This window comes from Musca autumnalis, unplaced genomic scaffold, assembly GCF_047663935.1.
Source record: "Musca autumnalis isolate F117 unplaced genomic scaffold, ASM4766393v1 scaffold_2, whole genome shotgun sequence".
Lineage (NCBI taxonomy): Eukaryota > Metazoa > Arthropoda > Insecta > Diptera > Muscidae > Musca > Musca autumnalis.
In genome coordinates, this window is record NW_027411755.1 from 58,890,534 (window position 1) to 58,962,622 (window position 72,089).

At 36.1% G+C, this 72,089-nt stretch overlaps 2 protein-coding genes across 2 annotated transcripts; one reads left to right on the forward strand and one right to left on the reverse strand.

Annotated features, from left to right (window-relative positions):
* Positions 1-1,076: 1,076 nt before the first annotated feature.
* Positions 1,077-1,433, reverse strand: LOC141392253 (activity-regulated cytoskeleton associated protein 2-like). Its single transcript, XM_073965204.1, has one exon. The coding sequence runs from the start codon at positions 1,431-1,433 to the stop codon at positions 1,077-1,079; it is 357 nt and encodes a 118-aa protein (XP_073821305.1).
* Positions 1,434-9,705: 8,272 nt separating this feature from the next.
* Positions 9,706-40,095, forward strand: LOC141392254 (small ribosomal subunit protein eS8-like). Its single transcript, XM_073965205.1, has 3 exons — positions 9,706-9,709; positions 39,177-39,229; positions 39,679-40,095. Exons 1-3 carry the CDS (start codon positions 9,706-9,708, stop codon positions 40,093-40,095), a joined length of 474 nt encoding a protein of 157 aa, XP_073821306.1.
* Positions 40,096-72,089: the final 31,994 nt, after the last annotated feature.

The window sequence follows — 72,089 nt, forward strand, 5'->3', positions numbered from 1 at the left end:
CGACCATAGACTTTTCTTACTTGTTTTTTTTTTAAATTTGAAAACAACAAATATGAGATTAAGCTTGACTACAACAAATAGTAAGTAAAACATACATCTCAACAAAACTGCCAAAGTGAATCTACAATTGACAACTTTTCATTGGAGTTATAAACGGAGATTCCGTATGTCCCTTTGCTATTTTCACTGGCTTGCGTTTAACATACGATTCAGTAATTGTGTTTGTTTCTACTAAGTTCAACTCGACTGGTAGCTCTTGAGCAAAGTCAAATACTTTAGTTGGACAGCCTTCAAAATACCAATGTTTCTGCCCCATATTCAGCACAACATTTGCCTGCTCCATAAAATCTGTTCCCAGAAGAGTGCGGTTGTTTTTATTTTCCGGAAAAACCAAAAATCGATGTCAAAACTTCTTCTTCCAACCAATGCCTTGCATGTTGTTGTAAGAAATGTTTGATTGGATGTGAATCCATCCGCCAACGTTGTTTTACATCTAATGGTATCAAATTTACATCCTTTTAACTGTATAATTTGCTTTAAACTTGAACTGGCTACACTCGTTTTAGAGCCGGAATCAAAATAAGCTTGTACAGAAAATCCAAACATTTCAACATTCACCCTTGGAATGTCACGACCGATACACATATCATAGGAATTAAAACTTGCGTTTAGCTTTTCATTGCATTTAGGACAATTCGCACGAACAAAACCTGGTGCATTACATCCGTATCAACACAATTTCGGTTTTAAAACTTCTGTCTTGGCATTTGAATTTACATCTTCAACAACATCTTGCTTTCTTTCCGCAAAAGGAGCAACGTTTTAGACCACCTTGAGGACCACTTTCTAAATGTTTAGTGTTCACAGCAACGCGTTCACTGATTATTAGTTCATCTTCCCTTGCATCTGCCAAAAGTTCTTCAAAGATGTTAACTTTATGACGAAAGACACGTTCCCTTATTTGAGGATGAAGCATCCCACACACCATATCAATCTGGCTGGATTCTGTAGGAACTTCTGCTAACTGCGCAAATAACGTTCTATTCTTTCTAATGAATGTATCTGTAGGACCATTCTTACCCTGTTAAGCCAAATAATTCCGCATAGACTCGCCATGCTGGTTTCGGTGGGGCAAAGGCCTCACGTACCATTTCAATGACATCTTTGAAAGTCTTGGCTTTAGCTTTAACACCACTCCAAAATTCTGCAGCATCTCCTTGAAGTAGCATAGGCATACCATTAACTGCATTAGCATCAGCAACGCCTTCAACAAGCTGGTATGTCGTTATAGCTGATATAAACTCCTCAACTTTCGCAGAACATCGTTCTCCATTGTATATTGCTGAGCAACCGCTAAACGATCCATTCTTCTCGGTGGGTCTGTTTATAGATCTCAACAGACTTTCAAATTGTTCTGTTGTAAGCGAAACCATGTTCGTATTCCTCGCAATTCGTTCGGTTTTGCGTGTACCTTCCGCAATAACTCTTTTATTCATAGATATTGACTATGGACAGGATATTCCTTATCTTGTTACAACGGGTTGAAGAACAAATTTTGAGATTTTTTCCAGACGGAAAGGGCCACAATTTATCTCCACTATTGTCGGAAACCAATTCTCCAATACATTTTCAATAAAAATCCTTCTTCACGGCTTTCTGGGCGTTATTCTGGCCTCGCTGTTGGGCGTCAATTTGTAGCGGGATACTAATCTTTGTGGGCGCCAATTGCAGAAGGTTCTTGAACGGATTGAAAACACGAACATGTTAAAAAAAATATTCTTTATTTAATAAAATTATATGTGTTTGATATGAAGGTTTCAAATAGACTGAATGTATGAAAAAACATGTATATCGAAATGGGGTAAAATAAAATATTTGACAACAAAAACAATGACACAATTTCAATAGGACAAAATTATTATGTTTTCAATAAATTAAAAGTAAAACAAATCAAGTAATATGTGACAATACGCTACAATAAGTTTTTGTAGAGAAAAGAAATTCAATATACCTTAAATCGATCGGTACCGTTATATAGGGGCTATTCCAGAACATAAACCTACCTCAGACTTTATTTTCGGTATAGAAGTTTTTTGATCACTTCAAAAGTTAAATACCAAGTTAGATCAAATTTGGCCTAAACACGTCTAAAAACCTTCAGAACACCTGAAATCGGGCTTTACCGACATATGGGGTTAATTCCAAAATAATTCATAATTTTCGGAGAATAAACTTCTTGGTTTCGTTCTTCCTTTTTTGATCACCTCAAACCATAAATGCCAAATTACATCCAATTTGCCCCAAAAAGTAGATAAAAACTACAAAATTCATAAAATCGGGTGGTACCGTTATATAGGGGCTATTCCAAAACGTGAACCTGTGTCCACAAATTTTAGTACAGAAGTTGGTTAACCACTGGGAACTTTAAATACCAAATTTCTACCAATTTGATCCGAAAAATATCGATAACAAGTAAAACAAGTATAAAGTGGTTATGTTCGACCGGGCCGAACTTTTTATACCCTCCACCATAAAATAGTCTTAATTAAAATGGAATAATTAGTTTCCTTTCACAATTTTAGGTGGAAAATTTTTTCGACCACGAATCCCCCAAATGCCCAAATTATCTACCCTAATCTAAAAAAAATGTTCAGCCAAGTGAAAGTGTACCACATACACGGTTTTAGTGGACAAGTTTTATAACTGCAGGGAACCTCAAAAGTCAAAGTACGGGTAGTTCCGTCATACAATGTACCAAAGACCTCCAAAATACAGTAAATCCGAAGGTATATATTTTAGGTATAGGAGATGTTTCATGACCACAGAGAACCTCAAATGTCAAATTACAGGCAGTTCGGTTGAAAATTGTAGCAAAAACCATCAAAATACCGAAAATCGGGAGGTATCGTTATATGGGAGCAATACCAAAACATGGACATATGTTGATTTTTTTAATGGAGAAGTTTCGTGACCGCTGAGATCTTCAACTGTCAAATGACAGATAGTTCGTTTAAAAATTTTAGCTAAAATCCTCAAAGAAACGAAAATCGGGAAGTACCGTTATATGGAGGATATACCAAAACATGGATCTACTATGTTGACGATTTTGATGGAGAAGTTTCGTGACTAGTGATAACCTCAAATGTCAAATTACAGTTAGTTTGGTTAAAAATTGTACCTAAAATCCTCAAAATACACAAAAATGGACGGTACCTTTATTTGTGCAACAAGGAACTGTGTTAACAAATTTTAGTGGACAAGTTTCATGATCATCGAGACCCTCAAATGCCCAACTAATTACAGCTAGTTCGGTTAAAACTTGTAGCTAAAATCCTCAATTTACTGAAAATCGGGAGGTTCCATAATAATAACGTCAAAATACTTGAAATCGGGCGGTACCGTTATATGGGGGCTATACCAAAACGTGGACCGATGTAGCCCTTCATCGAACTTGACCTACCTGAAAACAATAGACTAATCTTCCCAAAAATTCAGCGTCCTATCTCCATAGATCGACTTAGAATTTTACCGTGATCAAGAATAAATATACTTTATAGGGTCGCAAATGATTATTTTAATGTTGGCCTGCTCACACACATACAAACACATTTTGTTATTGTGTTAGTTTTGAAACACAAACATTTTGATAGTTTCCCAACATACCATTCAGTCTGATTTTATAAAATTTACGAAAAACAATTCGTATAAATACATTCTACAATTACACGGATAAGCTAATAATTTGCATACACACTCATTATTTTCAAGAGAATCAACTTTCGTTTATTCTCCCGTGGCTACACAGGAATTTATAATTCAAAGATGATGTTTTGTTCGAGTAGTTTTGGTTTGTTGGGTTGTCTTGTGTAATGGAAAAAATGTGTGTATTGAAAATTTTCATTTCAAAAACAAAAGCTCTCTTTTTCAATTGTGAGTGAGCAATTGACACACACCGACAACAGAAGTGCGCCCTTTGAGCAGCCTTGTTTTAATGCGTTACAAACGGAAACAAGTGAGAAAAGGCTATAGTCGATACGGGGCCGACTATGTTATACCCTACACCACTACCTCTGTGAATAATCTTTTCACTCGAAAACATTTCTTTTATGGAGATGCGAAAGTTTTCACCTATCTTGCCCTTAAAGCAAATGACTTAAGGCGAACTGAACCTTCTTCTTCTTCTTTTATTTGCCCATCCGTTGTTCGGATATAAGCGATCATACATTAAATCGTTTTACAATAATTGTATTACATTTCAGAATATATAAATATTTTCTTGTATACATTTTTGTTATTTATATTGTCGGCAGTTCTCTATTTTTGGCCGCCCTAAACAAGTTCCTTTCGTCATCGTAGCCAGTCCAATCTTGAATATTTTTAAGCCAGGAGAGTTCTCTTCTTCCTCTACTGGGTCTTCCTTCAATTTTCCCTTTGAGAATTGTTTGGATGAGTTGGTATTTATCATTTCTCATTATGTGGCCGAAATATGAGATTTTCCTATTTTTTATCGTTTTAATCAATTGTCGATCCACGTTCATTCTTCTTAAAACTTCATTGTTAGTTACTCGATCGGTCCAGGGTATTTTTAAGATTCTTCTATAGATCCATAGTTCAAATGCCTCTAGTTTTTTTTCATCTTTGGCTTTAATTGTCCATGTCTCTGCTGCATATAGTAGTACAGACCATACGTAACATTTCACAAATCTAACTTTTGTTTGAAGACCGATATCATGACTTGTTAGTAATTTATTGTATTTATAAAATGCTCCTCTGGCCATCTCTATTCGACATCGAATTTCATGTGATATGTCCCATTTGTCATTTATCAATACTCCCAAATATTTGAATGTAGTTACTTTTTCAATTTCTGTGTTATGGATTGTCAGCGATGTGTTGTTATATGTGTTCTTTCTACTGATAATCATGTATTTTGTTTTTGTGATGTTAATTTTAAGCCCATATAATTCGCTTACCGTTGTAAGTTTGTCTATTGCTTTTTGTAGGCCATTTAGACTGCTTGCTAGAATTGTCGTATCGTCTGCATATCGTATGTTATTTATAAGAACACCATTGGTTCGTATTCCCATTTTCTCATTTTGCAAGGCCTCCGTGAATATTTTTTGGGAGTAAATATTGAATAAAAGAGGCGATAATATACAGCCCTGCCTGACGCCCATTGATATTGCGATTTCGTCGGTGAGTTCGCCGTTAACATCAATGCATGCATTTTGGTTCCAGTATAGATTTTTTATACATTGAATTTCTTTCCCATCTATCCCAATTGATAGTAGTATATCGATTAACTTGTGGTGCTGGACAGTATCGAAAGCTTTCGCATAATCTATGAAACATATAAAAACGTCTTTTTGCACTTCACGACAGTTTTGGATCAGGGAATGTATGCTTAGTAGCGCTTCTCTGGTACCCATTCCTTCTTTGAAACCAAATTGTGACTTGCCCATATGAAGTTCGCATTTTGCATAAATTCTTCTATGGATAATTCTCAGGAAGATTTTTAGGGCGTGGTTCATTAGACTTATAAGCCTATATTCATCGCATTTCTTTGCATTCTTTTTCTTTGGTATGGTTATGAAAATCGATTTTAGCCAGTCTTGTGGATATTGACCACTGTCATATATGTGGTTAAAAAGTGTGACTAACATGTCTATGTTTTCTCCATCTATTAACTTTAAAATTTCTGAGGGAATTTCGTCGGGACCAACTGCTTTTCTATCTTTAAGTGAAGCAATTGCGTATTCGACCTCGTTCTTTTCTATATGAGTTCCGTTCAGAGCGGGTTGATTAAAATCATATGTTGACCTCTCGTCATCTGTAAACATCCTAGTGACGTAATCTTTCCAAATTCGTTTTCTGTCGGATATTTCAAACGCAGCTTCATTATTTTCATCTAATAATACTCCTGATGATGAATTCCTGTGTATTCCAGCAGCTTCTTTTAACTTTTTGTGTAAGTTAAAGTCATCGTGCATGTTTTGTAGCATTTCAATCTCTTGGCATTTCTGTTGTAAGATTGCATTTTTTGCTGTTCTGGTTGCATTGCGAATTTCCTTATTAATTTCCCAGTATCTTTCATAATTAGTGTTTCGATATTTACTACGTTCTAGACGAAGCTCCCTAATTTCGTCAGTAATCCATTCTTCTTGTTTTTGTTGGGGTTGATTTCCTAAATTATTTCTTGTAATTGAATTAATTTTGCATTTTATATTATTCCAAATATTTTCAAGGTCGCCTCTATCGATGTTCTCCAGTGTGGAATTTACCCGCTCTTTTATATCTCTTTTTACTAAGGGGTCTTTAAGTTTTTCTACGTTAATTTTTGGCCTTCGATTTTTTCTCGTCTTTCGGACGGCAGAGATTTTTATTTTTAAATTGGCCAACAATAGGTTGTGGTCAGACGGAACGTCTGCTCCTGGAAACGTCGAGCATTTTGTTACACTTGTGCAATATCGGCTGTTTATTATTATATAATCGATTTGATTCCGTATAATGTTGTCCTTATTGTCTCTTGGAGATTTCCAAGTATATAGCCTTCTTGGATGTAGGTGAAAAAGGGTATTTGTTACTGTCATTTTGTGTGCTTGGCAGAATTCAACTAGTCTGCCCCCTCTATCGTTTCTTGTTCCCAGTCCATATCTTCCTGTAATGCCACGTATTTCATCATTTCCGACTTTTGCATTGAAATCACCTTGTATTATGGTTATTTCGTGCGGTTTTGTCATTTTTAATAGCTGTTCTAGTTCTTGGTAGAATTGCTCAATTTCCTCCGAACTTGAATCACTTGTTGGGGCATAAACTTGTATAATATTTATATTAAGTGGGCTAGCATCAATTTTAACAAGCATGGCTCTGTCTGACATCGGAACATATCCAGCAACACATGCAGCTATACCGTCTTTCATAATTACTGCAACGCCTTTTCGGTGATGTCCATCTAAATTCCCTGAGTGGTATACTACATGAGTATTTTGTGACTTGAAATCTCCACATTCTTCCCACCATGTTTCACTTATTCCAAGTATATCTATATTGAGTCTTTTCATCTCACTTATGGTGTTATTAAGCTTTCCGATTTCAAAAAGACTCCTTACATTCCAGGTTCCGATTTTTAGGTTATGTTTGGTTTTACCTCCGGGGATTCTTAGCACCCTCGTTTGGCCGGAGACTGAGGGCCGTGTGTTATGTATTGTAGGCTTCATAATGTATGATTTTCAAGGAAGAGTACTTCAGTGGTTTCCCGTTGCCTTCTGAAGGGTTTATAGTTTTCCTTCTGTGTTCAGCCGCTCGATTCGGGTCAGACGCTGTTTACAGCCGCCCAATGTGGATACAGTCGCTGTTGTGTAAGTTTTTCGCTGTGCAGAAGCCGAAGTTGTGGATCCCACATCGCCTTCTGTATTTCAAATGCAGCCATTCCAGCTGTCTCAGCCTCTGCCTGCCATTTGTACTAAGGGACCAGCTGCCGACCCTTAGGCTAGATTTTGGTCACCCCCGGGTATTTTATTTCCCCGATGTCCGCCATAGAAATTTATGATGAACGTTCCCCAATTCGCCAATGGGAGGGTCCCGATGGAGGATCTAGCAAACCCCACACGGGAACTGAACCAAAATAATTAATATTTAATTTTATATATTTGACTACTGTCGACATCACCAACATCAATAGGCTTCTATCTCTGTGAGAAAATTTCGTGATGATCCGATCAAAATTCCGACCTACAGTGTGATTGCAGAAAAAGTGGAAAAAAGGGATGCATTAACGACTATTGCGATATCTCTGTTATTTGACTACCTACGCAAACCTACTTTGCATAATTTCTAAGATGGGATTTTCTACTTTCTTAGTCAGGCTTTGCTTTTAGAACGTCCCCAATCATTATTATTAAAATCGCAAAAATGAGAAGTTGGGTTTTATTAGCGACTATTGCGATATCTTCGTTGTTAGACCACATACCACAACCTACGTTACATTGTTGTAAAGGTGATATTTTATATATATTGACTTTTTCTCCAAATAAAGTTTTTGTTCATTCCGACTCCTAAATATTATCCGACCATAATCAAAATTAATAGGCTTCTTCCTCTGTGAGACCCTCATTAACCCTCGATGACGATCCGATCAAATTGCGCCCAGTAGCGCAATTTCCAAAAAATGGAAAAATGGGATGAATTACCGACTATTGTTATATCTCCGCTATTTGGTTACCTACGCCGACCTAGTTTGCATTATTGTAAAGGTGGAATCTTCTACTTTCATAGTCAGGGGTTTGCTTTTGGAAAGTCCACAGCCAAATCTGTGTTATTCGTCATTATAACTAAAATCGCAAACATGAAAATTTGGGGTTTATTTGCGACTATTGTGATATCTTCGTTGTTTGATCACCTACAAGAACCTACTTTACATCATTAGAAAGGTGCTATTTTCTACTTTCATTGTCAGGTTTTGCTTTTGGTATACCCCATATAGAAGCTGAGATACTCGCTTTGGAAAAAAACATTGTCTTTTTATCCACATAAGTTTTTAGACCATTCCGACCCCTAAATATTATCCGACAATAACCATAGGCTTCTTCCCCTCTGGGACCCCCACCAACACCCAAATTTCGTGACGATCCGATCAAAATTGCGACCTGTAGCGTGATTACAAGGTTTAGATGGACAGACGGACAGACGGACGGACTGACGGACGGACACACATAGCCAGATCGACTCAGCTCGTCGAGACATTCATTTTGATATATATAAGTATGGGTCTACGACCATTATTTCGATGCTTTACAAACTTTTTGGCCAAAACCAACTTATAATACCCTCCCCACATAGTGGTGTAGGGTATAAAAACTAATTTAATATACCCTACATACTATAATGGAGGTTATAAAAACAGTTAAGTTAGATCGGGCCGAAATTTGTATACCCTCCACCAATAGTTGTAATGTAATTTTAATAATGAGTTAATGAAAAAACTAAACTCCTCCGATAGGGAGTCCCTATATATTGTCTTGCATTGACAATTTCCGAATTAAAAACGTGTCCACAATTTTAAATTGGAAAAATGACTGGCCATTTTGAACTTTAAATGTCAAATTAAACTAAGTTGGTCTGCTGAAGACCTATGTATGTATATCCTTAATTTTTGGAGGAGAAATTTCTCTCACTGGGAATCCTAAATGCCAAATTAGGCGCCTGGACATAACTCCCAAAATGATTTTGGTCGTTATGTCCCCTTTGCTTCACGGACATAACTCCCAACGATTTTATACCCTACACCATCTTGTGTAACATTCAAAAGGAAACGAGATAGACCCATAGTTCCTTTTAGGGATATACATAGAATCACTTTCTGAGTCGATTTACTCATGTCCGTCTATCTGTTTGTCCGTCTATACATGTATTTTTGTAAACAAAGTACAGGTCGCATTAATTGTCTGATTCGCATGAAAATTGTGGAAGATAGTTTTTTTGGCCAAAGGACGAACGCTATTTATTTTGACAAAATAAATAAGCGGAACATGTCATGTCACATAGTGGTGGGTGGGTGGGTTCGAATCGCGGGCTTTCATTTTCACTTGCATTATTGATTGATCATTAAGCTCGATTCCAACGAGAAATTAATTAAAAATTAATACTAAAAATTATCTTCGACTAAAAAAGGGAACATTTTCAAATAAAATTAAATCAGCAAACAAAATGGGTGGGTCTGTGGGTTCGAATCGTCGGCTTTCCTTCTTCACTTGCATTATTGATTGATCGTCATGCTCGATTCCAACCAGAAATTAATTAAAAATTAGTAATAAAAATCATCGTCGCCAAAAAAAGAAAAATTTACAAATAAAAATAAAATCAGCTGAGCCAGGGGGGGGGGGTTGAACGCACGTCCTTGAAAAACACGGGAAAAGTGTGTTGTCGCGGCGCACAGTGTTGCCGCGTGGACAAAAATAAAAAAATCCGTTGTTAACTTTTAATATTTTTATGTTTTTTTTCTTACAGTAAATACATCCAATACAAGGAATCTGAAAGAAATTTGTCGAAGTGTGCATCCATAATTAAGTTATAGCTCTTTAAATATGAAAAATATTTCCCAGGTAATCTGAGGCGATAATCATAAGAACAACAATAACATTTTCTGAAAAATGTGTTGATAATACTAAACGTTTTGGATGGGGATTTGATGAGTGGGCTATAAATATAACATTTTAGTACAAAAATCTGACATTAACTGCATATGGGCAGTGTACCGTTATCAACAAATCAAATTTTAAATTTGATACAAAAATCAAAATTCTTAATATTTATTAGAGCAGATCTTTTTATTACCACCTATTGCCACCTTGGCTCCTGTTCCGTTAATTGGACATCTCTTCCAAATCAAAATGTGTAAAAACATTTTGCCCATCCCTGCAACCTTCTGAGATATATCGGTTCAGATTTTACACTGAAAGAAAAATGCTACGTTGTGTCAATGAACTGTTTTCATTGATGCTATGAAATGTTTCATTCATGCAATGAAACTTTACGTTATTTAAAATTCAATGATTTTTGGTTTCATTGCATAAACGAAAGAGATTCCATTGATATAGTGAAACATTCAATTTCTATAAATTAAAAAAAAAATGAAACAGTTTCATTAAATAAATGAAACATTTTTGAAATTCCTGTTTGCGTTTTGTATTCTTTGTTAGTCTGTTAAGTTATACAATTTGTCTTCTAATTATTTTGTCATTATTAAACAAATTATATTTTTGACAATCATAAAAAGAACACATTTATATATTGGCTACATACATATGAGGAAAAGTCAAAATTTTTTAGTTTCCATGAAGCCAAGGTTTGCACTATTATAATACGCGAACTATTGTAGTTTGCCAGTAACTATGACTATTATTAATTTAGATGTTTTTGTACAAAGCTCAAAAATTTAGCAAAAAAATTTAATTTACGTGGTAGTTACGACCGCGTAAAGGAAAAAACATAGGTAAAAACACGTTGAAGCTAAACAGGTTTTTTACATTGGTATTCGATTTCTGATTAAACCGTTCAAATGACGGACATCTGTCCAAAGTAAAAGTAGAAGAATACAAAATGAAGATTACACTTCTAATCTATCACTTTCCAAAATTTCCGAGGCTTCCACCTTTTATCGATGCTGACATTTTGAAGCCGGATTTCAGGTGTTTTTTGTATTTTTTATGTAAATGGGACACAGCAGCAGAGTAATCTACTGCCAAAGGCCAAAATTTAGTGCGATATTTTTTCTAAAAAACCTATTTTTTGGGTACAGTATTTACAATATCGTTTTGAGTGTGCTGGTACCCCGAGATATTTTAGTTTTTCGACGATCCGGATCATATGAATCACAGATCGTAAAAATCCATCTACTAAAACGGCGGAAATGGCTACTGCAAAAATTGAAAAATTTGCTTAAAATGTTTTTCAAAATATCGCTGACTAATTCGCGTTTTGTGTGGATCGTTTCCATTTCAATGAAGAAAGTGAATCATCACTCGCGTTTGTGCGAAAACAGCGGTTTGAAAAATTTATTGGCATGGGAGCTGTATCCGATTTATCCAAAAAATGCTGTGTGATGCTACATCCACGCTTCTTGATGGATTTTATTGAAATATGTTTAGATCGATGTATTTCTTTACGGTTGATAGTGAAATCGGATGCGCATAAAAAGTGTATGCACTTTGTGCAAATTATAAGCATTATACAGTTTGTTGCACACTAAACTGCAGACGATGCTACATCTTAGCGGCCAAAGTAAATCCTGGCAAATGTGTACAAATTAAAAGAGAAGAATTCGCTGTATTGGTAAACCGCATGCGCATCAAGTGATTTTGAGGATTTCGTGATTTACACGCATTTCAAAATGAACATTACCCGATACAATTTTATTTCAAGATTATACCCCATTAAAGGAACCCAACATTTATTTGAAAGATATCCATATCTTCTGCTAGATGTTAGCGTGTTTTCGAGAAGTGATTAGAATAAAAATGTGATTTATTGCGTGAAATTTAACTAAAATTGAAGAAAAACTCCGACCTATTTTTCTTTACATTTTGTTCAACTAACTCACAAAATAAATTTTAATAAATATTTTCTCTTACAAAAATTTTATAAATTCCTCAATATATTTTTTGTTTTTTGCTATAATATGCAAACCGCTAAACGGATTTGTATAGTTTTGGTTTCATTTGAATCTTCGCGATGTTTAGATTACGTACATATTTTTTACATATTTTTCAGATGCATAAATAGCTTGAATTTTATTAGAACAAGTTGTAAACTACCAATTGTTTTGAATGCTTTCCTAATTTACGCGAAAATTTACAACTTTTTCACTAAAGTTATGGGACCTCAGTAAACATATAGTATGTAGGGAGCCCCTAATTAAGAGAGTTTCTCAATATAATGATTAGAGCCTTTTAAAGATTTTTTGCTTTTTAGTATCTCGAACAGATTTAAGAATGGGATTTTTTTCCCAATCTATGTACCAAAATCTTTCATGTAGCTTAAAAAAAATTTTTTAATTTTTTTTTATGGAAAACTAAAAAATTTTGTCTTTTCTTTATATACACTCCACGTCAGTAGAATGGAACACCTAAATTTCTTTTAATGTTAGCTTATTTATCCCAAAACGAATGAATCTGCGTTTTTAATCTTGTGGGGATTTAAAGTCTATGATCTTCCGTATCAAACACAGAAAAAATTATTATAATTATGTTTCTAGCTCTTCGCGAAACGATTTTCTGATCAATTTTCCGATAGTACTATGAAAAATAGGCATTTATTTTTGGTCATTAGGATAGAACAGTCACTTTATTTTCGCGAATTTTTGAGATATTAACGGCGAATTTTCTTTCAGTCTATAAAGCAAGGCTTTCTAATCATTCTTCACTAAAGAAAACCTATAAATTATTCCGCGGACACCGAAATAACAGCGTTAAAGTGTTTAAATTGACAGATATTTGAAACATCTCGGAATAACAATAGGAGTCGCGCTTCTATGTCATATTTCTTCACAATAATATAGAATATGACACAGAAAAACTCGACGGATACAATCGAGTGCTTCGGATGCTGATAAGATGGAACATTTTCAAAATACTTATGAAAAACTTCAAAATTTCTTATAAAACCCATGATGTTTTGTTCAATAAAATGGTTTTTCCGCGAACAAGTCTGCCGTTTAAAGGTTTGGAAATATGCTCCAGATTGAGAGGAAAATAATCTGATATAAAAATAACCGCTATTTTAATACACTGAGGGAAATTTTAGCACATTTTTTTAATTGAACACACCCTTTGGACTTTGAATTTTATATATGTTCTTATTTTGGTGTCCGCGACTGTTCTCAACAGTGTTATGCTGCGATATAAATGGAGCAGGTTATGCTCTCCATACCGGATTTTACGAATTAGTAGTATTTTTAACTGAACTCGCAAATGTAAATGCCCCGTTTTCGCGGGAAAACACAGTCATGGAAATTGAGGTTTTAGGTTTCGTATGTTGTTTTAAAATGTACCAAAGTTTTCCTCAGTGTATTAAAATAACGGTTGTTTTCGTATCAGATTATATTCCTCCAAATCTAGGGCATATTTCCAAACCTTTAAAGGCAGACTTGTTCGCGGAAAACCCATTTTATTGAACAAAACATCATGGTTTTTGTATGAAATGTTGACGTTTTTCATAAATATTTTGAAAATGCTCCATCTTATCAGCATCCGAAGCACTCGATTGTATCCGCCGAGGTTGTCTGTGTCATATTCCATATTATTGTGAAGAAATATGACATAACTGCGCGACTCCTATTGATATTCCGAGATGTTTCAAATATCTGTCAATTTAAACCCTTTAACACTGTTAATTCGGTGTCCGAGGAATAATTTATAGGGCTTCTTTGGTGAAAGATGATTAGAAAGGCTTGCTTTATAGACTGAAAGAAAACTCGGCGTTAATATCTCAAAAATTCGCGAAAATAAAGTGACTGTTCTACCCTGATGACCAAAAATAAATGCCTATTTTTCATAGTACTATCGGAAAATTGATCAGAAAATCATTTGGCGAAGAGCTAGAAACATAATTTTTCTGTGTTTGATACGGAAGATCATAGACTTTAAATCCCCACAAGATTAAAAACGCAGATTCATTCGTTTTGGGATAAATAAGCTAACATTAACAGAAATTTAGGTGTTCTATTCTACTAACGTGGAGTGTATATGGAATCACATACATAAATATATATGCATGAATATTTGCCAAAACTGGCAGAAACATCATCAACTGTACAAAAATTCGCTACTGTCGCCGATTGGCGTTGGTATACGTAAATATTCGTCCACATTAAAAAGAATGCTCTTCTCAGTTCTTTGTTATTGTTTGTATTGTCGTTCATTGAATTCCATTTGTGGTTGTGTGTGAGTATTTAACAAGCAGAAAAAACACGTATTGGCAAAACAACCACCGCTTTGTTAGCTACATCAAACGATGTTCATGAACATTGTTTTAGTTTGCGCTAAACCACAGTCAAGTGTGGATGAGAAAAAGACATTTTAGGTCTGGTGTTTTTAACTTTAAAAACTGTGATGTGTTTAACATGAAAAGAAAATGTAAATATTATTTTTTAGGTGTTCAGGTGTTCTTTTAAGTGAATTTTCATTTATATTTTTCTTGTAATGGAAGCATTCAATAGAAAATCTAAAGATGAGTGGAATGGCGAAGAAATTGTTACCATTGGCCAAAGAAGCACCTCTTACTTAGAAAAAGAAAATTTTGTATTGTTGTATAGTTTTCTGTCTAACGGCGAAAGTTAAAGGGAAGTTTATGGTTAGAAAGAAAACCAGATAAATTACTAAAAATTGGTTTACGGTTTTCAGTTTTGCTTACAGTTGACAACGCTCAAAAGGATAATTAACTTCTCTGGAAGTAAGTATGAAGTGTTTAATAATGTGAAATGAAAATTCAAATATTGGATAAATTATTGTTTGTAGTTTTATGTGTTCGTTTATTTTTTTAATTTTCACTTTTTTACTTTTCATTTATAGTTGTAATGGAGATAAAAAAAGAAAATCCAATGATCAGTGGAATTACGGAGACTGTCCGTGGCCAATGAAGCACTACTCCCTTAAGAAAAAAATGCTGTAACCTAACATCGTGGACGTATACAGGTAAGGAATCAGTGGCAAAGGTTGGAGGTAAGTTATTGTTTAGAAAACCAGTCAATTTGTTAGCAATTTGTTTATTGCTTCAATTTTACTTACAGATGGCAACGCCCAATACTATCATCAATGTGCTTAATACCTGAGGTATTAAATATGACATGTCAAAACTAATTGCAACAAGTGAGAAAAGGCTATAGTCGGTACGGGGCCGACTATGTGATACCCTACACCACTACCTCTGTGAATAATCTTTTCACTCGAAAACATTTATTTTATGGAGATACGAAAGTTTTCACCTATCTGGCTTTTATACCAAATGACTTAAGGCGAACTGAACCAAATTAATTAATATTTAATTTTATATTTTACTACTGTCGACATCACCAACATCAATAGGCTTCTATCTCTATGAGAAAATTTCGTGATGATCCGATCAAAACTGCGACCTGTGGTGTGATTACAAGGTTTAGATGGACAGACGGACGGACGGACACACATAGCCAGATCGACTCAGCTCGTCGAGACATTCATTTTGATATATAAGTATGGGTCTACGACCATTATGTCGATGCGTTACAAACTTTTTGGCCAAAACCAACTTATAATACCCTCCCCACATAGTGGTGTAGAGTATAATAAAATGAAATAAACATCTTTAGCATTGACTTCATTTTTGTTCATTACGTGAGTATGAAATGACTTCATAACATAAATGAAATCCTACGTTATATCAATGAAATTTGTCATTGATTTTGAACCAATGTAAGGCTTCATTGCATAAATGAAGAAGTGTCATTACAACAATGAAAGTATTTCATTGCATTAATGAAAAAGTTTCATTGCATTAACGGAAAAGTTTCATTGCATCAATGAAGAAGTTTCATTACATGAATGAAGGAGTTTCATTTCATTAATGAATAAGTTTCATTGTATTAACGAAAAAGTTTTATTGCATAAATGAAGGGGTTTCATTGCATTAATGAACAATTTTGTTAATTTGACTTCAATGGAACTCAATGAAACTTTTTTCATTTATTCAATAAAGCTCTACGTTGGCTCAAAATCAATGACAAATTTCATTGATACAACGTAGGATTTCATTCATTTACGTAGCCTTTTCTTTCAGTGTATATATGTATATATATAAATGTACAAAACACATTTGCATTTGAAAAACGATAAGTTCTAGGACAGAAAAGCCATTACATAGTCGATACGTCCGAAGATTTGTTTTACCACCAATGAAACCAGGTAACGTAATTTGGTGACTATGTGAGTTCGAGTCCTTGGCTTTCCTTTTTCACTTGCAAATAATTTCCGATCATCAAGCTTAACTCTAAACGAGAAAACTAATAAAAAATATTCTTAGTTCAAGGCAATTTTTTTTCAATAACGTTTCTCTACTTTGTATTTTAGCTATAATAATATTTCAGCTATATATTTTAATAGCAAAAAGTCTGAAAAATTAATTTAATTACAAATGTGTTGTCATGCGCTATTGCAAGTTGTGTAATAAATTGTATTAATTTGCTTAGAACGGGAATGCACTCTAAAAGGTTTTAATAAAATGTATGGCAGAGAAATTGATATAATGGCAAAAAATTGATATTTGGCTAAAAAACAGCAATTTGTAAAATCTGAAGTGTCCAAAACAGTTTGGCCAATCTCATTCAATTGCGTAGTGTCACGAAGGTAATGAGAAATAGAAACTTTGCTATTAAAGTTTCCGATGAACATGTAACATATCACAATTTAGTTAAAACAAGTTTTCGGGAACAATTCAGAAAAACATTTTTCGAATGGTATTTCTTTTTTAATCAAACTATTGGTTCAATAGCGATGGGTGAAATATTTAACAGGTTTAATTGGATATATCTAAAAACGTGTATAATTGAATTAAATTCACTAGAATTGATGTCAAGCACAGTACACCAGGTTAGGGAAAATAATATAAAATGTACACAGAAAATAGGTATAGAGAATTTGGGATAAGTTTCGTAGTTTTATTTAAAATTCACATTGACATGAAATGGCTTGTAAAGGCTATTGAAATCTATAATAATTTTGGATAAAGGGATTTGTTACGAAATGTGTTTCATTGTATCGATAACAATACTGTGTTGATTTGAATTTTATTTTTATTTCAATATTCGATCAGTCATTTCTTTTAAATTTCAAAATTTTAATAAATCCTAAACAAAATGTAGTTTTTTATTAGCGTTTTATTAGGACGAAGGTCATTTATTTGTGAAAGTTTTATTTAATTAAATTAATTGAGCTATCTTGACATAAGGAGTTTTGTATTGAAAAAACGATATCTAGCGAAGTCCACACACATCCAACCAGTATGCTACGATAATTTCGCTGTTGGTTTAGTTCAGCTCATCAGGCATATTTAGATGTGGTGTTAGACAAAGGCTGGGTTTGAAATCTTGTATATATACTAAACTTATTGCAAATTTGCAGTTGTGAAGTATTTTTAAACATTTTTAATATCAAGTCAACCTAGTGTCTCTGGTCTTCATAGAATCCTTCTTCAATACACACATATACAATCGAAGATTTTTTTCTTCATGAATTGTAATGCCTTCCAGTTCGGAAGTGGCTTAGAACTCTAAGACCTCGACAACATTGTCTGTTTGTTGAGATTATCCAGGTTAAAACTTCAGTCGGGGATGTTGGGGGTCCCAATGAACGCAAACAAACAAAACAAGCTAAGACCTCGACAACATTGTCTGTTTGTTGAGATTATCCAGGTTAAAACTTCAGTCGGGGATGTTGTGGGACCCAATGAACGCAAACAAACAAAACAAGCTTAGACCTCGACAACATTATCTGTTTGTTGAGATTATGCAGGTTAAAACTTCAGTCGGGGATGTTGTGGGACCCAATGAACCCAAACAAACAAAACAAGCTAAGACCTCGACAACATTGTCTGTTTGTTGAGAATATCCAGGTTAAAACTGCAGTCGGGGATGTTGTGGGACCCAATGAACGCAAACAAACAAAACAAGCTAAGACCTCGAAAACATTGTCTGTTTGTTGAGATTATCCAGGTTAAAACTTCAGTCGGGGATGTTGGGGGACCCAATGAACGCAAACAAACAAAACAAGCTAAGACCTCGACAGCATTGTCTGTTTGTTGAAATTATCCAGGTTAAAACTTCAGTCGGGGATGTTGTGGGACCCAATGAACGCAAACAAACAAAACAAGCTAAGACCACGACAACATTGTCTGTTTGTTGAGATTATCCAGGTTAAAACTGCAGTCGGGGATGTTGTGGGACCCAATGAACGCAAACAAACAAAACAAGCTAAGACCTCGAAAACATTGTCTGTTTGTTGAGATTATCCAGGTTAAAACTTCAGTCGGGGATGTTGTGGGACCCAATGAACGCAAACAAACAAAACAAGCTAAGACCTCGACAACATTGTCTGTTTATTGAGATTATCCAGGTTAAAACTTCAGTCGGGGATGTTGTGGGACCCAATGAACGCAAACAAACAAAACAAGCTAAGACCTCGACAACATTGTCTGTTTGTTGAGATTATCCAGGTAAAAACTTCAGGGGGGTGTTGTGGGACCCAATGAACGCAAACAAACAAAACAAGCTAAGACCTCGACAACATTGTCTGTTTGTTGAGATTATCCAGGTTAAAACTTCAGTCGGGGATGTTGTGGGACCCAATGAACGCAAACAAACAAAACAAGCTAAGACCTCGACAATATTGTCCGTTTGTTGAGATTATCCAGGTTAAAACTTCAGTCGGGGATGTTGTGGGACCCAATGAACGCAAACAAACAAAACAAGCTAAGACCTCGACAACATTGTCTGTTTGTTGAGATTTTCCAGGTTAAAACTTCAGTCGGGGATGTTGTGGGACCCAATGAACGCAAACAAACAAAACAAGCTAAGACCTCGACAACATTGTCTGTTTGTTGAGATTATCCAGGTTAAAACTTCATTCGGGGATGTTGTGGGACCCAATGAACGCAAACAAACAAAACAAGCTAAGACCTCGACAATATTGTCCGTTTGTTGAGATTATGCAGGTTAAAACTTCAGTCGGGGATGTTGTGGGACCCAATGAACGCAAACAAACAAAACAAGCTAAGACCTCGACAACATTGTCTGTTTGTTGAGATTATCCAGGTTAAAACTTCAGTCGGGGATGTTGTGGAACCCAATGAACGCAAACAAGCAAAACAAGCTAAGACCTCGACAACATTGTCTGTTTGTTGAGATTATCCAGGTTAAAATTTCAGTCGAGGATGTTGTGGGACTCAATGAACGCAAACAAACAAAACAAGGTAAGACCTCGACAACATTGTCTGTTTGTTGAGATTATCCAGGTTAAAACTTCAGTCGGGGATGTTGTGGAACCCAATGAACGCAAACAAGCAAAACAAGCTAAGACCTCGACAACATTGTCTGTTTGTTGAGATTATCCAGGTTAAAATTTCAGTCGGGGATGTTGTGGGACCCAATGAACCCAAACAAACAAAACAAGCTAAGACCTCGACAACATTGTCTGTTTGTTGAGAATATCCAGGTTAAAACTGCAGTCGGGGATGTTGTGGGACCCAATGAACGCAAACAAACAAAACAAGCTAAGACCTCGACAACATTGTCTGTTTGTTGAGATTATCCAGGTTAAAACTTCAGTCGGGGATGTTGTGGGACCCAATGAACGCAAACAAACAAAACAAGCTAAGACCTCGACAACATTGTCCGTTTGTTGAGATTATCCAGGTTAAAACTTCAGTCGGGGATGTTGTGGGACCCAATGAACGCAAACAAACAAAACAAGCTAAGACCTCGACAACATTGTCTGTTTGTTGAGATTATCCAGGTTAAAACTTCAGTCGGGGATGTTATGGGACCCAATGAACGCAAACATACAAAACAAGCTAAGACCTCGACAACATTGTCTGTTTGTTGAGATTATCCAGGTTAAAACTTCAGTCGGGGATGTTGTGGGACCCAATGACCGCAAGGTTAAAACTTCAGTCGGGGATGTTGTTGGACCCAATGAACGCAAACAAAACAAGCTAAGACCTCGACAACATTTTCTGTTTGTTGAGATTATCCCGGTTAAAACTTCAGTCGGGGATGTTGTGGGACTCGATGCTAGACAAAGGCTGAGTTTGAAAACTTGTATATACACTAAACTTATTGCAAATTTGCAGTTGTGAAGTATTTTTAAGCTTTTTCACTATCAAGTCAGCCTGGTGTCTCTGGTCTTCATGGAATCCTTCTCAATACACACACAAATACAAAAAATCTTCGATTGTGTGTATCTAAAAATGCTAAAACAACACAGTTAAATCACGAAAAATGAAAATCCTTGCATTTAAATGTTTGTTCATCTACTATAAACATACTGAAGGTTTTAATATCATCTTAGGCTGTTAAATGTTCGTGCCACTTCGTAGAAAAAAAGAACAACAGTGGAGAACAACAAATTCATCACCAGGATCTGTGAAATGTGAACAAATTTTTATTAATATACAAAAGTATTAAGTACTTAACTTTGGCAATATATATAAAACATATGACGTTTCACGGAAGTGTTGAAGTTTGACGAAGAAAATCTTTACTTTCATTAACCTCATAAAAATAAACAAATACGTATACAACGGTTCTCTATAAATGATCCTTAAACACCCAAATTTAATTCATTTCGGTAGGATATCGAAGTATCCCAACAAATTCGAAATACCAAATTTTAAACTTTTCCGTGGGATATTTAGGCCACAACCTTCAAAATACCGAAAATAGGGAGGTACCGTTCTATGGAAGCTATATGAAGGCCTCCATGTGGAAGGCCGGAATGACAAATATTATTATACCTTCCATATTATGGTGGAGGGTATACAAAATCTACACCCTTGAAATATGAAAATCAAAAGATCCGTACTACTCCAAAAATCCTACTTACAGCTTAAATGATGCACCGCATAAACTAGGTATATAAGAGTGATTGGTGAGGGTATAGGATTGAGCATCCTTTTAAGCTTAAAATTCGATATATTCGTCCAATTTTGCAATTTTTATACCCTCAACCATAATATGGAGGGTATATTAAGTTTGTCATTCCGTTTGGAACTCATCGAAATAATAATTTGCGACCCTATAAAGTATATATATTTTTGATCAGCGTAAAATTCTAAGTCGATTTAGCCATGTCCATCCGTCTGTTCACGCTATCTTCCGAACGAGTTGAGCCACACGATATGAACTTAAATCAAGTTCGAAGATGAGCTATATCGGTACCCATTTTGGTATAGGCCCCATATAACGGTACTGCCCGATTTCAGATATTTTGAGGTTTTTAGCCATATTTTCTGACCGAATTAGCTATAATTTGACATTTAGGATTCTCAGTGACCAAGAAACTTCTGCAACAAAAACTATGGACATAGGTCCACCTTTTTTTTATAGCCCCCATATTACGATACCGCCCGATTTCCGGTATTTTAACGTTTTTAGCTACATTTTCTGCCCGAATTAGCTATAATTTGGCATTTGGGGTTCTCAGTGATCAATAAACTTATCCACCAAAAATTATGGTCATAGGTCGACGTTTTGGTACAGCCCCCATATAGCGGTACCGCCCATTTCAACTATGTCGACGTTTTTAGCTACACCTTCAGACCGAATTAGTTATAATTTAACATTTAGGGTTCCATGTGACCAAGAAACTTCTCCACTAATTTCATATTAGCTCAGAGTATTTCATGGTGGAGAGTATCAAAAGTTCGGCCCGACCCCTGACTAATATCCGACCGTTACCAAAAGGTTTTTCCCCCAAAATTTCATGACGATCCGATCAAAATTACGCCTGTAGCGTGATTATAAAAAAATTAAAAAATGGGATGTACTACCGACTATTGCGATATCTCCGTTATTTGGTCACCTACGCCAACCTGCCTTACATCATTGTAAAGTTGGGATTTTCTACTTTCATAGTCGGACTTTGTTTTTGGAAGGTCCCCAAAATTTGGTGAACCAAAATTTGGTGAAGATCGACTCAGCTCATCGAGACATTCATTTTGGTATATATATGTATGGGTCTACGACCATTATTTCGATACGTTACACTTTTTGGCCAAAACCAACTTATAATACCTTCCCCACATAGTGGTGTAGGGTATAATGAGGCTTCGCACAAAACAGCATGGATAGTTATAAACCGACTTTGGATAAAAGAGGGACCATCATAACTCTTAGATTAAAAACCAGGGTTATACTTGAAACATATTATACCATACAATAACCGTCTTGCTGCAGTATCATATTATCTAATCAGTCTTTTAGCCAGATTATTTAAGAATCCGTTTCTGTAGACAGCAGTCAATAGCGCAGTTCGCGTAATGATAATGATATTTAACTCTAATTTCGAATGTTTTTTAGGTAATTTTCTTCTACACATTACATCCAACTAATCAATTACAACATTAGTATTTAATAGTAAAATAACAATAAATAATTCGCCTCCGGAATAAATTTTCGCCGACATTTGTTCTCTTTAAACATTGATTGATGAATATGTCAAGAACTTATGACATTAATTGTTATAAATTATCGTCTCTGAATATCAAAAGTTATGCAATCGGCATATATGCGTGTCTGTGTTTTATAAGAAATGTAAACATACATACATCCGTAAGTATGGAGATAGATTGAGCGTCGTTACCCCCAATTAGAACAACGCAAAACTATGTCATCCTAGTTGTGATCAATGTAAGCACCACAAAAGACTAATTGCAAATAAATTGTTAGCAATGAAGGAAATGGCGGGCCTTTTACAAATATAATGAGATAAAGAAAACTGTACATATGCACAATGTCCGTTTGTCATGTGTTCTTAATTAGTACAAATGTGCGGACGAGTGTGGGAATTGCTAGGAATTCGATTGGAAAATGTCTTAAGAAATAATCAATAACAAAATTAGACTTTAAGGGAAATATTAAAGATAAGTAGTTCCTAATAAATTTAGTTCATCATCATACATAGGCATATTGATAGAATGGAGGGACTGTGGCAAATCACGTGCGAAGTGTTGAAATTAGAAACGCAAATGCCATTTTGGCGATATAAACAGTGTTGTGGTATGTAAAGATATATTAAACCTATTCTATCCTTCAGGTCGCCATCACACCAAATGTAGGTGATATAACCCGATTAAATGTCGTTGCCAAGTAAATATTTAGAATGAATACCAATGACAGTTTTCGAACATCTTCATAGGAGACTCACTATGGACCGATAAATTCACACATATTGTCTATGGGCGTAGATTCTAAGAATCTCCTATCCAGAAGTTTTATGTGGGAGGTACACGAAGGAGTGGACAAATACAGTCCATAGTCCTGATTTATATCTGGTAGATATATTAGGACGTGTAAAGTATGGACCAAATCGGTCACTCCCTTCAAGAGTATATCCGAACATTTTTGAACCTTTGTGGGGAGGTACCTAAAGTAGTGGACCGATATGACTTCTCTTAGAACTTAAACTATGTTTGGACAAAATAAAACTTTTATATGAAAAAACTTTTTTCATATTTATTATGTGTGTTAGTTGAAGAAAATGTAGGAAAAATAGGTCGGAGTTATTCATCTATTTTAGTTAAATTTCACGCAAATATGCACATTTTGTATTGTAATCATTTCCCGAATACACTCTTACATCTTGCGGAAGATATGGAAGACTTTCAAATAAAAAATAAAAAATGAATGAAAACTGTATCATGATTTTGGGAATTGATAGATCTCCGCTATGCTCACAATATTCCCTTAAACGGGTTTTTGTAGCATTTGTAGTTTTCATACAATGGGCGATAGTGTAGGCGCCCCATGCTACCATACATTAAGGTGAAGACGCATCTTTAAAGGTATGGTGGAATAAATTTGTATATTTTATTATCGCTGTTTTACGTAAATGGAACACATTTTATAATTAACCCTCTCATGCCCGAATTAAAAGGGGCGTGACTAAAAATGTTTGGAGTAGACATATATGATAGGGTTAAGCTCAATATAGACTGACAAACATGTCTATGTCCTAGGTGTCCTTGTTCAAGAGCTATAGGGTGTTGCGTATGTGCAACATTGGGCAATGGTGTTATAAATTTAAATGCAACTTATTTTTTTCAAGTACCATTTATTTATTTTGTTATTTGAATTTATGTTCCGCCTTGCACTCAGAAGGTCTAATCCCTGACCAGAACATCAAAAATTTCAGCAGTGCATTTGCTGCACTTACAGTTTGGAAACTCAGAAGTGCATATCCTACATCTGCCCCTAGTTCTCCATTGCGGCCCATGATTATGACCATCATATCGTATGGATTTTGCACGGTTTTAACATATGCTCTTATATTTATATATATCGGAGTCCGTGACAGGTGAGTGAGATTTCACAAAGGTTTAAGAGATATTACCCCGCCTTGAGGAACTCCCTGCTTCTCACTACGTATCTTCGATCTCTTGTTTCTGAATTTAGCAATTGGCTGGCGTCCCCAGATGATTGTCCAAAGTTTCAAACGCGGCTGAAGGGTATTTGTTCTCTATATCCTCGAAAAGCTTGACATGTTTGACGGTATCGGAAGCCTTTGATAAGTCAAGAGCCACCATGACTGTTCGGACGCACGGTCTGTTCTGGTTCAGTCCTCTACTGATATGTGGGGATATTGGGTGTAATGCTGTTGTAGTACTATGTATTTTCGGAACCGATGTGGATGTTGAGCAATGGGAAGACAGCTCCTCATTGTTGGGTGGAGTATTTAGTCTTTTTCCGGGCTACAAAAATTTTCCTCAGAAATTTGTCGGTATACGTGCATATTTTGGGGGGTACCTCCATAGAACGGTATACCCCAATTTTCGGTATATTGAAGGTTTTAGCCTCATTATAACACGGAAATGGCTGCAAGATGGTACTTAGTCTTCGTTGAGGGTGTAAAACTTTCAACCTGAAGTTTGTCGGTATAGGTCCTTGTCTTCATATAGACCCCATAGAACGGTACCTCCCGATACCAAATAACCCCATAGAAGTATACTTTCCAATTTTCGGTATTTTAAGGTTGTGTCATCAATATCCCATCGAAATGGATGAAATTTAATATTTAATCTCCGTTGTTATTATAAAACTTCCCACCTGAAAATTTCCGGTATTGTTCCATGTTTTATATACCCCCTATAGAAAGATCCCTCCCAATTTTCGGTATTTTGAAAGTTTTAGCCACAATGGGAATAACTGAAATTTTGCATTTAGTCTTCGCTGGAGTTACGAAACTTAATTCCAGAAATTTATCGGTACAGGTTAACGTTTTATACAGCCTCCATAGAACGGCGCTCCCGATGTTGTTAACTATCCAAATCCAGAATATCCACGTTTAGGTCTAGTCGGTTTTGCCCAATTTTATGTATTTCCCTCAATTCGGAAAATTGTAAATATTGGACCATGTTTTGGAAAGAAGAAAAATGTCGCCCCATATTAACTGTTTTGAAGGGAGTATTATCAGTTGAGATATACGTACTACTCCTGCAATAAAAGGAAGAGTTTAGTACTTTCATAAACGAAATAGAACTAATTGTTCCTATTCACTTCAATACAGTTCGTGGTGGAGGGTATAAAAAGTTCGGCCCGGCCGAACTTAACGCTTTTCTTACTTGTTTATTTTTAGCTTGAGTCAGACCCTTTGGCCCTATAAAGTATATACGAAGGCTGAACGATAACTATCTGGCCTAACAATGAAAACGCGAATATTTACCATTAAAAAGGGTTTTATTGTTTTCTTAAGTAGTCTTCAGCATGATTTATATACTTTTTCATGTGCTGAAACCTATTGGCGACGCACTTTTTCCAATCGGATTGAGACACCTCCAAAACATGGTTTTTAAACGCTTTTACAGCATCTTCAGGGGACAAAAATCGTTGACCCCGCCATTTTTTCTTGATGTGCTGGAATCAAATGAAGTCATTGGATCCCCAGTCAGTGTTGTACAGCGGATGACTTATCAATTCCACGTTTTGTCCGGTCAAACAAAGACTGGTTTGAATCGATGTGTGAGAGCTCGCATTGTCATGATGATTGTCATGATGCAGAACGATTCGTCTTTCTCAGGAGACTTCAGGCAAAAAAATTGTAATATAACACTCAGAATTAACCGTCCAACATTTCTCAAGCCATATTGTCTCCACACGGTCAGTTTAGCCGAAGAAACATGCGACTTTTTGCTTCGAAGTGCTTCTTACATGAACAACTTTCGTTGGATTTGGCTTTCGAAGACCCACACGGCCGATTCCTGCTTTGTTTCGGGCTCCTAAGCATAAATCCTAGATTCGTCGTTTGTGATGATCTTATAAATTTCGTTCGAAGCACCGCGATCGATTTTATGCACAGTTTCTTTGAAACAATCCACAAGAGCCTTTTTTGATCGATTGTCCAATTTTGCTGGATCTAACAAAACAATATCAAATATTAGCTGGTGGAGGAAATACTCAAAGATGCCTCTATCTCACGGTATATAACTCGGCAATATCGCATTATCCGTTCACGCACGGCATATTTCTGACACAACGAATTTTGGGCGACCCTGACGACCTTCGTTTTTTGGCGAGGGCCGGCCATGATTGAATTCATTAAACCAGTTTTTCATAGTCCTATAGGATGGTCCTTTATCGACATACAAATATTTAGTTTGATCGATGCATTCTTGTCGTGATTATCCACGTCGACAATTGTGAAAAATTCTTAGACGAAAATGTTTACGAGTAAAATCCATTTTTTGCAAAATGATTTTTTCAAGTTACTGTAAACAAAACATCACATGGTCGTACAACAGACTGTCCTGAGTACGTCTAGGCTAAAACCTATCAAACTTTCCAAAGAACGCGGTGTTGCCTAGCCCAGATAGTTTTCATGCAGCCCTCGTATATTCTTGATCAGCATAAAATTCAATTCAATCAAAATTCAGATCGCACTTTTTAAGATAGAGCTTTATAAATAGGTATTGAAGTTTCTATTACTCCTAAGATGTTTGGTATTGAAATTGGGCCATATCGGTCCACGTTCTGATACAGCCACCATAGAACGGTACCTCTGGATTTTCGGTAGTTCGAAGGTTTTAACCTCATTATCACACAAAAGTGGCAGTAATTGTACACTTAGTCTTCGTTGGGGGTATAAATTAAATAAATTAAATTTGTCGGTATAGGTCCAAGCCTTCATGTAGCCCCCATAGAACGGTACCTTCGATTTTCGGTATTTGGAAGGTTGTTGACTCAATTACCCTCCGAAAAGACTGAAATGTGGTATTAAGTTCATTAGTATATTATATATATTAAGTATATTCATTGGGGATACAAAACTTAAAACCTGAATTTTGTCGGTTCACGCCTTCATATAGCCCCCATAAGGCGGTACCACCCGATTTTCGGTATTTTGAAGTTGGTGAGTAGAGGGGTAATGGGCATTCCAGACCACAAAAGCGCCTTTTTTGCCTATTCGGCCCACTGTGCAGGCTGTGTGTGTGTGTGTGTGAGAGAGAGAGAGAGAGAGAGATTGTGTGTGTGTGTGTGAGAGAGAGTGTGTGTGTGTGTGTGTGTGAGAGAGTGTGTGTGTGAGAGAGAGAGAACAAGAGAGAGAGATCACTAGATCGAGAGAGTATTTGGAGAGATCTTAAATGTAAACATAGCATAAATATATACAAAATATTAGGGTGTCTCAAAAATATTACCTCCAAAAATATTAGGGTTGCCACATTTACCGCTTAAATTTAAAAATATTACGTTGAATCATGAAATATGGGGTCCCCAATGTGAGAGTTAGGATAAAGACCAGCCCTAAGAAGCAATTCTTACCCGAACAGACCTATTGTGCGAGAGAGTTTTATTCAAACAAATGTATGGCATTAGAGAACATATGTGAAAACTAAAATAAGAGAGAGAGAGAGAGAGAGAGTAAACTAATAGACGGTTATACATTTACCCATTTACATGTATGTATCTCCAGATAGTTAGGATAAAGACCAGCTAAAAAATGAAATTTTTGTCGATTTGAACCACTGTGCGAGTCAGTTGGAGTCAAACAAATGATTTAGTGGAGGATATCTAGAGAGCCACATTTAACCTGTATATGTGTGGGAGGGAGCCAGACCTTGATTTCAGGAGAGAAACACATTTAACCTGTATATGTGTGGGAGGGAGCCAGACCGAGAAGTTGAGAGAGAACCACATTTGATCGCTAATGTAAACAAAATACATTTCAATATATGTCTGTCCGTAAGCATGTCGAATCATGATCATAATCAAAGAGGATTTTTCCGTCCGTCTGCCAGTCTCTCTGTGAGCATGTTCATTCATGTTCATAACTTAACATCTGTATGCATAATTAATTTCACAATATTGTGAAATTATTGATGGTGGTCAGTTGACAAATTTCGTATAAAAAGCAAATAATCTTAAATAAGATTCAATGTATACCCAATTAATTTCACAAGTTTGTGAAATTATTGATGATGGTCAGGTTCGTTCGTCTTTTGAATTTCATAACGCTATGAGTTGAGATGAATGTCAGAGTTTCTCATATTGCAACAAAAACCCAAGAGTAAACATTAAGTGACCATGAAATGATTCGTACAAATTCTGTCTATTGTTTTACTCCATGTTAGCGTACTGGTGATCGATACATTGACCAAAAATTTGATTTTTTGTCAACGAGCATTTAGGCAATTTGTTTACATTTAATATAAACAAATCGTTAATAGAAGAAGAGAAAGAATATTTCTTTGTTCATATGAGATCTTGCCCTTTGTTGTTATTACACAGCTTGAGTATAATATGCATGTGGCGTTAGTGTTGACCATACTATGGTGGGAGAGGGGGATTCAAATGTGAGGTGGGGTATGGTTGAGGAGCATCTTGATGCTGGAATACATTCAATACCTTGATTCTTCTAAATACTTGTATATTGAAGGGATTTGATGAGCACGCCACCAGTACTTAATACGTCACAGATTTTTAACGGAGATTAAATGCACTGCACAGTGGGTCAAAACAACAAAAATAATATCCAAAATGTTAGGCTGAACCAAATTTAGAGTAAGTCTAAATGAAATCATAAGTCTAAATGAAATCATGGTATTATTGTCATCAAAAAACACACATACATATAAGTGTTTAAATATAGGCAAGACAAAATATGAAACAAAGTTGGATTTTTTATCTCCAGTATGTGTGGGAAGCAAAATATGAAACAATGTTGCATATTTAGCCTCCTATATATGTGAGAGAGGGAGCGATAGACAGAGAATTGGGAAAGTCAATGTATATGTAAGCGTTTAAATATAAGCGAGGCAAAATATGAAACAATGTTGCACATTTTACCTCCTGTATGTGTGGGAACAAAATATGAAACAATGTTGCATATTTTTACCTCCCGTATATGTGAAAGAGGGAGATGAAATAGATAGAGAATTGGGAAAAACCCCCAACATTTTGCAATATAATCAAAGAAAAAAAAAAACCAAGTCAAAGCGTTTAAGGCTTGGGAATTTCGTACTCGTAACTTAATTTAATTTGAGTTTAAATAAATAGGAATGAGAGAGTCTCAGTTATTGCATAACTTCAACCAGGAGTAAATATCAATGGTCACCATTTGTTATGCTCTCTATACTCGCTGTTAGCGGGTTGGAGATCGATACATGGACCCAATAATTAGATTTTTTATTTTAAATTTTGCCTGTTAGAGCGAAGATCATTTTTAATGACTTTTATTAATTTTCTCGTTTAGAGTTAAGCTTGATGATCGGATTTTTTGTCAACAAGAACGTAGACTATTTGGTTACATTTAATCAAATGTAAACAAAAGTGGTTGTATTTAGGATTGAGGAAAAATAAACTACATATAACTTCATCAATAAATGGCTAGCAACACATGGAACATTTTCTACCAGAAGAGGTTCACTTGACAAAGATCAAAAATATGTCCACAATATAAAAACAATGTACTGCATTCGTTGATATAGCAAATTTTGCATAAATTTGCATCTGATATTTAATAGAAAGTTTTCTTAATGTCTATTTATCCAGCAGATGTTGTGGTATATCAGATGTTATGGAAGCTGGAATTATTGTTTACTCCAAAAATATCATAAGCAAGAAGAATACTTTCCAACATACCGACAATTATTGTATGCCTCGTCAATAATGTGTAATTAGGTGACCAACGATGATGTTCATGTAAGGTCTATCTTCATGTTCCTAAAAACCAATTTCCACCTCATACCAGAACGGACCAATTCATTGATATCTAAAAATCCAATGGCTAATTTTCAAACGTTTGTAAGCGTTCATCTTCACGATGGAACCTATTATCCATGACATAGGATGGTTTTTTGTTTTTGTAATTTCCAATAAACCGCTGACAGAAATATACTCCATTTCATCAAAATACAAAGGGATCACTGATGTGAATAGGGTTAAGGGGCTTTGACGCAGAGTTTCATGCCAAAAAGACTGGACAAATGATTATGCTTGATGTCTGCGCTTAACAAAGTTATTGAATAATCTTCTGTTTAACAGCATGTTTATTCGTGGTCATGATTAAACATGCCATCTATCCAAATAATTGCCAAAGATTGTGAATTTCATATTTATATTGCTTGACATTACATTTTTCATATTATCACAATTTGGAATAAGAAATAAGGTAGCTCAAGTTCGAAAAAATCTCTATCCAGTCTTCCTGAATTCATAGATTCAGGTTTCGTTCACATTGGATTCAGGTTGTGTTCAGGTTAGGTTGGGTTCAGATTGGGTTGGGTTCAGGTAAGGTTCAGGTTGGGTACAGGTAAGGTTCAGGTTGGGTTAAGGTTAGGTTGGGTTCAGGTTGGGTTGGGTTCAGGTTGGGTTGGGTTCAGGTTAGGTGGGGTTCAGGTTGGGTTGGGTTGAGTTCAGGTTGGGTTGGGTTCAGGTTAGGTTGGGTTGGGTTAGGTTCAGGTTGGGATCAGGTTGGGTTGGATTCAGGTGGGGTTGGGTTCATATTTGGTTTGGATTTTACCTTACTGATGGTCCGGGAAATATTTCTCATGATTGTCACAGTTTCAAAGTCCTTATTATAAATATATATCAATGACTAATACGCATTAAAAAATAAATAAAAACAACAATATTACGATGGAGATAGATTGCATTTATTTCGTAATCGCAATGTACAAATTTGATTAATATATAATATCTGCCTCTCGTAGTTCTTCAATTATAGAAACCATCTCATTTGTATGGTCATATTTTCCACTTTGATTTGATTCCACCAACAGCTTTAGTCGTTCAACAAGAACATTGGGATCGTTCCAATATTCATATTGAGGTTTTTCGGGATTTACTCTCATTAGGCCTTTACCAGTGTGAGTACCATCGACTATCTTCTTTATTATATTAGTGTATTTATATCCTTTGTTAGATTTTACTCGTTCATTATGGTTGTAGTTTACTTTATGTGCATTTGAATCCAGTAAAATTTTCTTATATATCTCCAACTCTGATTCATCGTAGTTTTTGGGCTTTTGATGAAAGAGGAGTTCAAATAAGCCTGGTGTGAGTGCCCAATTCTGGTTTCCTACCATAATTTTTTCATTATTTATTTCTAAAGGTTTATCTCCAAATTTCCATTCCCCATTAACATTTTTATGTGGACCGTATACAGTATCCAGATTATTATTGATTTTCAATTGAAGAAGATTGTTTTCATAATCATAGTCATCATGATCAGAATAAAAAGATTCTTCTCCACCCTCGTCGTTACTTGAGTCATCTTGATTATTATCTTCTTCGTACTCATCATCACTTGGAGTGGTTTCTTCTTTAACATCTTCCTTATATCTCTTGATACTGGAAAACGATGATTTCCCATACTCGGGTATATTTTCTGTTTTAGGAATCATGTATTTGGATGCATTTTTACTTGTTGTTTTAACTAATTTGTTTAATTCATCTGTTATAGGTTTGAAGGTATTTTCCAATTGGGTTGTTCTTGCTTGTTCTCCCCTTTTAATGTTTTGAAATTTTCTTTTCAAAACATTGCGGGATTGAACCAGCCGTTTTAACATTTCTTCTTCCATTGTTAGAGTTATACTGTTAAATTTGAGTTATTGATACAATATATATATAGAACCCCATCCTAACCCAACCTAACCTGAACCCAACCCCACCTGAACCCAACTTAACCTGAACCCAACCTAACCTGAACCCAACCCCACCTGAACCCAACCCAACCTGAACCCATCCTAACCCAACCTAACCTGAACCCAACCTAACCTTAACCCAACCTGAACCTTACCTGTACCCAACCTGAACCTTACCTGAACCCAACCCAATCTGAACCCAACCTAACCTGAACACAACCTGAATCCAATGTGAACGAAACCTGAATCTATGAATTCAGGAAGACTGGATAGAGATTTTTTCGAACTTGAGCTACCTTATTTCTTATTCCAAATTGTGATAATATGAAAAATGTAATGTCAAGCAATATAAATATGAAATTCACAATCTTTGGCAATTATTTGGATAGATGGCATGTTTAATCATGACCACGAATAAACATGCTGTTAAACAGAAGATTATTCAATAACTTTGTTAAGCGCAGACATCAAGCATAATCATTTGTCCAGTCTTTTTGGCATGAAACTCTGCGTCAAAGCCCCTTAACCCTATTCACATCAGTGATCCCTTTGTATTTTGATGAAATGGAGTATATTTCTGTCAGCGGTTTATTGGAAATTACAAAAACAAAAAACCATCCTATGTCATGGATAATAGGTTCCATCGTGAAGATGAACGCTTACAAACGTTTGAAAATTAGCCATTGGATTTTTAGATATCAATGAATTGGTCCGTTCTGGTATGAGGTGGAAATTGGTTTTTAGGAACATGAAGATAGACCTTACATGAACATCATCGTTGGTCACCTAATTACACATTATTGACGAGGCATACAATAATTGTCGGTATGTTGGAAAGTATTCTTCTTGCTTATGATATTTTTGGAGTAAACAATAATTCCAGCTTCCATAACATCTGATATACCACAACATCTGCTGGATAAATAGACATTAAGAAAACTTTCTATTAAATATCAGATGCAAATTTATGCAAAAATTGCTATATCAACGAATGCAGTACATTGTTTTTATATTGTGGACATATTTTTGATCTTTGTCAAGTGAACCTCTTCTGGTAGAAAATGTTCCATGTGTTGCTAGCCATTTATTGATGAAGTTATATGTAGTTTATTTTTCCTCAATCCTAAATACAACCACTTTTGTTTACATTTGATTAAATGTAACCAAATAGTCTACGTTCTTGTTGACAAAAAATCCGATCATCAAGCTTAACTCTAAACGAGAAAATTAATAAAAGTCATTAAAAATGATCTTCGCTCTAACAGGCAAAATTTAAAATAAAAAATCTAATTATTGGGTCCATGTATCGATCTCCAACCCGCTAACAGCGAGTATAGAGAGCATAACAAATGGTGACCATTGATATTTACTCCTGGTTGAAGTTATGCAATAACTGAGACTCTCTCATTCCTATTTATTTAAACTCAAATTAAATTAAGTTACGAGTACGAAATTCCCAAGCCTTAAACGCTTTGACTTGGTTTTTTTTTTTTCTTTGATTATATTGCAAAATGTTGGGGGTTTTTCCCAATTCTCTATCTATTTCATCTCCCTCTTTCACATATACGGGAGGTAAAAATATGCAACATTGTTTCATATTTTGTTCCCACACATACAGGAGGTAAAATGTGCAACATTGTTTCATATTTTGCCTCGCTTATATTTAAACGCTTACATATACATTGACTTTCCCAATTCTCTGTCTATCGCTCCCTCTCTCACATATATAGGAGGCTAAATATGCAACATTGTTTCATATTTTGCTTCCCACACATACTGGAGATAAAAAATCCAACTTTGTTTCATATTTTGTCTTGCCTATATTTAAACACTTATATGTATGTGTGTTTTTTGATGACAATAATACCATGATTTCATTTAGACTTATGATTTCATTTAGACTTACTCTAAATTTGGTTCAGCCTAACATTTTGGATATTATTTTTGTTGTTTTGACCCACTGTGCAGTGCATTTAATCTCCGTTAAAAATCTGTGACGTATTAAGTACTGGTGGCGTGCTCATCAAATCCCTTCAATATACAAGTATTTAGAAGAATCAAGGTATTGAATGTATTCCAGCATCAAGATGCTCCTCAACCATACCCCACCTCACATTTGAATCCCCCTCTCCCACCATAGTATGGTCAACACTAACGCCACATGCATATTATACTCAAGCTGTGTAATAACAACAAAGGGCAAGATCTCATATGAACAAAGAAATATTCTTTCTCTTCTTCTATTAACGATTTGTTTATATTAAATGTAAACAAATTGCCTAAATGCTCGTTGACAAAAAATCAAATTTTTGGTCAATGTATCGATCACCAGTACGCTAACATGGAGTAAAACAATAGACAGAATTTGTACGAATCATTTCATGGTCACTTAATGTTTACTCTTGGGTTTTTGTTGCAATATGAGAAACTCTGACATTCATCTCAACTCATAGCGTTATGAAATTCAAAAGACGAACGAACCTGACCATCATCAATAATTTCACAAACTTGTGAAATTAATTGGGTATACATTGAATCTTATTTAAGATTATTTGCTTTTTATACGAAATTTGTCAACTGACCACCATCAATAATTTCACAATATTGTGAAATTAATTATGCATACAGATGTTAAGTTATGAACATGAATGAACATGCTCACAGAGAGACTGGCAGACGGACGGAAAAATCCTCTTTGATTATGATCATGATTCGACATGCTTACGGACAGACATATATTGAAATGTATTTTGTTTACATTAGCGATCAAATGTGGTTCTCTCTCAACTTCTCGGTCTGGCTCCCTCCCACACATATACAGGTTAAATGTGTTTCTCTCCTGAAATCAAGGTCTGGCTCCCTCCCACACATATACAGGTTAAATGTGGCTCTCTAGATATCCTCCACTAAATCATTTGTTTGACTCCAACTGACTCGCACAGTGGTTCAAATCGACAAAAATTTCATCTTTTAGCTGGTCTTTATCCTAACTATCTGGAGATACATACATGTAAATGGGTAAATGTATAACCGTCTATTAGTTTACTCTCTCTCTCTCTCTCTCTCTTATTTTAGTTTTCACATATGTTCTCTAATGCCATACATTTGTTTGAATAAAACTCTCTCGCACAATAGGTCTGTTCGGGTAAAAATTGCTTCTTAGGGCTGGTCTTTATCCTAACTCTCACATTGGGGACCCCATATTTCATGATTCAACGTAATATTTTTAAATTTAAGCGGTAAATGTGGCAACCCTAATATTTTTGGAGGTAATATTTTTGAGACACCCTAATATTTTGTATATATTTATGCTATGTTTACATTTAAGATCTCTCCAAATACTCTCTCGATCTAGTGATCTCTCTCTCTTGTTCTCTCTCTCTCACACACACACTCTCTCACACACACACACACACACACTCTCTCTCACACACACACACACAATCTCTCTCTCTCTCTCTCTCTCACACACACACACACACAGCCTGCACAGTGGGCCGAATAGGCAAAAAAGGCGCTTTTGTGGTCTGGAATGCCCATTACCCCTCTACTTTGGTGGCCTCAATAACCCACAGAAATGACTGAAATTTGGAATTTATTCTTCGTTGAAAGTATGCAATTTTCCACCTGAAATTTGTTGGTGTAGGTCAAAGTCTGCATATAGCCCCCACGGAAAAGTACCTCCCGATTTTCGGTATTTTGAAAGTTGTGGTCTCTCTATCCCACCAAAATGGTTAAACTTTACTATTTAGTTTTCCACGGGAGTATGAAGTATTCCAGAAGAGATTTATCGGTATAGGCTCACGTATTCATATAACTCCTATGGTATTTTGAAGCTTGTGGTCTCAATATCGCACCGAAATTGCAAAAATTGGTTTTTACTCTTCGTTATGGGTATAAAACTTTCCACCTGAAATTTGTCCACGGCCTTAAATAGCCCACATAGAACCGTACCTCAGGATTTTCGTTATTTTGAAGGTTGCGGACTCAATATGAATTCAAAATGGCTAAAATTTGGTACAAAACTTCCCACCTGAATTTTGTCGGTATAGGTTCACGACTTCATATAGCCCTCATATGATGGCCTCAATATCCTACCGAAATGGCTGAAATTTAGAATTTATTGCTCGTTGGAGGTATGCAATTTTCCACCTGAAATTTTTTGGTATAGTTCCAAGACTGCATATAGCCCCCATAGAACGGTACCTCCAGACTTTCGGTATTTTGAAAGTTGTGGCCTCTATATCCCACCGAAATCGCTGAAAATTGGTTTTTAGTCTTCGGGTACAAAACTTTCCACCTGGGTACAAAACTTTCCACCTGAAATTTGTTGGTATAGTTTCACGTCTTCGTATAGGACCCATAGAACGGTTCCGCCGATTTTATTGAAGCTTGTGCACTCAATTTTCCACCGAAATCTCTAAAATTTGGTTTATAGTCTTGGTTGTGGGTATAAAACTTCCCACCTGAAATTTGTCGGTATAGGTCCACGTCTTCATAAAGGTCCCACTGAACGGTACCTCCCGTTTTTCTGTATTTTAAAGGTGGTGACCTCAATATCCCACCGAAATGGCTGAAATTTGTAAACTAAATGTCACATTTTACTTCTATGCAACTCATGGTGGAGGGTATAAAAATTCGGCATGAGCGAACTTAACGCCGTTCTTACTTGTTTAAATTACTCACTTATCGTTCTTTATTTATTTACTAGCAGACCCCGGTCCACGTTGCTGATTTCAAGAAAATAGGTTCAGAAGTTTTTGTAGAAAAGATTACAATTGAAAAACGTGGGCGTGGTCAAATTTTCTTTGCATAAAAACCCATGTCGGGGTATGGCGCACATTCTACAGAAAGAGTTATCGAAATCGGCCCAGCCGTTCTCAACTAATGCCATTACCAACTTTTTTTATTTATATAGATTTATTTGTTAAACTTGCGAAAGGTCCAAAGAAAAATATATAAAATATAATAGAAGTTCTCATTGCGGTCTGTGTAGATGGTTTCAATGAAAAGAACATGACACTACAAGAAGAAAACATGAGCAAAAAATCCATGAATAAACAAACATTGTAAGTAAATGTGCACCTCCAAAGAATACACAAAAACAAATAAAAAAGTCATAAGTTCGGCCAGGCCGAACTTGTTATACCGTCCACCACGAGTTGTATAGAAGTAAAATGGAACAATTAGTTTCCTTTCGTTTATGAAGAAGACTAAATACCAAATTTTAGCAACTTCGGTAAAACAATGTGGCTAACCTTCAGAATACCGAAATTCGGGAGGTACAGTTCCATGGAGGCTATATCAAATTTCTGGCGGAATGTTTTTAGACTCAAAGAAGACTAAATACCAAATTTTCGATATCTCGGTAAAACATTCAAAATACTGATTTTCGGTAGAGATTCGCTTCTATGGGGGATATAGAAACCCACGGACCTATACTGATAACTCTCTTCTGGAATATTTTATAACCCAATGGAAGACTAAATAATAAAATGTCAGTCTTTCGCTGGTATATTGACGTCACAACCTTCAGAATTATGAAAATCGGGAGGTACCGTTCCATAGGGGCTATATCGAAACGTAGACATTAGGCCGGGGCGATCTGTGTGGAAGGAAAAATACCTTAATGGGCCCTTCGCGTTTCTGATTCCTGGGATTGAACTGAACAAAAAAGTCTACTGGACCATATGTCTACCGCGAAAATCGAGCCTCCCGATTTTTTTATTGGCGTTGTTTGGATGGATATACACAAACAAACAGTCAAACCATTGAGATTTGCGACCCAACACAAAGGCCAAAATTATAGCTAACACAATAAGTAAGAACTCTCTAGTACATCGCGAATGCGATAATAATTGTATTGGTATGAATCAACCACTATAATTGTGCCATTTATTAACCGATTTGAACAAATAATAGCTTATTCGGAAGATATTATTCACCCCTTTAATAGGAAAAAGGATCAATAGAAATCCGTAGTGAAAAAAGAAGATATGCCAGTTTAAATTTGAAAATGTAAGAAACCCAGATTTTCACTACTTTTACCGTTATAAAATAATAAAACGAAGTGATCCAACCGAACCAAAAGTATTTTCGTTGCCCATGGACGCCAACACGATAGAATTTTGTAACAGAACGCTTGAATATTTTTCTAGTCAACTTTTGTAGCACAATGTTATTTATCAATATTTGCCGACAAATGTTCACTTTATCAAGGCCAAAACAGCCTGAAGGAGCATTCCAATAATTTCGCGATGTACTATAGACTTCTTAATTATTGTGTTGGCTACAATTTTTGCGTTGGGTCGCAAATCTCAATGGTTTGGCTGTTATATGCCAAAATATCCAAAAACGCCAATAAAAAACTTAAAGTCAAAATCGGGAGGCTCGATTAGTAGACTTTTTTGCTCAGTTCAATCCCAAGAATCAGAAACGCGAAGGGCCCATTAAGGTTTTCAAATCGCCCCGGCCTAGTAGACATATACCGACGAATTTCAATCAGAAAGGCTTTTACCTCCAACAAACACTAAATACCAAATTTCAACCATTTCGGTGGGTTGCTGTGGCCACAACCTTCAAAATAACGAAAATCGGGAGGTACCGTTCTATGGGGGCAATATGCAAGCGTGGACCTATACCGACAAATTTCAAAATCAAAACAAAATCGGGAGGTACGTTATATGGGGGCTATAAGAAGGCGTGGCCCTATACCGACAAATTTCTGGGGGAAAGTTTTATACTCCCAACGAAGACTAAGTACCAAATCTCGGTAACTTCGGTGTGACAATGAGGCTAAGACCTTCAAAATACCGAAAATACCGAAAACGGTAACTTTGCCTGGGCCTCTGTGGTAGAGCTGGCAAAGCATCGATATTCCCAACATTAGATATTTTCGATATAATGTTTTAAAATATCGATTGCTATCGATATTATCGTTAAGTTGTCATGGCCATTAATTTGGAGATGAAAATGGCGGAAATGTCAATGATTTTCTTGAAATTATGCAAAAGTAGTTCACAGAAATGTAAAGGAGAATAAACAACTCCTTTTATTTTATAAAAATGTAAAAAAATACATTTTATTTTACCGAAAAATGTGTACGTCTGACTACGGACTTACTCTTTCTTACACTCATATAACCGAAAAGCAGCGAAATTTCTATTTTTTTCAAGGAATTTTAGGTTTGGGATTTTTGTTCCGATAATATCGATAGGCAAAACTATCTATCGATATTGAATTTTTAAAAAATAATCGATTTTATCGGTAGTGCCATCGATTTTTTGCCAGCTCTACTCTGAGGGTATTGCCCGTAAAACCAGTATCGCTGATATTGTCTACAATCCCTCCAGCAACGAATTGGTCCGTACCAAGTCTTTGGTAAAGAACACCATTGTTGTCATTGATGCTACTCCCTTCCGTCAATGGTATGAATCCCATTACATTTTGCCGTTGGGCCGTAAACGTAACCCCAAACAACAACAAATGAAAGATGACAACGATGTCCTTACCAAGAAGCGCGGCGAAAAGACCATGAAGAATTACTTGGAGCGTCAAAAGTACACCAAGGTTGAACAAGCTTTGGAGGATCAATTCGTTTATGGTCGTCTCTTAGCTTGCGTCTCATCTCGTCCCTTCCAATGCGGTCGTGCCGATGGTTATATTTTGGAAGGTAAAGAATTGGAATTCTATCTTAAGAAAATCAATTCCAAGAAATAAACAATTTATTTGTCTTATTATTAAAACATTATTTTTTAAAAGTACAATTTTTTAATTGTACTCTCCCCTTTTACACGGTATGCCTTAACCAAATTTAAATGGATGGTGCTTACACCTGGGAAGTTTTTGCAGATTCTGAAACTGCAATGCTCATAGATAAGAAATATCAAGAAACAAAAAAATCGCCGGGGGGATTTTGAAATAAATCGCGATTTAAGTTTACATTTTTAGGGGTTCTTTATGTGTTCACGATTTTGCTTGGAAACCGCTAGTCCTATGTAAATGGGCCTAAACAAAATGTTGTAGCTGTGAAAATTCTCCACAAGATTGGCCTCTATGATATTTTCGTAGGTTTTACCGTTTTTGATATATAGAAGTTCAGATGGAGACAATGCACTGGCTGTATCGCCTCCTTATAAAACAATGCTCAGTGCCCCTTAACTAACTTTTGATGAAAACCGCTAACACATAGGAAGATTTCACGGATTCTGAAACAGCAATGTTCATAGATAAGAAATATAAACAAAATACAGAAAAAATCGCCGGAGGGATTTTTAAATAAATCGCGATCAAAACTCTCAATTTTAGGTTTTTTTTTTTTGTTTTCACTATTTTGCTTGGAAGCGGCAAGTCGTATCGAAATGAGTCTAAAGAAAATGTTGTAGCTATGAAAATTCTCTACAAGACTGACCTTCAGGCTTTTTCATAGGTTTTACCATTTTTGAGATATAGAGGTTCAGTTAAAATTTTTAGGTTTTTATCTTAAGTCTTCAAGATTTTGCTTGAAAACCGCAAGTTATATCAAAATGGGACTAAAGAAAATGTTGAAGCTGCGAAAATTGTCTACAAGATTGTATGATCTATTTTTTCCTAGGTTGTAACGTTTGCAAGATATATACGTTTAATTTGGGAAATTGCAGTAATGACATTGTTTTATAAGGAGGCGATACAGTCAGTGCATTGTCTCAATTTGGACTTCTATATCTCAAAAACGGTAAAACCTACGAAAATATCATACAGGCCAATCTTTATGCCCATTTACATAGGACTCGCGGTTTCCAAGCAAAATCGTGAAAACCTAAAGAACCTCTAAAAATTTGAACTTAAATCGCGATTTATTTGAAAATCCCTCCGGCGATTTGTTGTTTCTTGATATTTCTCATCTATGAGCAGTGCAGTTTCAGAATCTGTAAAAACTTCCCAGGTGTAAGCACCTTCCATTTAAAATTAGTTAAGAGGCACCGTGTTTATTTTTAAACCATTGTATTAGAAGAGAGGGAATGCTACTCTAAATGAGAGGAGTGCTGCTGGTGTTATAAAAGAGCATTTGACAAAGTAATAAAACACACATAAAACTACATGGGTTACGTTTTATAGCAACAAAAAAAAAAAAAAAACGGGTGGTACCGTTCTATGGGGGCTATATCAAAACGTGGACCGATATTGCCTATTTGCAATACCAAATATCCTAGGAGTAATAGAATATTCTATACCAAACTATATACCAAACTCTATTTTAAACATTGTGATATGGTTATATTGACTTAGAAATTTATCCTGATCAAAAATGTTTATACTTTATATAGACGCCTCCAAACAATAGTATGCTAAGTCGAATTAGCATGTTTTCAAGTTCTTTACATTTTTATATTTAACGTCCTTTAACTTAAATTCTGTCAAATTTTGGTAATGATCGGACAATCCGAACAGAAGTTATAAACAAATATTTACTTAGCATAGTACTGAAGGTCAAAGAAATTTCCAAACTTTTAGAGCTTGTCCTGCAAAACACGCTTTTCAGAATAAGCAAACTATTATTTGGAGGTGTCGAACGTCCTTTAACTTAAATTCTGTCTAATTTTGGTAATGATCGGTCAATCCGAACAGAAGTTATAAACAAATATTGACTTAGCATAGTACTGAAGTTCAAAAAAATTTCCAAACTTTGAGAGCTTCTCCTGCAAAACTCACCTTTTAGACTTCACATACTATTATTTGGAGGTGTCGATATGGTCTCTGTTGAATATTTTGATGTGTTAAAAACGAAATGACAAATTTAATTATACCCTCCATATTATGGTGGAATGTGTAAAAAGTAAATTACTTGAATTTTAATATTTTTGTTACTGTATAGTCGGCGACGGCATCAATACCTTAGATATACTCAATGGAATCAGTGATGAGGCTGTGTCACCTTTCGCATCCGATTCTTTGTCAAAAGATATCCTATATGGCGAAGGGATGAATGCCTTGGCCAAAACTAGAAGGCTACGACACAGCACCGGAGTTCATGATGAATGTTGTCGCAAATCTTGTACCATTAATGAAATGAAATCTTACTGTCTATAAATTATGATAGAATCGCAAGAAAACAAAAGTTTTGTTATAAATTCATGTTAATGTCAAATAAAATAATCACATAGCACAGTGGATCCACCCATTGGCCAAAAATAGAAAAATGAATGTCAAAATTTTGGTACAACATCTGGCAACTCCGAAAGCTATGACATGGACCTTTTTAAAAATATATAAATTTTTGTTTCATTCGAGTGCGATCTTCTTAAGAATAGCTTCAAAAGTTGGAACATTTGACTAATATTTTTTGTTGTGAGTACAACCTATATTTTAAGTGCAAGCAAATATATTCAAAATATCGCGAAACTAATGCGTATAGCAAAATATTATAGTGGATTTTGAAGGAGGAGGTAATAGCTTAATTTTCATTAAATAATAGTGTTTTACCGTGTTGTGGAATTCTAGGTATCTGCATATTTTCTTAGTGTATTTTGTAATGCCCATTTGATCATATACTTTAATTTGACGTAAGGTTTTAGTCATGATGCCCACCAGCGCCCACCTCGGGAATAATTTTCCAAAGTAGGTCATGGGTTTAAGATTTTTCAGTATTAAAATCAGCTGCCATCTAGTGCCAGACTATAAATGGTGGGCCGCTGACAAAAGCTGGCCTAGAATAGGGTTTCTATGGATATATTGGCGTATAACTCTGTTATCTGACCACGTACATTAACATAATTGGTATCAGTGGCAAGATGAAAAAATCTTCTTCCAAATTTGTCTTACGTTGGCGGTGCGTGCCTTCCAGGAAGAACGCTATAAGATCTATATTAAAAATTTTACCAATTTATAGACAAAAATGTTGATTTTTTTAATCCGCTAAATTGGTTGGATTTTATGTTGTTTTGGAGATTGTTTTGTTTCTCCAAGCCTATTTTTGCATCATAAGATAATCGCGACCTCTGTTCATGTCATTTTGTATTAACAGCATAAAACAATTCTTATCGTATACCCCCTCCAGAGGGGAAAGGGGGGAGAATGTTACGCTCGTGGTTTCTTAAAACACTTTTCGCAGCAGCACAATGCTATAACCAGCGCATTAGCTTGATATTTACACGGGAAATATTTTTGGCCACTTTCTCCATATAAGTGGATCCACTGTGCATAGGCTATAATAAAGAACATTTACAAGACTACGTGTGTAAGTGTACGTAAAACATTTTTATGTTTAAATAAAAATAAATATTGTACTCCTTTTGCATTTGGTTCATTTATGTTTATTTTATAAGGGTAAGTAGTAAAAAGTTGTTGTAATTCCTTAGGCATCCCTTGCATGATGACAGAGAAGCCACTCCCACAGCCGATATGTCTGATGAGTTGCGTAGCTAACAACGAAACTTGTCACATAATTTGCTGGTTGTGCGGGTTGGAATCGTCGGCTTTCCTTTTCACTTACAAAAAATCTTTTGTCATTAAGCTCAAATCCAACGAGAAAGCTAATAAAAATTAACATTAAAACAAGTGCGCCAAGGCTATAGTCGGGTCGGGGCCGACTATGTGATAGCCTACACCACAAACCCTGTGCATAAAGTTTTGACTGGTAAAATTCAAAATATTAAAATTGGGATAGGTTAGTGCCTTAGTTCTGAATGTCTTCATTAATACAGGTCAATTCTGTTGTAAGGCACTTAAGTGCAACGTCAGTACAACTCACATAAACAAATGGAAAGTGGGATGTACGCCAAACATCAATAGGCTTCTTTCTTTGTGAGACCCCCATCAACCCCCAAAATTTCGTGAGGATCCGATCAAAATTCCGACCTGTAGTGTGATTGCACCAAAAATGGAAAAAGGGATACATTACCGACTATTGCGATATTTCTATTGTTTGACCTCCTATGACCTATGACAACCTACTTCACATCGTTGTAAAGGTGATATTTTCTACTTTCCTTGCCAGGTTTTGCTTTCGATATCGATACCTCTTACAGAAGAGAGATATTCGCTTTGAAATAAAACGTTGGTCTTTTCTCCAAATAATTTTTTTTCACATTCCGAACCCTGAATAATATTCGACCATTACCAAAATCAATAGGTGTTTTCCTATGTAGCACCCATTTCCAATCGGATTGAGACACCTATGTAGCACCCATTAGCACCCAAATTTTCGGGACGATCCAATCAAACTTACGACGTGTAGCGTGATTACAAAAAAATTAAAAAATGGGATGTATTACCAACTATTGCGATATCTCTGTTATTTGGCCACCTACGCCAATAGACTTTGCATCATTGTAAATATGGGATTTTCTACTTTCATAGTAAGACTTTGTTTTTGAAAGGTCCGCAACTAAAGCTGTGATTTTCGTCATTATTATTAAAATCCCAAAAATGAAATGTTGGGTTCTATTAGCGGCTATTGCGATATCTTCGTGGTTTGACCACCTACGACAACCTACGTTACATCGTTGTAAAGGTAATATTTTCTACTTTCATTAGCAGGTTTTGCTTTTGATATATCCCAACTTAAAATACCCTCCACACATAGAGGTGTAGGGTATAATGATCTTCGCCCTAACAGACAAAATTTCAAAATAAAACAAGTAAAAACCGCGTTAAATTTGGCCGGGCAGAGTTTTTATGCCCTCCACCACCAACTGTTTTGAAGTGAATAAGAACAATTAGTTTTCTTTCCTTTATGAAGTACTAAGCTCTTCCTCTTATTACAGGAGTAGTATATCCCAATTGATAAAACTCCCTTCAAAAGAGATCAATTTAAACAGTTTTCCGAACAACACAAAAATATTACCGGCTAGACTTAAACCTGGTAAATATGTTCACTTTGTTTGCGAGTAAGTTTAAATATTATTCTTCTATCGTTTATTAACACAAAAATCCAATTAACGACCAATTCGGTAGAAAAATATGACTAAAATCTTCAAAAAACCTTAAATGGTGGCTGCGCTTATATTGTACCTATATAAATGTCTGGCGAAGACTTAATGACAATTTTCAGTTATTTTGGCTAAAACATTCAAAACACCGAAAATCGGAGCGTACCTTCCTATGAGGCTATGATACTAAATACCAAATTTAAAACATTCGGTGGGATATTAGAGCCAAAATCATTAAAATACCAAACATTTGGAGGGCAGATTCACTGGGCCTATATGAAGACGTGGAGCAATACCGAAAAATTTCATTTGGAAACTTCTATACCCCCAACGAAGACTTAGTACCTAATTTCGGGAAATCGGGAGGCACTGTTCTATGGGGGATATATGAAGATGTGGACTTATTCACAAAATTTTCAGATGGAAAGTTTTACACCCCCAACAAAGACTAAATACCAAATTTCAGGCATTTCATTAGATTATTGACAACAACCTTCATAATACAGAAAATCGGTGGGTCGCTATAGAGACTATATGAATATACCCACAACATTCAGGTGGAAAGTTGTATACCCCCATCGAAGACCAAATACCACATTTCAAGCATTTCGGTGGGATATTGAGGCCACAACCTTCAACCTTCGAAAATCGGGAGGTGGCTATATAAAAACGTGAATCTATACTGACAAATTTAAGGTGGCAATTTTTGTACCCCCAACTAAATTTCAAATTTCACCCATTTCGGTGTGATAATGGGGATAAAAGCTTCAAAGTTCGGAAAATCGGGAAGTACCGTTCTACGGGGGCTATATGAAAACGTGGACCTATACCGACAAAATTCAGATGGAAAGTGCAAAAAAAAAACTGTATTAGGGTCTTGGAATTTGATGAAAATCGATGCTTAGAGCTCCAAAAAATATTTATGTAAAGAAATCGGTAGAAACAATTTATGCAGTCAAAATTTTATACTGAATTATGTTAAAATTTTCAAGACTACAATAAAATTACAAAAAAGTCAAATTTGATAGGTTTATGTGTCGGAAACAGAGGAATTATAGTAAAGATAACTCACATTTCTACCTGTGCAATCCAAAAATTGATATTATATTTCAGGAAAATGAATGCAAATAGATGGGTTCCACCCAGTTTCGTTGGCTGTGGACATCTCTATAGGCCCAAAAAAATAAAGAAAATATCACCGCTGAACGCTCTAAGCATCGATTTCCATCAAATTCCAAGACCCTAATACAAATTTTTGCACAATTTTTGTTGGCAATCACCATTCACGGCCTTTATTTATAATTATAGATAGTCTTTTGTAAAATTTTACCACATCTGACAAAGGTTTATGTAAATTATTAGGATGGTTCCATCCTGGTGAACCATTAAACATGCTAATATTTTGACACTTTTTCAGCGAGTAAAAATTTCGTTATAAAGCATACGTGAAACACGTTAGGTATTGAAAATATCGGCCACTATATACTCCACATGTCCACAAGAATATAATTTAAAATTCCCCTTCTATCGTCAGATATAACGGTATTTGTAGGCAAATATTGGTTGGTTCTATTCAGATGAACCGGAGTGTATTTCGACTAATATTTCGATGTGTCACAAACGGTGCGTAGAACCTTTTTTTATTTCTGAAGCAACCAAATATATTTTATCAAAAATTAGAAAGCTACAAAATATATTATTGCTCTAACAATGCAGATTTGTTTACATTATTGCTCAAAGGATAGGAAACATATACGAGAACGACCATCCGTTTAACACTCTGAAAGAAATCAATATGATCAATGTGACCAATTCAATACTACCCATAACATTTTGGAGGTTCGCACATGCAGACTAATTTGTCCGATGGTAGGTTAAATAATAGCTCAACGTTCTAGCAGACTATAACTGTGTTCACTTTACAAATAAGACTGAAGTAAGAAGAACATGGATTTTACATTGATTATGAAATTGATTTTATCAACCTCCGTCATTCTGAATACAAGGTCTTTCATGGGACCCAATGCTCTAGCTTCCAAACATGTCTAATGTGGTTTGTCATAACTTATAATTAATTGATATTCGACATTCTCTTTGTACACTAATTATATAAGCGATCAAGCTGTGTGTATCCTTGATGGACGGAATAAACAAATATAATTGCTGATTGTGAAATATTTAGTGTGTGAAATGGGCGTAAAAAAACCAATATTATCAAATGTTATCTGTATCTCTCTATAACAGTCCGATATGTTCAAAAATTTAAATAAAGACGGAATTTATGAAATAAGTTGTGGGAGATACCACGAAACCTCCCTCATCGGCTTAAAGGCGGCCCAGGACTTATCTTCGTTCCTTTTTCATCTCAATTGGTCATTGGCCTCCCTGGTGCTGTTACCAGGGGAACTGCCTTTAACACCCGATAAATGTAGTGAACCATCATATGGTGTGAATAAGCACCATATGATGGTTCACTCATAACACTAAAAATTTGGGTAGGCCGTTGGGTTATGTAACGTGACAAATGTAACATACGAACAACACCTATGGTCTTCCCCTACCATCATAGTGGCAATGAATCAGCATGCACTCAGCAGCACCTCCATCTACCCGGTCATGCAGAATAATTATCATTCACTTCATACTTTAAGTATGTCAGTGTTCGTTGTTGTGTCAGCTCGTTACTGATGGGGGCTTGTTATCCACCAAGAAATGTGTTGATTATTTGTAGTAGGGACTAACCATTGTTCGCTTCAAAGATCCAAACGGTCGATTCCTGTTTTGTTTCGGGCTCCTAAGCATAGATCTAAGATTCGTCGTCTGTGACGATCTTATAAACATCGTTTGGAACACCGCGACCGTTTTTATTCACAACTACTTTGCACCAATACACAGGAGCCTTTTTTTTGCTGGATCTAAGGAGAAAAATCCATTTTTGCGGCCAGGTGTTCATGCAATATCAAATGTTAGTCAGTGGAATGTCCAAGAATGCTTCTAACTCACGGTATATAACATAGCGATCTTGCATTATTCGTTCACGCACGGCCTAATTTTTTCTGACACAACGGCCGATTTTTGGCGACCCTCACGACCTTCGTTTTTTGACAAGTGTCGGCCACGATTAAATTCATTAAACCAGTTTTTCATAGTGTTATAAGATGGCCCTTTATCGACATACAAAGAGCTAATTTGATCGGTGCACTCTTGCCGTGCTTGTCCACATCGAATGTTATGAAAATTGATAGGCCAGATAGTTATCGTGCAGCCCTCGTATAGCTAGCTGCGAATCTGAAATTAGTCGTAGGTTAAATCGGAATAGCTAAATTCTTCAACATCAGTCACATCTGAGCCCATTTCCACTCCAGAGACAAGGACGAGCAGACCAAATATATGTATGTATATGGGGTAAATTTCTTAAAATTGAGTTTTTCATTTCAAACAAATCTAATTTTTTTTATGTAACATCATGATTTTTGGTACTTAGATTGAGAAAAACATGTAAAAAACATTAAGTTCGGCCGGGCCGATCTTTTTATACCCTCCATCATAAAATATTATTTAGTGGAGATATTTTGTGACCACTCATACCCAAATGCCTAAACATCGTCAGACAATGTATCAAAAAAATTCTTTAATCGTGCGGATCCTTTAATGGGGTCTATCTCAGAGATGTTTTGTGAACACTGGAAACCTCAAGTGTCAAATTACCGATAGTTCGTTCAACAAATGTAGCTAAACTTCTCAAAATACCGATGGTTGTCCATATTATGTTTGGTGGTAGTCGGATTACATTCCCTAACAGAACTGTTTACCAGTGAAAAGCTTATGCACAGGGGTAGTGGTGTAGGGTATCACATGGTCGGCCCCGTCCCGACTATAGCCTTTGCTCACTAGTTTATATAGGTTTATTTGTTGAACTTGCAAAAGGTCCAAAGAAAAATATATAAAATATAGGTATTTTGACTCTGATAAACTAAATGTTGCATATACGCAATATGGGGCATGAGAGGGCTAATCGGTTAGTATAAATAATACACTCAGTACTTCATTCCAAGCAATGCATTCAAGTTCTTTCAACACACAACAACTACCCGTGGCCAGTCTATCAAAGCTTTGTTTAAAATGAAAGTATTGAGCGCAGTTTTATTATTTGCCTTCGTGTATGTTATCGATTCACAAAACATTCGTTTATGTGGTCCAATATTGACTGAAGTTCTCATTGCGGTCTGTGTAGGCGGTTTCAATGAAAATAACATGACACTACAAGAAGGACACATGAGCAAAAATCCATGAATAAACAAACATTGTAAGTAAATGTGCAAGTCATAAGTTCGGCCAGGCCGAACTTGTTATACCCTCCACCACGAGTTGTATTGAAGTAAAATGGAACAATTAGTTTCCTTTCGTTTATGAAGAAGACTAAATACCAAATTTTAGCAACTTCGGTAAAACAATGTGCCTAACCTTCAAAATACCGAAATTTGGGAGGTACCGTTAAATGGGGGGTATATCAAAACGTCGATCTATACCTACAAATTTCTGGCGGAAAGTTTTTAGACTCAAAGAAGACTAAATACCAAACTTCCGATATTTCGGTAAAACCTTCAAAATACCGAAAATCAAGAGGTACGCTTCAATAGGAACCCACGGACCTATACTGATTATATTCTAGAATATATTATAATCCCATGGAAGACTAAATAACAAATTTCAGTCTTTCGGTGGGATATTGACGTCACAACCTTCAGAATTACGAAAATCAGGAGGTACCGTTCTATGGGGTCTATATCGAAACGTTGACATAAACCGATGAATTTCTGTTAGAAAGGCTTTTAACTCCAACAAAGACTAAATGCCAAATTTCAGCCATTTCGGTGGGTTGGTGTGTCCACTACCTTCAAATTACTGAAAATCGGGTGGTACCGTTCTATGGGGACTATATGGAATGCCAAATTATAGTCAATTCGGCCAGAACATGTACCTAAAAACGTCAAAATTGCGAGGTATGTATTAACCATGCCAATTTTATAAAAATTTAAATTCTTTACAAGATCTCTACTCGTTTCCTTCTACAGCTTTAAATCCCAATAAAAATTACCTTTTAACTCCAACGCTGAACGGCAGAAAAATGATTCGACAGTTTCAAATAGTTAAGTCCTTATATACTGTATATAACTGAGTATACAGAGGCTACCCAGAAAGTGGAGGTTTGCACCAAAAACTTATTTATACATTAATTGATATTGCTAAGAACGAAAACGTCATAGAATTAAATAAGAATTTAATTCTTAAGATAGAAAAAAATGCTGACGTCCGGATTATCGAGGTAAGAAAAATATGTGGTATCCGGATTACAGAGTCTACAATGTTAAAAAGTCTAGTGTCCAGAATACCGCGTTGTGCGGATTAACGATTATCCGGATTATAGAGAATATATTTTACATATATGTAAGCTTTAGGCCAACCTCCAAGGACCGGCATTGCTCAATTTTATGTATTTCGAGGTGTTAACGTCAAAAATCCTGGGTCATAGAGGTCCTTGTTGACTTCTGGCAACTCAGCCTTTTTTCTTACTCTATTTTCCTTCGCACATATCTCTCACCTATTCATACAAAGTTGGGCAGGGAACGCCACAGGGAGGGATCTTATCACCTCTGTTGTGGGTTACTACCATAAATTGTCTCTTAAGGACCCTAACCGAATTAGGATTTGACCCAGTCTGCTACACAGACGACGTTATAATACTTCTAAGGGGAAAGAATCCGAATCTACTTTGTCGAAGAGCAGAAACGGCTCTAAAAATCGCTTTTAACTGGGCCAGACCAGAGGTCTAAACGTCAACCCGGAAAAAATGGAATTATGTCTTTTCACTAGGAAAACGAAAGTGAGACACTTCAAGGAACCAGTTTTCCTAAATAAGTTTTCCTAATGTGGATTTCGTAGTCTCAAACAGTACTGCGAGTAGAGTTCGGAGTCTTTGAGTCGTAGTTGGTATCACCTGACTCCTGATAAAAAAGTTTTCTGTTTTTTTATACCCTCCACCATAGTATGGAGGGTACATTATGTTTGTCATTCCGTTTGTAACACATCGAACTAATCATTTGCGACCCTATAAAGTATATATATTCTTGATCAGGATAAAATTCTAAGACGATCTAGCCATGTCCGTCTGTCCGTCTGTCTGTCCGTCTGTTGTAATCACTCTAGCGTCCGCAATAATTGAGATAGAGTGCTGAAATTTTTCACCCGAGGGTCTTTTTTCCATAGGCAGGTCAAGTTCGAAGATGGGCTATATCGGTCCACTCTTTGGTATAGCCCCCATATAACGGTACCTCCGGATTTGAGGTATTTTGACGTTCTTCGCCACATTTGCAGGCCGAAGTAGCTATAATTTGGCACCTAGGGTTCCTAGTGATCAACAAACTTATATCCCATAGGATATGGGCATAGGTCCATGTTTTGGTATAGCCCCCATATATCGGTACCTCCCGATTTTCGGTATTTTGAGAATTTTAGCTACAATTTTTAACTGAACTAGCTGTAATTTGCCATTTGAGGTTCTCAGTGGTCATGAAATATCTCCACCAAACATCGTCAACATGGGTCCATGTTTTGGTATAGCCCCCATATAACGGTACCTCCCGATTTTCGGTATTTTGAGAATTTTAGCCACAATTTGTAACCGAACTATCTGCAATTTGACATTTGAGGTTCTCAGTTGTCATGAAAAATCTCCACCAAACATCGTCAACATAGGTCCATGTTTTGGTATGGCCCCCTTATAACCGTACCTCCCGATTTTCGGTATTTTGAGCATTTTAGTTACAATTTTTAACCGAACTAGCTGTAATTTGACATTTGAAGTTCTCAGTGGTCACGAAACATCGTCAACATAGGTCCATGTTTTGGTATAGCCCCCATATATCGGTACCTCCCGATTTTCGGTATTTTGAGAATTTTAGCTACAATTTTTAACCGAACTAGCTGTAATTTGCCATTTGAGGTTCTCAGTGGTCATGAAATATCTCTACGAAACATCGTCAACATAGGTCCATGTTTTGGTATAGCCCCCATATATCGGTACCTCCCGATTTTCGGTATTTTGAGAATTTTAGCTACAATTTTTAACCGAACTAGCTGTAATTTGACATTTGAAGTTCTCAGTGGTCATAAAACATGTCCAACGAAACATCGTCAACATAGGTCCATGTTTTGGTATAGCCCCCGTATAACGGTATCTCCCGATTTTCGGTATTTTGAGAATTTTAGCTACAATTTGTAACCGTACTAGCTGTAATTATCGGTATTTTAAGAATTTTAGCTACTATTTTGTCTATTCAAAAATAATCGTCAATATAGGTCCATGTTTTGGTATATCCCCACATATAACTGTACCTCCCGATTTTCGGGAATTTTCAGTGGTCACGAAATTTCTTCACTAAAATTCGTCAACAAGGGTCCATTTTTGAGGGTCTACATTGTTTTGATGAAACTACCCTCAATTTGACTCTTGAAGTTCCCTGCAGCTATAAAACTTTTCCGCCAAAAAATTTAAAGGTAGGTTGACTCTTTGATATAGCCCCCTTTCACCTAGCTGATCACATTTTTTTAGATTAGATTAGATAACACTGTGCAACAAAATGGAGGTGAAAGTCTGGGGCACGGAAAATTCCTCTTGGGGAAGAAAGGCCTTGGTGAGTATATTATGAACCCCGAAGGACAGATCCACCGTGACTCGAACTTCCGCGTTATGGCGTGATGAAATTTTTGTTAGAGACCCTGTGGGCCATCAGGAATTAGCGTTATATCTTTGTTCACTATTGCTTAAGTGTTTTACAAAAACAACAATCAAATATATAATGCTAATTCATGATGGCTTACCGGGTCTTTTGCAAAAACTTCATCACGCCATAACGCGGAAGTTCGACTCACGGCGCATCTGTCCTTCGGGGTTTTTAATATAAACACACCAAAGGCTTTCATCTCCAAAAGGAATTATCTCTGCCCCAACATTTGTGTTCGTAGTGTAATTTAAGCAATAGTGGGAGGCAGTAGGAGTCTATCCATTGTCGAAAAGTTGTTACACCTTAAATTGTGAAAGGACCCTAATTATTCCATTTTAATTAAGACTATTTTATGGTGGAGGGTATAAAAATTTCGGCCCGGCCGAACTTAACGACTTTTTACTTGTTATTTTTTTTAACGAAATCCAATCTGGGAGAAATATTGAGTTTCCAACAATATTTTTGGTTCGGGTTCTAAGGTTTTCACTTTCTATAGGAAAGCATACAACGATCCGATACTTGGTGTTTTCATGAGGGTTTGTGTCAAATTTTTAAACCGAGATTGCTGTAATTTGTTTTTGTGTTAAGTCAGTGGAGAGAAAGAAAAGCGATGAGCTCTTTTAAAGAGTGTTGTTACATTTTTCTTCTGATGTGGATGTAACTTGGTATTTTGGAATCTCAACGGGTAGGAAACAGAAAATTGACATTATAAAGTGATTACAATCAGTTAAGCTATTATTCTCTTCCATATAGTTATAATAAGTACTTACTAATTGTTCATATTTACTTCAATACAGTGGTGATGGAGGTTATAAAAAGTTCGGCCTGGCCGAAGTTAATACCACGACAAATCCCTAAGGATTAAATTATCCAATCTTGCATTAAAGGTTGTCCATGAGCGGAATTTTTTCTCTTAATAACACTAAAGATTCTTAAATATTAAATATGGGAAACACGTTGTTGTGATTATAATTTACTTTCAGTTGTTTGTTTTTAAGCCTTCACATAAAATGCATATCAATTTATTATCTAGGGCATCAAGGATGTGTGTTAACAACGTATGGTGGCATAAATTTGAATATTTTATTCGCTGATTCACGTAAATGGAACAGATTTTATAATTAAGCGTTTAGTATAAATAATACACTCAGTAATCGATTTCAAACAGTGCATACAAGTTCTTACAACAGACAACAACTACCTGTGGCAAATCTATCGAATCGAATTTGTTAAAAATGAAAGTTTTTAGTGCAGTTTTATTATTCACCTTTGTGTATGCTATCAATTCACAAAAGGTTCGCTTATGTGGTCCAAGTTTGACTCAAGTTCTCGATGCGGTCTGTGTAGATGGTTTCAATGGAAGGACAATGAGCAAAAAATCCACGAGTAAACATTGTAAGTATATTCGCATCCCAAAAAATCCCAATAAAAAGTATTCTATTGGAATTTTTATTTGTGCTACTGAACAGTCACCGACGGCCTAAATACTTTAGATATATTAAATGGAATTGGTGATGAGGATGAGTCACCTTTTGCATCCGAATCTTTGCTAAAAGATATTCTATATGGCGAAGGGATGAATGCTTTGGCCAAAACTAGAAGACTACGACACAGCACCGGTATTTATGATGAATGCTGCCGCAAATCTTGTACCATTAATGAAATGAAATCTTACTGTCTATAAATTATTATCGAATAGAAAGCAAACGATCATGTTGTTATAAATGAATTTTAATGTCAAATAAAATAATCATATAGCCCACAATAAAGAACATTTACAAATCGTTACGTATGTAAGTGAAAGTAAAATATCTTTATGAAAAACTAATAAATATTGTACTCCTTCTGCACTTGCTGCATTCACGTTTGCTCAATAAGAGTAAGTATTTTTGCTTAAGTCTGGAGTAATCCCCCCTTTGGCTTAACTCTATCATTACTTTCTATACAGAGAGTAATGTTTACAAAACGCACAGTAAGTATTTTTTCCAAAAAAAATCTGTATCATTTACTTAGGTATCCCTTGCACGCTGAGAAAGAAAATTGAAGAAGTAAACATATTTTGAATGATGAATAAAGTATTGTAAGTGTGTGATGATGTATGTTGTTGGAGCAATCATATATTTTGTTTAAAACACTATAATACAACAAAACAAAATCCATGGTTACTCTCATGATGTAATTTTCTATATGAAAATTTCTTTTAAAATTCCATTAAAAAAAATTTTCAGCGAGCACATCCGAGATTTTAGTTACATGGGTTAAGAAAAAAATCCTGGTTTCAAATCTGTTCGCGTTCACAAAATTGGATGCTGCACCCATTATGGTGGCTTTTATTCCCTTTTAAAACAAGTAAGAACAGCGTTAAGTTCGGCCGGGCCGAACTTGTTATACCTTCCACCACGAGTATTGAACTAAATAGAACAATTAGTTTCCTTTTTTTATGAAGAAGACTAAATACCAAATGTCAGCAATTTAGGTAAACCAATGTGGCTAACTAACCTTCAAAATACAGAAATTCGGGAGGTACCGTTCGTTCCGATATTTCGTTAAAATAATGTGGCTAAAATCCTCAAAATACGTAAAATCAAGAGGTACGATTCTATGAGGGATATAGGAAGACGTGAACCGATAATTCTCTTCTAGAATATCTTATAATCCCATAGAAGATAAATAACAAATTTCAGTCTTTCGGTGGGATATTGACGTCACAACCTTCAGAATTACGCAAATCGGAAGGTACCGTTTTATGAATGAAGGCTATAGCGAAAGGTGGACCTACACCAACGAATTTCAGTCGAAAAGGTTTTACATCCAACTTAGACTAAACACCAAATTTCAGCCATTTCTGTGGCTGAAATACCGAAGGCGCTATACGAAAGCGTCGACCTATACCGACAAAGTTAAAGGCTTAATAACAAATTTCAGCCATTTCGATGAAATAATGAGGCCACAACCTTAAAAATACCGAAAGTCGGAAGGTACCGTTCTATGGGGGCTATATTAAGGCGTGGACCTGTACTGACAAATTTCTGGAGGAAAGTTTCATAACTCCATTAAAGACTTAATACACTAGTACCTCGATTTGCGTTGCCTTAATTTCCGTTGCCTCGATTTGCGCCGTTTCGATTTTTGTTAAGCAAAACATAACAGATTTTTTTTCGATTTGCGCTGCTCTGAATCGATTTGGGTTATTAACAAGTAAAAAGTATTAGTCGGCTTTGCTAGCAGAGATATACCCTCAGCCTGTGTGGATTGAAAATTTGTTCTCCAAAAAAAAAACTTATGCATTTAGGGGGGTTTTCAAAATTTTGGGCGTATGAACCGACAAAATATGGATAGGATTTAATAACATAATAACTCTGTAAACATGGCCACTAGAATAACCTTAGGTAAAAATGTCAAAAGGATCCTCGAATAGACCGTTAACCACACAAAAATGTTGAACATTTGTGTGGGTGATACCCCAAAGGATTTGACAGATAGGGCTCAAATTTGAACATAAACTAAGTTTCGACAATATTTAGAGATCCAAAGTTTGGACCAAATCGTTTGCTACGTCCAAGAAATATGGCGCGTACCATTTTATTTTCGAACTTTTTTGGGGATATACCGGAAGGAGTGGACCTATTCGAATTTCATCTAATATTCAGAGAAATATTACGATATTCAAAGTGTGGAGAACGCAGTATTCGGTTCAAGCTCTCCAGCCACTACATATGGTGTCATGGGTTTTTTTACACATTTCGGCCTGGACTTGCCTCTGAAAAAACTCTTACTGCCGTAAGTGAGGGAGCGAATGCAAGTTGCTTCAACAAAAATCAAAGTGAATCGAAAGCAGGTCTTTAAGTGACTTTATCAAAAACTTTGTGTGGGAGGTACCCGAAGTAGTGGACAAATATTGTCCATATTCGAACCTGATCTATATCTGGTAGATATATTAGGATGTGTAAAATATGGACCAAATCGGTCACTCCCATCAAGAGTTATCGTGCGCACAATTTTTCCGAACATTTTTGAACTTTTACGGGGGAGGTACCTAAAGGAGTGGACCGATATGGCTTGTCTTCGAACTTAAACAAAGTTTGATCAAAATATTACGAAGGCCACATTTTGGACCGAATCGGCAGATCCGTTCGAGAGTTATATTGCGCTGCAACCACTATACAAGGCTATTTTCTGAGGAAGTATTGATTTGCCCCTAAAGGGGCAGTGAATAAAAGTTGTTACAACAAAAATCAAAGAGATTCGAGAGCAGGCCCTAAACTTAACTTTTCCGAAATTTTGTTGTTGGAGGTACCCGAAAGAGTGGACTGATTGAGTCCATATTTGAACCTCATCTATGTCTGGTAGAAATTTCACGACGTGCAAAGTGTTGGCCAAATCGGCTACTCCCTTCAAGAGTTATCGTGCGCACAAATTTTCCGAATATTTTCGAACTTTTGTGGGGGAGGTACCGGAAGGAGTGGAACGATATATCCCATCTTCGAACTTAAACTAAGTTTGGGCAAAATATTACGAAAACCAAATTTTGGATAAAATCGGTTCATCGGTTAGGAAGTTATTGTGCGCACCAGCCAGCCAGATAGACGGACGGACATTGCTAAATCGCCTCCAAATTTTCTGAAACGGATTTCGTCCAAACATACTTGGGGCCTAAATCCATTATTTCAATGAGGCACATTTTGCCCGTATGAAAGTGTATATACTCTCGTTAGCATAAATGCTGAGGGTATAAAAATAAATAAAATCATCAACTGCCGTCATTCTGAATACAAGGTCGTTCATGTTCTAGCTTCCTCACATGTCTATTGGGGGTTTATTGTAACTTATAAGTAATGGAACAATGCTGTGTGTATCCTTCCATCAATTAAATACAATTGCTGATCGTCATATATATTTAGAGGAAAATGGTCCGATCTGTTTACAATTTGAAATAAGGTCGGCATTTATGACGTAGGTTGTGAGAGATACCACGGAACAGCCCTTATAGGCTTAAGGCGGCGCATGACCTATTTTTAATGAACGGACGGACACACGGACACTCATCTCAAAATCTATTATATAAAACTCAAATCAGCGAAAATTTGCAAAAATATAATTCGAAAAATTTATTTACAACATTTTTATGTTTTGGTTTATCATTATTTGAAATTTCTAAAAAAATATTTTAATAACGACATTATTATTTGGGAAAGTAAATAGCGAGGTACACCGTGGTTATAGGGTAATCAAATGCATGGACGAGTTCTCAAAAGGATTCTTGGAGAAATGTATCGCAAAGATCAGCGATGCTTGGGAAGACATCAGCCTGCGGCTGATACCAGCCCAAGATATCCCTATGAGACCTCGAGCCAGAGTTTGGTTGCCCAAGATAGACTGCGACGGCCCCAAATTACTGCAAGGTCTGGCGAAAATGAACAAAGACGTTCCAATGGACGAATGGTCTGTAATCGCCATGGAACCACCCAATAATAATAGTATGAGCTTGGTTCTCTCGATAACAGAGGCCGGAGTAGAGGCACTGGAGAGACTAGCAACAAACTGTTCTTTGGCGTAAGGGAAGCCAAAGTAGAGATACTACGCCCACTTGGCCCGAACGGAGAAGACGATGGTGTTGACGTCGACGATGCCGAAAAGCTGCTCAATAATATGCAGCTAGAGGGGCCATCCACATCATCCCCCCATTAAAACTATGCTTAAGGTCGTTCAGATCAATCTGAAGCACTCTAGGGTAGCTTCAGATAACCTGAGGATCCTTCTGGTGGAGGAGGATCTAGACATAGGCATTATACAAGAACCATACGTCTTTGAGAATGAAGTAAAGGGACTTGATAGCAGAGAATACAATACATTATACATGAAGGATAAAGGTAAGCCAAGATCATGTCTAATTGTTAAAAGAAACATAAATGCATTTCTGTGTCCTCAGTATAGTACAGCGGACTTCACCGTGGCAAGAGTGGAACTGAAAAATGGTAAACAGTTCTTTATCGCATCCTGTTATATGGCTCACTCAAGGGAAGCACCACCAAGCGAGGTCTTGGACACCTTGGGAGCCATACACACACACAACACCGTTATCATTGGCTGCGACGCAAACGCAAGACATACCCTGTGGGGTAGCTCTGAAATCAACGACAGAGGTGAGTCAGTTTTAGTTATTAATACTAACAATCTCACTATATGCAATAGAGGTACTAACCCAACATTTGTATTTCCAAGCTCGGATAACTTTAGGGGATGGCAAGATGTCATTGATCTAACCTTAGTATCCGATAAACGACATATTGAAATTGCTAATTGGATGGTATCCGATAAGGATTCTTTCTCAGATCACAATTGGATACTATTTAATATATCTAAAAAAGAAACGCCAACAAATTGCTTTCGCAACCCCAAAAGAACAAACTGGGAGAAATTTAATAGGGTTTTAAAAGATAAACTTCCCAGCTCTCCTCAAAAAGGCGACACTACAACATGTATTGACAAAGCTGTATCTATTCTGGAGAAATCACTAGACACAGCCTTTAAAGTATCCTGTCCAATGACACGATCGAAAAAACACTATCCACCATGGTGGACATCCGAACTCTCTAAACTGCGTAAAGAGTCACGGAAAGCTTTCAACGCCAGCTACCAAAGCGGATCCTGGCAGTCATACAAGGATAAGCTAAAGGAGTACAAAAAAACCATAGCCAAAGCAAAAAAGCAATCATGGGTTGATTTTTGCGGATCGCTAGAAAGTACCAAAGATACAGCCAGACTAAGTAAAGTTATGGCAAAAGGTCATTCGAATCCTACCTATATAAAGAGAAACAACGGCACCTGGTCCGAAAACTCAGCCGATTCTCTTGAAATCCTTCTTACCACGCACTTCCCCGGCTGCTCGGACAGTACCGGAGAAATGCGACCCACTACAGCTGTAGATAATAACAACAGTGAAGTTGATAAGATAATAAGTCCGAATAAAGTCACGTGGGCTATAAACAGCTTCTCTCCCTACAAATCTCCAGGACCAGATGAATCATACCAAAAATGCTACAATGTGCAGAGGAAATAATAAATCCCTGGCTAGTATACATCTATAGTAGATATATATCCCTTAACTACGTTGCAACGAGTTGGAGACAGGTAAAGGTTGTCTTCTTACCCAAAGCAGGAAAACGTAGTCCCGAAAATGCTAAAGACTTCAGACCAATAAGCCTTTCATCATTTCTACTTAAGACGCTCGAAAGACTCATCGACGTGTATATTCGAGAAAAGATGGACAACTCAAACATCATATCTTCTAGCCAACATGCTTATATTAAAGGGCGCTCGACGGATACAGCCCTACATGAAGTCGTTAGGACTATAGAGAAGTCCTTAGAACACAAACAATTTACTTTAGCTGCTTTCCTAGACATAGAAGGTGCCTTTAACAACGTCAGTACATCAGCTATAAAACAAGCACTAGATACCTTCGGCGTGGAATCACTCATCAGTAGTTGGATTACCACCATGCTGCAAAGCAGAGTTATTAATGCCACACTGGGAAACAATACACTGTCAAAGCACGTGAACAGAGGAACTCCACAGGGAGGAGTTATCTCGCCATTACTTTGGCTCCTTGTCATCAATGAAATTCTCAATAAACTTGACCACATGGGGATTAAGGTGGTTGCCTATGCGGACGATGTGGTAATACTCGTCTCTGGTTTGTTTTCGACCGTAATATGTGACATTATGAGCGGAGCCCTAAGATCGCTAGATACTTGGGCCACAAGATGTGGTCTGGGAGTGAATACAGGGAAAACTGAGATGGTGCTATTCACCACAAAGACCAAATATGCAATACCTAATCTACCAAGACTGCGAGGTCAGGAAATACCCCTATCAGATCATGCCAAGTACCTAGGAATCATCCTAGATTCAAAGCTATCATGGAAACGTAACGTGGAACACCGTGCTCACAAAGCAACTGTTGCATATTACGCATGTCGCAAATTGTTTGGAAGCCGATGGGGCCTCAAACCTAAAATGGTGTTATGGATGTACACCAGCATAATCAGACCAATTCTCACATATGGAGCACTAGTGTGGTGGCCAGCAGTTGACAAGAAAACAACACAGAAAAAACTATACAGCATACAAAGATCTGCATGCATCGGGGCAACAGGGGCGATGCGAACGTGTCCGGCCGAAGCCCTCAATATAATGATGCACATTTTGCCAATTGATTTACACATCAAAGCAACAGCAACATGTAATGCGGTAAGACTCCGAGCTCTAGGAATGTGGAGAGACAGAGCTTACGGACATGCGTGCATGCTTCAAAAACTTCCGAAAGAAATAACAACCACTGCTGATTACTGCGTACCTACATTGGATTTTGATCAGCCTTTTGTAATCAAATTTCCAAGCAGAAGAGAATGGAGTAATGGATCACCATTGATAGCATATGACACTAAGGTATACACGGACGGCTCCAAGATGAAATGTGGAGTCGGATCCGGTGTGTTTTCGGAAGAAGCAAACATATACACATCTACAAAGCTACCTGAGTACTGTAGTGTCTTTCAAGCGGAGATACTGGCAATAAAGGAGGCTTGTACTGAACTTTTACAGCATCACACAGCAAACTCAATAGGAATCTTCGTCGACAGTCAAGCGGCGCTCCTAGCACTAAAATCCAACGCTGTCACATCAAAGCTAGTGAAAGATTGTAAAGAAGAACTTGCCAAACTAGGGCGTCTGTCAAGAGTAGTTCTCACTTGGATCCCGGGCCACAAGGGACTTGCTGGGAACGAAAAAGCAGACGAGTTAGCTAGAGCAGGATCCGCCTCTAACGAGCTCCCAAAGGCGTCAGTAAAAAACGACAAAAATTCCTTTTATGTGGTTATGTTATATATTCTATCATATTCCAGTACCGCGAGTCAGAAGATTCGACATTACTCCAATTTCAATTTGCCGTGTTTCGTGCTTCAAAACATGGATCTTTACCATGTTTTTTCTGAACGAAATGTTAGGAAGACCAAATATCAACATTTTTTGAGACTGAACTCCAAAAATACCGCAATCGGTTGGTGTCGTTCTATGAGTGCTATGCCGAAAAGTGGACCTTCGTCGAACATTTTCGGCATGAAATGTTTGTACCTCGATCGAAGATCAAAATTACATACGTTTCTATTGTACAATGTGCATAAAACCAATAAAATATCGAAAATATGGCGGTGCTGTTCTACAATATACAGTGCCTGGCATAATTATTTTGACAAAATCTACATTTGTCTTAAAAGGCATATAATTTTTGTCAGCTTCTCCACAAAAAACAAATCGTTTCTATTCTGGTTGGAACCCGACCTCCATAAAAATGTCGTGACGATTTGTTAATAATTGCGGCCTGGATTTTGATTAAAATTTTTTATGAACGGACGGACACACGGACTCATCTCGAAATCGCTTTTTCTCGTCGAGATATGAATTTTGTTATACCACGACAAAACCAATATAAAGTACCCTTTCCACATTGTGGTGTAGGGGATAAAAACACCCAAAAATATTTTTGGTGACCAATGATAACGGAAATCTGAGTAAAAATCGTAAAATAGGGCCCTGAGCTATATCTCAAATACAAGAGTTGATGGAGAAAAACGGCTTCCGGATTTGAAAATAACTAGAAAATTTGAGTACTAAATGCAAAAAAATCGGATGAAACAGCTACCTTTTTCATTTTGTTGGCGTATGTTATCAACTTTCTTTTAAGTTGCCTACCAAAATATACATCACCGACTTTGTATTGAAATAACTAAGTTTTAAGGAAATAATTTAAAATTTTACACACAAATCAATTTTAATCCAAAACGAGGCATCTTTATAAAACCAGCCATCACACATAAAATAGAAATAAAGTCATCTGTTTTTGATTCATAAATAGCCTCAAAGATAATAAAGAAATCAGGAGAAAAAATGTAGATAAACAAAAGCTTAAGGTCAAATAAAAGTTGTCTGAAGTGAAAGAAACATTTGCAATATTTTTATTTGAAAAGTTTCTTGTTTTGTTTCCAAGTGAAATCTAAGTTTAAGTAAAACAATGCTTGCGGTCTGAAATTCCCTTGGGCATTTTAGTATATGAAAATCCAGAAAAAATGTCTCGGAAAATATGATTTTATGTAAATTTTGTTTACCAACACGCATTGGAATGTATTACTTCTGTTTGGACTTTGTTTTCTCTTATATGCGGTTTCCAAAACAAAAAACTTTGTGTTCTTCCTTCACAATACATATTTAGCATTTTTATGAATTTTGGTCACGTTTTATTGGTGTTGAAACATTTTTCTCATAACAAATTAAATACGTTCAGATTGGTTGGCCTCTTAGAATGTGGTTGTTGTGTGTGGGTGGGTTTACTTTGATTGTGGAAATCAGTTAAGTCATTTAGCGAAGAGAAAATGTCAGCATAATGTTGTGTTAATGATTTTTACGGCTTCAACCATTTTCTGCTGAAGGTGTAAAAATTAACACATAACATGATTGCGTATGATTAATAATTTAAGGGAAACACTTATACGGCATATTACGTTATGACAATGATTGAAGGTGTGATGTGTTAGCTTCCCCTTGTTTGTTTTTGGTAGGTGGTGATTATACCAATTGTATATTCTTTTTTATACTTTCCAACATAAAATGGAGGGTATAATTAAATTTGCCATTCGTCATGGACATTTCTGAGTGAAATCCGACTCTTTTTCAAAAATTTGTTGACTGATTGATTTATTTTTTGCTGTGTTCAGTATATACACTTTCATACGGACAAAATGTGCCTCATCGAAATAACGGTCTTAAACCCCATGTACATATGTTTGGACGAAATCCGTTTCAGACAACTTGGAGTCGATTTAGCAATGTCCGTCCGTCTTTCTGGCTGGCTGGTGCGCACGATAACTCTCAAACCGATGAACCGATTTGGTCCAAAATTTAGCTTTCGTAATATTTTGTTCAAACTTAGTCTAAGATGGGTTATATCGGTCCACTCCTTGGTACCTGCCCCACAAAAGTTCGAAAATGTTCGGAAAATTTGTGCGCACGATAATTCTAGAAGGGAGTAGTTTCTACCAGACTTAGATGAGGTTCCAATAGGGACTCAATCGGTCGGCTCCTTCCCGTACCTCCCACACAAAATTTCGGAAATGTTCAGTTTAGGACCTGCCCTCTAATCGCTTTGATTTTTGTTGTAACAACTTGTTTTCACTGCCCCCTATACGACGGTACAAGTTTCATCAGGCGCAAGTTCATACTTCCTGAGAAAATAGCCTGAAAGTTGCAAAACCCCCTATGACACCATGTGTAGTGGTTAGAGAGCAAGGTAACTCTCGAACGGATCTTCCGAATTTGGCATTCCTAATAGTTTATCCAAACATAGTATAAGTTCGAAGATGGGCCATATCGGTTCACTTCTTCAGGTACATCCCCCATAAAAGTTCAAAAATGTTCTGAAAAATTTTTCGAACTATAACTCTTGAAGGGAGTGACCGATTTGGTCCATACTTTACACATCCTAATATATCTACCAAATATAGATCAGGTTTAAATACGGACTATATTTGTCCACTCCTTCCACACAAAATTTCGGATAAGTTCACTTTAAGACCTACTCTCGAATCACTTTGATTTTTGTTGAAGCAACTTGCATTCGCAGCCTCAATTACGAGAGAAAACAGTTCGAAAGGTGTAAAAACCCCCAATGGTGGCAGTGGCTGTCCAAATTTAGCTTAATTTCTAAAATGGCCCATATCGGCCCTCTCCTTACCCTGCGTCTACAAATGCCAGTATTGGCAAGACAATAGCAAAAATACAAACCTTTTTCACAAATACATTTATAAATGTTTAAATATGTATAGAAGAAAGTATGAGCAGTTTAGGTTCAGTTCGAAATTCCTTTGGAAATGTATATTGCTCGTTGTGGTCCTGTTTACAGCGATATTATGTTTTCCGTGCACAAGCTTCCTGGCATACTGATCCAAAATTATACAGTGGCCCACTGAAATGACTAGAGAAGATATGACTCTCAAAAAATATCCACTTCCATAATGGACCGAAGAGTGCAATCTTCGATTTTCTTTAAAATTTTTATTAAGCTACGATCAATTACAAAAATTTTAAGTCCTAATAACAAATGCTTCACATTGCAAATAGGTTTCAATCAGGAATTTTTTGGTCAAAACCCTATTTTTGAATTTTCGAAATTTTATTTTTTTTTTGCACAGAATAATAAAAAAGTCATCTGAAAATAATTAGTTTTTGTAAATAACGTTAGTATTCGTTGAATGGCGCAGTACCAAAGTTGACACTTTTTTATTTAAAAAATAAAACAGACTTTGTGCTGTAAAATATACAATTTTTGTTGTATTGCGTCGCTGCATAAATATACAGAAGTGAGACCAAAGTTATTATAAATCGGGAAGCTGTTAATGAGTACTTTTATAATATTTACAAAAAGAACGATGAAATTTGTAAAATTAGCGTAGTAAAATCAATGTTTTTATATATACTAAAAATTATTTTTTACAAATATTTTTTAAATATACTTAAACTTTTAAAAAATGTCCAAATATGTCCACCTCCAAATTGAATTTGAAAGATAGCAGGGGGTATGTACTAATAAAATCAGAAGTAAAATCGTGCTCAAATTTGCCACAGTTAAAATAAAGTGGATTTTTCTATTTTAAGATGGGAGAATTTTTTGTAAATACCTGTTGTGACTGCACATAATATCCAATTGAAATAGAGCGGTAATACCCACATCTATCAACCGATTATCCTTAAAATTCATATTTAAGGGTTTCAGAGTGTAGAAAACAAGTATGTATATTTTTTTTGAAAATAGGTCCATTATTTGTCGTAGCCCACACATAAAAGTACCGCCCGAATTTAGATATTTTGTGGATTTTAGCGACACTTTATGACCGTTTCGGCTGAAATTTGGTATTTTGACCTCTTCGAAGATTTTAACCCTTCGTACCAAAAATTATTAACATAGGTCAATGTTTTGGTTAAGACCCCACACAACGGGACCACCCTGTTCAACAAATTTTGGCAGTTTTTGGTCATTTTGGTCGATAAAACGTAAGAATTGCTGTTTGTACACATTTATTATAAGTAATAATTAATTTCAATACAAAATGGACGTTGAAATAGTTTTGGCCACAGAATTTGGATTTGGGACCATTGTGCATTGGTATAAAGGAAAAATTGTATTGACAAATTTAAAATAATAGAAAAAATTGTTATCATTTGAATCCCACTACCAAATAGGACTTACAATTTTTGTAATTGATCGTAGTTTATTACAAAAAAATTTCAAGAAAATCGAAGAGTACAATCATTGCTAAAAATTTTAATTTTTAAATATTATATCGCGAATATTGCACCCAAGCAATTTTTTTCTATTTTTTACCAATATTAAAGAAGTTATTAGTATTTCTTTGCATTAAGTTTCTCTGGAACTTCAAATGAAAAAAATCTCTGAAAATATACTGAAATGTTTTGCTGATGAGCAGCGTCGCCACAGCAGAAATAATGAAAATTAAAAACCTGATTTTGAGAAAGTGTCCGATTTCACTCAGAAAACCATCATCATTAAATTCAAAGTTGATATATGATGTACGCCAGTCCGGCCTTCCGTTTGTCTGCTAAAATCAAGATACAGCTCGCCATATTAAAAATAGAGCTTTACAATTTGATACAGGAGTTTCTATTACTCCTAGGATGTTTGGTATTGAAAATGGTTTATACCGGTCTACGGTTTGTTATAGACCCATTTGAACGGCACCTCCCGCTTGTCGGTATTTTTGAGGTTTTCGCCTCATTATCCCACCAAAATGGCTGATATTATCTATTCGGTCCTCGTTAGGGCCACAAAACTTTCCCAGAGAAATTTAGCTATACGAACATTTTCTGAGTAATTCTAAGTTTATTTAGAGATATAATTTTTTTCAGTGTCGCTTTCTGTTATAACCTCCACCATAGTGTAGAGGGTATACTAAGTTTGTTTTTCCGTTTGTAACGCAGGAAAATAATTATTTGCGACCCTTTAAATAGTTTTTCCATAGCATAACTGCAGTATTTTGAGGATTTTCAGTATTTTGAGGATTTTAGCTACAATTTTTAACCGAAGGTCACAACACTTCTTTTTAGTATTTTGGGGATTTTACCTACATTTTTTGACCGAACTATCTGTAATTTGTCATTTAAGTTTCCCAGTAGTCACAAAATAATTGAAAACAATAGGTCAACGTTTTGGAATTGGTCCAACATAATAGTACCTGCCGATTTTCGGCATCTTCAGGATTTTAGCTACATTTTTTGGCCGAACTCCCTGTAATTTGGCATTTGAGATTCCCTTTGAGCTAGAATGTTATATTTTTGTACCCGAGTGTTTTTCTTTAGGCAGGTCAAGTTCGAAGATGGGATTAACGGCTCAAGTTTTGTTATAGCCCCCATATAACGGTACCTCCCGTTTTTCGGTATTCTGAGCATATTAGCTACACATTCGAGCCGATCTAGCTGTAATTTACCATATAAAGTTCCCTGTGGTCATGAAAGTTTTCACCATGTAGGGGTTCCTTCTGAATTTCAGAATTTTGAGGATTTTGTTTACAGAACTATCTGTAATTTGAAATTTAAGATTCCTAGTAGACACAAAACTTCTGCAACAAAAATTGGTAACATCGTTCCGTGTTTTGCTATAGATCCCTTATAACGCTAACTCCCGATTTTTTTTTTCAGGATTTTGGCAACAATTTGTAACCGAACTAGCTGTAGTTTAACATTTGAGGTTCACAGTGATCAAAAATCTTCTACAACAAAAATTGTCAACTTAGGTCCATGTATGGCATAGCCCCCATTTAACGGTAAATGTACCCAATTGACATTTTCGGGTACATTTTCTGAACTAAATTAGGAATTTGGGGTGTCCATGTCATAAAATATCTCCACCTAAAATTGTGGCCAGTAAGAAATACCTAAGAGTACTTTATGGTGGAGTACATATAATGTTCATCGCGGCCGACCTTAACGAGTTTTATTTGTTTCTTTTAATTTTGTAGCAAAACAAGTGTAGGCATAGACTTTATATTACTAAACCATCTACATAATTATACCATCCATCATAATATGAACGGTATTATTCAATTTGTCATTCCGTTTGTTACACATCGAAGTATTCGCCGGAGACTCTATAAAGTATATATATTCTTGATCAACATAAAAGTCTAAACCGATTTAACCATGTCCATCCGTACGTCTGTTGAAATCAAGATACAGCTTGCAATTTTGAAGAGAGAACACTATAATTTGGTATAGAGGTTTCTATTACTCTTGGGATGTTTGGTATTGAAAATGGGTTATATCTGTCCACGTAATGATATAGCCCCCATAGAACGGTTCCTCCCGATTTTCGGTACTTTGAAGGTTGTAGCATCAACATCCGAGCGAAATGGCTGAAATTTGTTATTTAGCCTTCGTTATGGGTATAAAACTTTCCACCTGAAACTTGTCGGTACCACGTCTTTATATAGCCTCCATAGAACAACACCCCCGATTAGGTCCACGCCTTCATATTTTGAACGTGAGGGCCCCAATATCCCACTGAAATTGCTGAAATTTGGTTTTAGTAATCGTTATGGGTATAGAACATTCCACCTGTAAAGTGTCGGTATAAGTCCACTCCTTCATATAATCCCCATAGAACGGTACATACCAATTTTACGTATTCTGAAGGTTGTGACCTTAATATCCCATCGAAATGGTTGAAATTTTGTATTTAGTTTTCATGGGAGTATAAAATATTCCAGAAGGGAGTTATCAGTATAGGTCCAGGCTGGCCAAGGAGAAATCGGCGACTCCCACCACAAGGAGGGTGCCATTCTCCTTCTTGTGGATAACCTCCCATCTTTTCACGGTTAAAGTCTTATTTAGGTTAGGAAAAACTTCGAGCATGCGTTTCTCAATCTTGTGCTGCCCAATTTTTAAAGTTACACCAAACTCTAATTTTGGCAATCTTTATTTTGCTACTTTCCCTAGGAGTTACTAGGTTTTGGTAATCTCACCGAAAGTGACTGTTTCAGCACGAGGGACGAAGTGGAACATTCACAGGCCCGTCTTTAACTGACTACTGACAATTTCACTTGGAGAAATATCCCAATTTAGTTTTCCATGGGAGTATAAAATATTCCAGAAGGGAATTATCAGTATAGGTCCTCGTCTTAATATTGCCCCCATATAAGTGTACTTAGTCATCTTTGGGGCCAAAAGACTTTCCCCCAGAAATTTATCAGAACAAGTCCACGATTTGATATAGCCTTCACAGATCATTAGCTCCCAATTTTCGGTAGTTTGAAGGGTTTAGCCGCATTATTCTACAGGAATATGTATGTTGGTTTTGATGTAACCCTATAGAAAGTACCGATTTTCGGGAGGTTGGGAGTACAAAACTTTCCCGCAGAGAATGTTCGCTAAAGATCCACGTTTTGATATAGCCCCTGTAGAACATACCACCCGATTCTCGTTATTTTGATGGTTTTAGCCACATTATCCTAACGAAATGGTTGAAATTCGGCATATACAAAAGCATATACCAAAAATAATATAATTATGGCGTGTCAAAATATTTATGCAGTTTTGCTGTTGCCTCCCTATTTAAACATCCGCCTCCCTAATCAGAAATGAAACTGGAATTTCTTTGGTTCATTAATTTTTATTTAGGTCAAAGAAATAACATAAGATGTTAATATTCCGTTTTATGAATACTAATAATATTTATATCGTCTGCCTAGCACGAAAATGTCGTAAGCCCATTTTTAGAATTTTTTAAGGAGGGGAAAAAACATTCCACCGCTTTTTGTATTAAAAATTTTATTATGGTGGTAAAAACAGTATTCTTCGTTTATTTATTCCGCTTCAAAACCTGTACTTTGATCAAATTCCATCACGTGTGGGAGATAATTGAAAATTTTCTACCTGGGACTTACGACCGTTTCCTTCAATTAACGGATTTTTCAAAATAAAATATTTATGCTTTACTCAAAAATGTGGAAAGGGTTCTTTTGCCCAATATTATTCATGTATAGACATCGGATTTTTGCATGTTTTTTATTTCCCATCCGATTGGACTCAAATTTTGGATCTAGGCGTTTTAAGGGTTAATTTGGGGTCATATCAAAAACATGCAAAAAATATGCAAAACATATGCAAAAAATATGCCAACAAATATGCAAAATAAGCAAAAAATATGCAAAATATGCAAAAAATATGCAGAATATGCAAAAAATATTCAGAACATGCAAAAAATATGCAAAATGTGCAAACAGTTTTTGGCCGAAAATCGTCATAAAAGTCGTAAAATTGTCAATTAATGTTAGAAAAATCGTCAAAAATCTTTAAAGTGTTCTAAATTAAGATAGTTGGTCGTTTAACGTCGATTTTTTTAGCAGATTATTGTGTTATCGAGACCTCTTACGACAGTGTGGTGTAGGGTATAAAAGTATGGTATTGTAATACAATTTTTTATTATTAAACTATGCAAAAATATAAAATTTGATAAAATATCAAACGTTCTATATAAAATTCAATATTTTCTTTGTTATAATTTGTAGCGTTGGGCTGGTTATTGTTCAAAGGAACCAAATCGATGTCGGATTTTTTAAGGCGGCAACCGCATAAAGTTTTTAGTTTGGTCAGATTTTAAGACTGTCAACGTTTGAGCACAATTGGAATATGTTAACATGTGCCACTGGGGCCTCGACTTTATGAAAATCTCTATTTTGTTGGCTATTTAGCGATTTCGGCGACCCATTTCTCTGTAATGGTTAAAGCTTTTTGTCCATATTAAGCATTAAATTAAAGGCCATTCTGTTCTTAACATTTCTTGCTCAACAACAAACTAGGTAAGTATTACAGAATTCGAGATAATAAAGCCAATGTCCCGAAAAACGTGACTAGGTACGCCTTTGTGCGAAAATGGAGACTATTAAAAAACATTTTCTTCATTTTTATAAATTTTTGGAATGAAAGCAAATGTTTTTCGTTCTAAATTAAATTTATTCGAGAGTCAGACATCATGTGGTTTTGGAGCTATCTGGGTACAGCTGACTACTTGAAGAACGCTCTGCTATGTAGTTCGCAACTTTCAAGTTGTTTACCATCCTTTGCGCCTCCTGGAAATTCGGAGTTAATGTTTAATCTCTTGAACAACAAGAATTATGCCAGACCTTTTTCTAGGATTTTCGGCAGTTGCTCTGTTGGAAGTTTGGATCGAATATTTCTGAAGAAATTTGAATCTTTGCTTTGTTAAGATTTTTGTCGTCTTTTGGCTCTTTACCGCGTTTTGCACCGTTGGATCAAACAATGCCAAGCCAACAAGTTCAGGACTAAGATCCACAGGTGATTTATTATTTTGTTATTTCCTTTTTCTGATACTTGTTTGTCTATTTTTTCATATTTCAATACATTTTCAATGAGATCTAGCTCTTGTTTTGATGCTAAACGTATCGTAGAATCTGAAGAACCATCTGTCCCGAAAACAATCAAGCGTGGCTTCAAGAAAATCGTAACTATGCAATTGTCATTGGTGCTGGACCCCTGTAAGGTGTATAGGAACGTTACTAGTTTCATTATGGCTACAGTAGAAGCTATCGGAGAGGATCCCTACAAATATAAGATCTCTAGAAGCTTTATCCGTGAACAGCGGAGAATAAACCGTGAAAAATAAACGCAGCAGCTTCAAGGAACGAGGCTATTTGTGTGCACTGGCATGCAAAACTTTTACCAGATATTCTCAAAACAGAGAAGAAAAAACAGGTTGCTGTTCTGGTATCACGTGGGGATAAAGAACAACTCCTAGGCGTTCCTGAAACTGACAGTAGCTCCTGGGAGAAACAAGAACTAGCAGTGTACAAATGCCTAGAAAAATGGGGTCTCACCAGCTCGAACAGATATTAGGTCGAGAGCTTCTGTACCACCGTACAAACTTGTTAGAAAATTG

Excerpts from the sequence above, each read along its gene's own strand:
- LOC141392253 (XM_073965204.1), bottom strand. The coding sequence starts at position 1,433 with ATGGTTTCGCTTACAACAGAACAATTTGAAAGTCTGTTGAGATCTATA.
- LOC141392254 (XM_073965205.1), top strand. Across the intron at positions 39,230-39,678 it reads ACTTTGCCTGGGCCTCTGTG|GGTATTGCCCGTAAAACCAG; the intron begins GTAGAGCTGGCA and ends CTCTACTCTGAG.